A 65526-nucleotide genomic window follows, 5' to 3' on the forward strand; every position below is an offset into this window, starting at 1 on the left:
CACCCTCGTTAGCCGCCGAATCTTGTTCCATCTTTTCACAATAGAGGGCGTGACTTGCCACTTCCCATTGCGTCATATCTCTAAATCCGTACAGCTCTCGCATGTCTTATTCCTAGAGTCATCAGTGTATCTATCCATCTTCTGGAAAGTTTTCTCTATTTGTTCTTGGACGCTACTCCCACTTCCGGTCAGTCGTCTGCTCGACCTCAGCTCGAAAAGATAGAGGAGTAGAGGAAAACGTCGTCTCTCGTCACTGTATCAAGGAGGCGAGCACTTCCGGTCAGGCCTTGCTTCAGAGCATTATTCAGAGAGTGTGTGTTCGTTCTTATATTGATTGCACCGCAACAGATCTATTGCCCATCATGAAGGCAGCTGTGGTCAGCGAATACTTCTGTAGACGTTTAGTGTGTCATGAACGTTCATATCGACTGATCTTGTATTTCTTCGCTAACTTGTTTTTTTTTTACTATTCACTATTTCAACTTTTCAGTTACACCAACTGCAGTGTCACCGGCCATATTCTTGTTTATTTAGTCATTTCGATCCTAGCTTTGCCTTTGCAGGGATTAAATTTCACTTAGATGAGATTACGCAATGATGTTTATATCTATCTATCTATCTATCTATCTATCTATCTATCTATCTATCTATCTATCTATCTATCTATCTATCTATCTATCTATCTATCTATATGTCCATTCCAAGACCGCATGCCTACTTTCTCCTTTTTTTCATACATTCAACTTGAACATGTCTAAATGAATATTAATGACAATGCTATTGCTGTAAAATAGCAGCTGTAAACACACTTTCTTTTTCTTTCAAGAAATACTTTTGTTGATGCGAGCATTTTGCTGAATCTAAGCTCCTTTACACTTAATGTCCTTCCTTCATTAATTATCATCACATTGTTACAGTGGGTTCATTCTAGTGAATCAGCAGCAGCAGCAGCAGCAGAAGCGATTATAGTATGCATTTAATATATTGTATTTTCTGATATTCATATGCATGATCCTTGAGTAGCCTACCGGCTTATTCGTGTTCATGTGCTGTTCATTAAAGGTTACACTGAAAGTCTGGAGCATTGGAGTCTCTTCGCCTATATTGAGTTTCTTCTATTCATTAAAAGTGCAGAAGGAGAATAATGCAAGTGTTTGGCCAACCACAGTTGGTAATTACAAGTGAAAACATGCTATGATTTCCTTTTAATAAAGCATAAACATTTTCCCTTAACTGGAGAACTCACTATAGACATCAAATGATGCGTTCTCAATCCACAAGCATTGTTCACTGGAATTTCACAAAATTAATATTTTTCTCGTCACTTTGCTCCTTCGCATATTCTACATGTCTTTTGTCATTTCTTTATTCATGATTTTTAAGCGGCTAAACCAGGACACTGCACCAATCACGATTGTATTAACAGTCAGTCGATACTTTTTGAATCAGCAAACAAGATTACGCTTCTTTCAATATGTAAGTGCACAAAATAAAATAAGTATTCTGAAACAACTCCTTTGAAACAGCAGCACCACAGAGCAATTTCATTTTCTTGCATAGTTTTCAAAAAAAGAAAACAACACTCGCCTGAATTCAGCTTTCTTTGTCACAAACAACGGTTGAATATCGTGTTTCCATCTTTTCCCATACTCTCCATATCGTCTTTCATTATAACAGCAAAAAAATATTCCATTTCCTTCTCTGTAAAGCCTTCTTTAATTTGTTTCATTTTTCTTCATATTTCTTACCCTATGTGTCGCCTATTTCTGCTGTCATATTTTTCTACGTAGCAGATATTCGTTTGTTTTTCTTATTGTTCAGATATTTCCTTACCTTGCGCACATGCCACCCCCGCTGTTCCGTTTTTTACACTCCCCTCCCCGAACGCCCCCGTGAGGGTGGGTTCTTTGCACGCACTAGTGCGTGACGGCTAAGCCATCCGCACAAGAAGGACAGAGAGAGTTTTGCGGGGAAGCGCGCTGCATGAATGCTCTTTATGGACAGAAACATGGGTGCGGAGCACTCATTCACTACATTTTGTTTGGTCGTTTTCTGTTAGTTTTTTTTGTTAGCTTTTAATGCCAGGCGCATAGTTTCGGGATGTTAGGTGCTTTCAGGAATTGAATACCTCGAAGCACGCGTTCATTCTGTGAGCAATCTTCTCTCGAACCTTTATCAGTGCCCTTGCTGTCGGTGCATTCTTGCACGGGCTTTTTCTGTTCACCAGTCCGACCGAAGGAGGAACTTTAGGATTGTGCTAGCGAGTGTTTTTGTACGCTATTGTGTTCACGTGTGTCATGGTGTCTGATTCGTTATGTGTGCCTTCCTTCGTGCAGGGAAGCATGTGTTTGTGAATCTTTGCGCATTTGTATACTATTGCGCACGTGTGTGTTTTTGTGTGCTTTTGTGCTCACCTATGTCAATGCGTCATGAAACTTGTACCTTTGTTCATGAATGGCTTTGTTCATATTTTCTAAGTGTGCTTTTAATGAGCATGCTTGTGTCTGTACACGCCCATAGTGTAATTGTATGTGTGGCTGTACACGTTTAAAGGCGTGTGCTGGTGTGTTTTCACGTTCATTTTTGTGCCACGTGTTTGCACGTGATCATGCGCAAGGTGCTTGCATGTGTTGGGCCCATAGATGCAAGCCCGTGTATGCGTGTTTCTTTATGCGATAGTATTGGAGGTTCAAGTGGTGTATTGAGGCGGGTCGGGGGCGTGCGCACACATGTGCATGTGCGATATTACATGTTCACGTGTATCCACGATGTGCACTGTCATTATAGTTCAATGTACAAACGGATTCAATAATTTGAAAGTGTTAGCCATGAAACCGTCTAGGCATCACATCATTAATAACCCTCCGTTCTTTCTTTATTTATTTTTTCAATTTTAACTAAATAATATTGCTAAATATGACGGCAATAACGTGCTAAGGCATATCATTATATCATCAATCGATTTCACTAAATTCTTCAGCAGGCAGCCATTTTTTTTTTTTTGTGTGACACGTCAAACTAACCCTTCTGTCGTCTATTCCTGGACATAAATGTATTAGTATATAACAATATATATCGAGTTTCTTTTCATTCCATGAGAAAATTTCCAACAATGTTAAGTGTCTTCCAGGCGCCCAGGTACAAGCTCCAACTGCACCAATCATAGTAGACAGTTACTTCTGCCAACAATGCGTACCATATCTAACACTAATTTTAAGCTTTATTTTCGTACTATACCAATTTGATTAACATATCATTATTTTGTTTGTCCGTTTCGTTGGGGCTTTCGTGGTTATCCATACAACGTAAAGCAAAAGCAAGTCACGTGATCATACAGATTTGTTCGCACTCTCGCAGTCATTTCTAGCTCCCGGGTGGCGCAGATAACCCGACGCCCTTGTGAACGCTGGCGATTAAAATTCCTCCGCGGAGGTCGTTAACATTTTTTTCTCTCGGCGTGCCATCTCTTCCGGAGTTTAACGACAGCCCACCGCGGGGGAAGCTTTCCTTTCAAAGTTCATTTCCTATGCGATTCCGTTCCTTCTCCCCCCCCCCCAACACTGATTCCACTGAACTCACGGACCAGATAGTAGCTCGCTTATACAAGCTGTGTTTTTTTTTTTTTGCCTTTGTCGTTCACTCTTACGTATATTTCAGTGCTACTCTCTTCTTCTAGGGTAGATCAATACTATGTTTAATTCGTCTCTTTTAGTCGTCCTATTTTTAATTCAGTGCTTATAATGTATAAGTAGTTATCTTTATTACTGTTGATTGGTGCTATTTCCTGTTCCACCCTTGTCACTCTGTGTACATATCATTTCGAAATATATAGTGGTTTTTTTTTTATAATAATGCCTGTCTCATTTCTTCGCGTATTGCAGCCGACTCTCCAGAGCAATGCTTCGGTAATTGATGGTGTGCGAAACCAACGAAGAAATGAATTTTATTATAATCTGTTCAACGAGAGATTAGCATTTATCTACGGCATTGGGTTATTTTCATCCTCTAGCACAATAATTATGGTCACAATGATCATAACAGAGGCGATGACAGGATTTTCCTTATTGAGACTTTCATCTATGCGTTATCGCAAAGTTAACTTGTGGAAGCAAACTGTTCATTAGCATGTTATTTTGACTTGTTTCAGTGTGCTATATGACTTTTTTGCTGGTCATTTTTGTTTTAGATAACCATTTGTTGTTGTTTTTTAGGTGCTGAAATTTTATACGTACGGCAACCGAGAATATTAGCCTCAGCCTCTCCCTCGTAAGTTTGTTAAAACAAAACAAAAACTCACGAATAGTGCCTCTGCACCATTCAATATATCTGATTTCTTCTGATAGGAAGTTGGCGTCATCATGACTCCCGACTGTGTGTCAACGAAAAACTAGTAGTAAGACATGAACGATATTCTGGAATAAAGCATACTCGCTTGATGTTTAAGTCAAGAGGCAGGAAGAAACGCTTGAATTAGCATATTCATAAGGGCCGTAAGCACACCAATTATTCGAAGAATCAGCATAATATAGATCGCAAAAAATGCATCATTATTATTACTACTTTATTGAAATGATGGATGGGAGAGATTTGTGTCATTATAGTGGCAATGGCCATTACTTCTCGCTTAGAAGATAAAATATGTTATAACAATGTAATAATAACGAGGGCACAAAATTTCATGCCGTTGAACATGAAATGCGCAAATGCCGTACGCTCAAACATCTTACAGATGCTGAAATAGCTATAATAGGTTTATATGTACATAAGTAATGTAATATTGTTGTTGTTGTTGTTGTTGTTGTTGTTGTTGTTGTTGTTGTTGTTGTTGTTGTTGTTGTTGTTGTTGTTGTTGTTGTTGTTGTTGTTGTTGTTGTTGTTGTTGTTGTTGTTGTTGTTGTTGTTGTTGTTGTTGTTGTTGTTGTTGTTAATTCAATTGGATGCCAAAAACACAAGGAGGCAAGAGAAATTGGATTGATTTGATATGTGGGGTTTAACGTCCCAAAACCACCACATGATTATGAGAGACGCCGTAGTGGAGGGCTCCGGAAATTTCGACCACCGGGGGTGTTTTAACGTGCTCCCAAATCTGAGCACACGGGCACACAATAAATTGGAAGGGAACAGGCTAACTGCCGCCTAGAGGGATACTACGCTTCCGTTTCGTGCATTTTGGGGTGCCTGTGAAACACTTAAGCGGTGTAATTAGAGCGTCCCGCATTCATTATGCGGTGGGCACTGCTTATTAAGTAGTATTGGACTTATTAGACCTAAGTGTGTAAATGTCTTGGCTATTGAGTGCTTCCGGGAGGGTGCGCTACTTGATGCGACAGGTACATAAAGCTCTTTATACTTTTATAAAATGCAATCTCACTGAGTTAAACACTAACGCACATACATACATACATACATACATACCTACATACATACATACATACATACATACATACATACATACATACATACATACATACATACATACATACATACATACATACATACATACATACATACATACATACATACATACATACATACATACATACATACATACATACATACATACATACATACATACATACATACATACATACATACATACATACATACATACATACATACATACATACATACATACATACATACATACATACATACATACATACATACATACATACAAATATTTTATGTATGAAATGCGGCCTACGTTATACACTGCACTCACATAATGCTAGTAATATTCAAGACACCCACTAAGATAAATTCAAAAGAAGAACAGAAACCAGAATTATCAGAAGCACTATGTACATATGTACAATATGGGGCCGTATAACGCATGAGGACGGCTATCGGCACTGTCCAGTTTATAAAGCGTTGTCACATTGTGGAGATTGACCGTATAACGTTTACGCACTTACATGCATCTTCATCACAAGGTATGCTCATTAATAACCCTACACTGTGGAAGGGAGCAATAAGAACATCTATAGAGACAGTTCATGCACAAATGCGCACACACAACTTAGGTACTCGGAAACTAACCGAACCAATGAGGTAAAACGTATAATATGGAAACGTGCAAAGAGATCGATAAAAGTGTGGGTCAACAAGAAATGCGGAAATAATCGCACCAACGTTTTAAACAACGGTTTAAAACAGACTTCTCACCCGCCGCTTAATGTAACACTGCTTCAGCACCCAGCAGTAAAACTAATTAGGCATCACGGACAGCCGTGAGAGTAATCAAGTTCGACCCAACCTGGATTCTTCATTCGGAACGGCTCCAGACTCATTTGCATAGCGTGCGCCAGCCATCCCTGGTGCCCCGAGAGACTCTGTTCCCTTCACTTGTGGAGAGCGCCCAGAAGAAGCGAGAAAGTGTTGTGCAAATATTGATTCAGTCTCGCGTTGCTCGCATACTCAAATTGCGCATGTCCACACAAGGTTACTGGACCTCTGCGTAGGAGTATCACAGTACATTTGTCTATTCAACCAAATATTGATCATTTTTCCAAAACATTGGTTTGTAAAAAAAAAAGAGCTTCTCTTTTCAGAGCGACTTATACTTCTAGAGAACTCTGCAACCTTTGGAATATTATATACATTTTAAGGAATGTTTCACGCGCGAAGTTTTCACTATTTTTAAACTAAAGCTTCTCTTATATATACAGAAGGGTGAAATTCAGTTTCGCAAGAAATTTTACTTGAGAAAGAAGTCAGCAAACGTGAAAATCAAGTTTTTTTCTAGCTGATGTGCATTTACGCGAGCAGTTGTATGTGACTGATACCGTTCAACTTATCAGGCTGCTTTTACTTCTCAGTTAACATTCTTTTATGATTAATGCTCCTGTTCTTCTACATTCTGATTGTCTCTTTCCGTTATTCCTGCCATGAATAACAGACCATCTATCTATCTATCTATCTATCTATCTATCTATCTATCTATCTATCTATCTATCTATCTATCTATCTATCTGTCTATCTATCTATCTATCTATCTATCTATCTATCTATCTATCTATCTATCTATCTATCTATCTATCTAACTATCTGTGTCAATCATTGTGTCGGGCTGCAGCTATACGCAGTGCCGTTTTATCGATTCTTTATCATTTCGGGCGTTTTCTTTCGGCTCAAGTGCGAACTGTCATATTCGACTACCTCAACGTTACCTGTTGTTAACTGTTGTTGTTAACTGTTAGCCTGTTGTTAACTGTTTACTATTGTTAAATACTGAAAGGGGGTTGGCTACAACAGTACATGCCACTCCATGGAGTTCAATGTCATTCGAAACAGCTCGTGTAATTACGTCGCTTGCTTTACGTAACAACAAATTTAAACAATAAACATGAGGCAGTCTCACTTTACCATGTATCTCGCACATCTTTTGTACAAACACGTCAGCCCTACGAATTCTGCAACCCGCCGCTGCCTTAGTCTAGCGGTTATGCTGCTCCACTGCTGAAGCGCAGCTCGCAAAATCAAATCCCTGCCGTGGTGACTGCATCTTCCATGAAGGCGAAAATGCTTGAGAGCCATGTACTGAAATTTAGGGGCCCGGTAAAGAGCACCAGGTGGTCCGAAATTTTCTAAGCCCTCCACTACGGCGTCTCCCATAGTCATACCGGGCTTCTGTGATGTTAAACACGAACACTGACTGTTATCATACCAATTGCGGGTAAATAAAAAAAGAAGTTATTTATAAAAAGCACTGACTAACCATTATATGCAAAAGCATCATATCTGTCCATGGTTCAATCACTGAATGTCCACGCTTAATGCATGATGAAATATTTTTACACGCACACGGGTCATGTTACTCTACAGCAAATACAAAATATCCTTAGAATTCGAGAGTGTTATAAAGTTACAATGTAGCTGGGGTATTATACGTTAATACACCAATGAGCTTAAAATCGACCTTTCTTTCTGTGCTAATAACCCACTATATTCAGTCGTACGAATAAAACTGGTGTTGCCTAAAATCTTCTATGCCTATCGACTATGTTAGTGATGCAATTGACGTCTCCCTGCAGCGTTTTATTAGTGGCCATTATTGTGTCCATAATAAATAATAGTAAGGACGCTTTTTTGTTTCGCGAATCAACAATACGCCGGTATAAACACATTACGCATTGTGTTTCAGAGATCGGTATAGTGACCCGTGTGTCACGTCCAAACCAAGAGCACGTTCTGTCTTTCCCCAAGCAACCACGATGTAAATAAAGCTAGCGTCCTTCATACAAGTCGTCGCATCGCATACTAACGTTGTTTTAGCTCTCGTGCTACCCGTATGTAGCGCTGTCCATTGTTCAACGGGCGTTCCCTAAATTTCAAGGGGAGTAGCCGTTTCCTGCTATGTCCCCTTCAGAAAGCAGTTATGTACCTAAGTCAAGAAATTAGGAACCATGCTAATCGCTTTAGATGCAGAAAGGAACATTTCGATGTCCACTCTGAGCAACCAACGAACATGTTTCTCTTATCAAATGCAATCAATGAAAGGTTCTTTCATCATTGAAAGGACATTCTTTTCCACGATTATAAGCAAACTGATAAACAAAACACAAGCATATGAAAAAGCTGACAGAGAATAAAAACCATTAGCAAAAAAAAAGGCGAGACTAAATAGTACAATATGAAAGCCATGCAGTATTCCCAGAATGCCTTGAACTCATTCGCAAACAACTTTGTCGCACGCTAAAAGTAGTAAAACGCCCTTCGGTTACTCCATGTACCACGTATCTACAACATAAACACGGACAGCGTGCTCCGAGTCGCGCGGAAGTCAGACTGCCGTCTCGTTTCCTTTCCTCCCTTCCGGTACGAAGCGTTCCCTAAAAAGGACCGGGTCATTCCCGGGAACACTTGTTCAGCGTCCTGCCATAAAGTTCGGCGACCCTTAACGCACGAAGACGCGATTTCCACGAAACGCGCTTCCCTTGCTACGCAGCGAGTCCTTAAGGAAGCCACCGCAGAGAACCGAGATTCCCGAGAAAACCCGATTGTCTTCCGAATCGGGAACGCCAGCTCCCGTGCAAGCACCACTCTCGCTTCCCGTTTCCCGGTGCGATGCCCCCAGCCGCTGGCCTGGCCTTGACTTGGCCATGCACTAGCAGCACACTGTAGACGCCGCCAGCGCTGTCTTCAGCTCTTGCGCGAGTACACCGACTTGCGCAATGCGCATAGCGAAGAAGCTCTGAACTCTTCAATCGCGCCTAATGGAGAAAAGTTTGCACAAGACCGTTCCCAGCAGTAAAAGGGGAAAAAGCAAGCGCTCACCGGAATCTTGGAGCCTGCGTCGAACCGAAGTCTCGCCACACAACGGCCGCCATGACGGGTGCTCCCCGTCTGTCTCCATGGCAACCGGGGGAGGCGCGAGAGCATGAGGGAAAAAGGGGAGTGTTGACGGGGAGAACGAGCGTGCGCCTTTCTCTCCTCATCCTCCCGGCTTCTCTTTCGCTCTCTCTCCCGATTCCCTAGCCGAAAATTCGATCGGAAGCACGAGGGAGCGTCGCAGTTTCCCTTTGACAGTGTTTCTCTCCGTTTCGGCTTCTGAGTGGCTTTCGTATTGGCATTTGCATAAGGAGAGAAGCAGAGAAATGTGAAGAAATCGGAGTGGTAGACAAATTGCGAGACAGATGCGGGAATTCGTAGAGACCTCGCTGATGTGGTTCACTTCTTTTTCGATACACCGTCGTCACAAGAGTTTTCTGGCGAGAGTCGAAATTAGTGTCTTCAGCTTGCAGCTATAGCTTCGTTTTCTTGTCTTGACTTTGCCTCTCTTGTATTTGATGCATTCATTCGTAGACATGTCAACACGGCCGTTTTAGGTAAACGCAGGTTAACGAATGTATACCCTTCACAAAGAAAGAAAAACAAGCAAGCAAACGCAGGGTTGTCAACCAGACACACGTCCGGTTTGCTACCCTGCGCTGGGGAGAAAGATAGAAGTGTGAAAAGAGAGACTCAAGAAAAACACTTGGGGGAGCCCATCAAGGCTACAGGTGGTCGCAAAGAGCTGGTGACACTAAGTAGTTAAGTAACGCTTCCTTATCATTCTGTGCCTTCCTGGCGAGTGTCCATCGTCTCGGAGAATGGTCGAAAATGGTCCTGACTGCAGTGTTTTCAGAACCATTCGAAGTGAGTCATGTCGGCAAAAAAATCACGTGACACTCAAGCGAATGTGTGACCACTGTCGGCGTACCGAAGGTTGCATGACATCAACGTCACATTACATCACGAATCACCAACTTTAATGACGTCACCAAAGTAGAATACCGTCTGCTCAAAGGAGAGGCTGATCATGGAGATCATGCAAAACCATGTTGTGTGCAGAAAATTATCTTTGATAGACATATTTTTTACAGCAATAATATAAAAATAATCGAAACAGTGAATAAATGTGAAAGCAAACTCCACAAGAAAGCCTTTATAGGCTATAACATAGTAGTCAGAGGCCCCGCTCCACCTCATTCTTGTACTGCAAATATTGTCTGACTCTTGACGAATGCCAACTGTTGCTAACTACTTCTGTGTCTGCTGCCGTTGAATAGCCCTAGTAGTACATGAGCAGCCAATGACACGGACCAATGACCCCTATGGAGATGCACTTAAATTTTTGGCTCCTTCAAAAGTCCCATTGAAAGCTTCGCGTCAGGTACGCTCTTGAACAACACGCAAAATTATGCCGCAGTGCCGCAGTGGGGTTCTTACAGCGCATGCGTGGGGCCTGATTGATACACGCGTTATCTGATAACAGTACACTGCAAGCACCAGGGGTCACATAATCGCGTCCTGGCTTTGTCTCTGTCTTTTTTATCGATATCAACACAGCCGCTTTCGTCGCCTATTCACTGGTGACAACTGTCTCTATTCACTCACTTGATTAGCTTAGTAATAATAATAATAATAATAATAATAATAATAATAATAATAATAATAATAATAATAATATATTTCTAGGGTTTTATGCGTCAAAATCACGATATGATTATAAGAAACGCTGTAGTTAAGGGCTCCGAGTATTTCGGCCATTTAGTGTTCTTTAACATGCACATACATCGCACAGTACACGGGTGTTTACCATTTCGCCTCTATCGAAATGCGACCGCCATGGTCACTCAGTTACAGAATAAACGATAAAATAAAGATAACATATTCAGTTAAGGTATTACGAACGCACTACTCAGAAATATTGAGCAGCACTCAAAGTCTAAACAATAATCTCTGGTGTTTTACGTGCTGACATCACGATGCGATTACGAAGGACGCCGTCAAGGGCTCCGAAAAGTTCGACTATTTGGCGCTCTTTCACGTGAGCTGACACCGAACAGCCGACGGGCCTCTGCCATTCCGCGTTCATTGGAATGCGACCGCCTCGGCCGGGATCGTACCCGCGAGCAGCCAGCAGCCGAGCCCCGCAAGAACTGCTATACCGCGGCGGGCGCACCGAAAGTATCTGCCGAAAAGTGGCCGTTATCACGAACTCCGCGGTGAATGCCTGGTGCACGCGAGTTCGAGATGCTACAGCAAAGACATGTCCGTCTAGGTGGTCCACAGATTACGGTGCTCTTCTACTAGCTCGAGATGTTACAGCAAAGACATGTCCGTCTAGGTGGTACGCAGATTACGGTGCTTTTCTACTAGTTCGAGATGCTACAGCAAAGACATGTCCGTCTAGGTGGTACGCAGATTACGGTGCTTTTCTACTAGTTCGAGATGCTACAGCAAAGACATGTCCGTCTAGGTGGTACACTGATTACGATGCTCTTCTACTAGTTCGAGATGCTGCAGCAAAGACATGTCCGTCTAGGTGGTACGCAGATTACGGTGCTTTTCAACTAGTTCGAGATGCTACAGCAAAGACATGTCCGTCTATGTGGTACGCAGATTACGGTGCTCTTCGACTAGTTCGAGATGCTACAGCAAAGACATGTCCGTCTATGTGGTACGCAGATTACGGTGCTTTTCTACTAGTTCGAGATGCTACAGCAAAGACATGTCCATCTAGGTGGTACGCAGATTACGGTGCTTTTCTACTAGTTCGAGATGCTACAGCAAAGACATGTCCGTCTAGGTGGTCCACAGATTACGGTGCTCTTCTACTAGCTCGAGATGTTACAGCAAAGACATGTCCGTCTAGGTGGTACGCAGATTACGGTGCTTTTCTACTAGTTCGAGATGCTACAGCAAAGACATGTCCGTCTAGGTGGTACGCAGATTACGGTGCTTTTCTACTAGTTCGAGATGCTACAGCAAAGACATGTCCGTCTAGGTGGTACACTGATTACGATGCTCTTCTACTAGTTCGAGATGCTGCAGCAAAGACATGTCCGTCTAGGTGGTACGCAGATTACGGTGCTTTTCAACTAGTTCGAGATGCTACAGCAAAGACATGTCCGTCTATGTGGTACGCAGATTACGGTGCTCTTCGACTAGTTCGAGATGCTACAGCAAAGACATGTCCGTCTATGTGGTACGCAGATTACGGTGCTTTTCTACTAGTTCGAGATGCTACAGCAAAGACATGTCCATCTAGGTGGTACGCAGATTACGGTGCTTTTCTACTAGTTCGAGATGCTACAGCAAAGACATGTCTGTCTAGGTGGTACGCAGATTACGGTGCTCTTCTACTAGTTCGAGATGCTACAGCAAAGACATGTCCGTCTAGGTGGTACGCAGATTACGGTGCTCTTCTACTAGTTAGAGATGCTACAGCAAAGACATGTCCGTCTATGTGGTACGCAGGTTACGGTGCTCTTCTACTAGTTCGAGATGCTACAGCAAAGACATGTCCGTCTAGGTGGTACGCAGATTACGGTGCTCTTCTACTAGTTCGAGATGCTACAGCAAAGACATGTCCGTCTAGGTGGTACGCAGATTACGGTGCTTTTCTACTAGTTCGAGATGCTACAGCAAAGACATGTCCGTCTAGGTGGTACGCAGATTACGGTGCTTTTCTACTAGTTCGAGATGCTACAGCAAAGACATGTCCGTCTAGGTGGTACACTGATTACGATGCTCTTCTACTAGTTCGAGATGCTGCAGCAAAGACATGTCCGTCTAGGTGGTACGCAGATTACGGTGCTTTTCAACTAGTTCGAGATGCTACAGCAAAGACATGTCCGTCTATGTGGTACGCAGATTACGGTGCTCTTCGACTAGTTCGAGATGCTACAGCAAAGACATGTCCGTCTATGTGGTACGCAGATTACGGTGCTTTTCTACTAGTTCGAGATGCTACAGCAAAGACATGTCCATCTAGGTGGTACGCAGATTACGGTGCTTTTCTACTAGTTCGAGATGCTACAGCAAAGACATGTCTGTCTAGGTGGTACGCAGATTACGGTGCTCTTCTACTAGTTCGAGATGCTACAGCAAAGACATGTCCGTCTAGGTGGTACGCAGATTACGGTGCTCTTCTACTAGTTAGAGATGCTACAGCAAAGACATGTCCGTCTATGTGGTACGCAGGTTACGGTGCTCTTCTACTAGTTCGAGATGCTACAGCAAAGACATGTCCGTCTAGGTGGTACGCAGATTACGGTGCTCTTCTACTAGTTCGAGATGCTACAGCAAAGACATGTCCGTCTAGGTGGTACGCAGATTACGGTGCTCTTCTACTAGTTCGAGATGCTACAGCAAAGACATGTCCGTCTATGTGGTACGCAGATTACGATGCTTTTCTACTAGTTCGAGACGCCACAGCAAAGACATGTCCGTCTAGGTGGTACACAGATTACGATGCTCTTCTACTAGTTCGAGATGCTGCAGCAAAGACATGTCCGTCTAGGTGGTACGCAGATTACGGTGCTTTTCAACTAGTTCGAGATGCTACAGCAAAGACATGTCCGTCTATGTGGTACGCAGATTACGGTGCTCTTCTACTAGTTCGAGATGCTACAGCAAAGACATGTCCGTCTATGTGGTACGCAGATTACGGTGCTTTTCTACTAGTTCGAGATGCTACAGCAAAGACATGTCCGTCTAGGTGGTACGCAGATTACGGTGCTCTTCTACTAGTTCGAGATGCTACAGCAAAGACATGTCTGTCTAGGTGGTACGCAGATTACGGTGCTCTTCTACTAGTTAGAGATGCTACAGCAAAGACATGTCCGTCTAGGTGATACGCAGATTACGGTGCTCTTCTACTAGTTAGAGATGCTACAGCAAAGACATGTCCATCTAGGTGGTACACAGATTACGGTACTCGTCTACTAAGCTGAAGGTCGAGGGCTCGATCCTGGTTGGGGGGTTGCATTTCGATTGAGGTGAAATGCTAGAAGCTCGTGCACTGTGCGATGTCACCACAAGTACAAAGATGTAAATTTTGGGGGTCGTCCAGTATGGCGTCTATTACAATCACGTCCTGTTTCTGGAGCGTACAACAAAAAAGAACAATCCATAAAGGAATGGAAGAGCCCCCAAAGCCTCCACTGAAATGTTGCCTTTCTTGCGAACGAAAAACAACCTTTCTTATCTGGAGCAGGCAAGTTTTAGACGTTACAAGAGGCACAAACCGTGCAGCCAAGTTCATTAGGGTTCGCGGCAAGTGCCAGCGTCTTCTAAGAGGCGTTTCAAAATGTATATATTGAAGCTCTTAGTCTAGCAGTTGCATGCGTTTTATGGTATCATAAATTATTAGGAATCGTGACTATCAAAAAAATCTACCAGAGCTGCAAGGGTGTTGGTGCTTTCGTGACTACCTCATAAAATATGCACAGTCTACTGCCACTATCGATAAAGTAAAACGAGGAAACCTTCTCACTTGTCAGGTGCAGCCGGTGCCATCAAGCGGCCACATATAGGAATTCTTCTAGAAATACACTTCGGTCACTCCAAAGCACTCGAGTACAGTCCCGCTCATGTCAGTCGGCTCAGCCCTGCGAGGTGACACCTTGCGGTGGTTGCGGGGCTTGATGCAGTGAGCCCGAGAGCATGCACGGCCTAACAGACATACAGTCCCGTGTTGCACTCGGCTTCAAAGCACTCGCGTCATCTCGATGGTCAAGAATTACGCATTTGAACTGGTATAGCACGCACCCGCCTCTATCGCAAACAAATGATGTGCGCTTTCTGGCTGTTTCCCAAGATACGCCGTCGCGTGGAAGAGTGATGACCTCGCGTAACACGCACTGCCGACAAAACAAAGGCGCTTATACAAAGATTAAATCTGGTTTCAAGCAATCTGCGCACATCTGCATGTCTACCAGGTACGCGCATGATCCTAAGAAAACGACGAGCAGATCCCGTAACCACCGCCAGGTGTCGCCCCACAGAGCACAGCAGGCGCTGAAAACTTACAAAGCTTTCGAGCAGAAAACTGCAAATAAAAAATATCTACCAGAATTTTCAGGGTAGCTCTCTGTTGCGAGTCAGGACGGGGTCCCGCGGGCAGATGACGTTCCGAGCCAATACGAAGGCGCACTATGCGGTACGTGTGCAGAGGAAGAAACGGCTGGACGCCTTGTTATTTTCGTCTGTCACGGTGTATCAGAGGCTAAGGTGCTCGACTGCTGACTCGAAGGTCGGAGGTTCTATTCCCGCCGCGGCGGTTGTATTTTGGTGCAGGGGAAGTGGTAGAGGCATGTGTAAGCTGTGTGATGCCAGAGCACGTTAAAGAACACCAGAGGGTTAAAATCTTTGGAGCCCTCCACTACGCCGTTTCTCCTAATCATGCCGCGGTTTCTGAACGTAAAACCGTAGGCATTATTATATTCCTCTTTTCCGTAAAGGGCTTTAAGCTGCAGTTCAAGGCAATGTGACTGAATTTTTCAATTCATTAGAGTTAAGGGATAGAGAAAATGCAAATCTAACTTGAGGCAGGTCGACGTAACCTAGAGGACGTTATTTGATTTGTGGCTAAAATAAAGGTACGAGGGAAAGTCTAGTGTCTCAATACATGGAGTCAGCACTTTCTTATGAGTTATGGCTCGGCGGCGGGACCCGCCACCCTATCAAAAGGGTACGGTGCAGTGCCATCCATCTATCCGGCTGCGCGCGCGCTCTACACAGACGTGATCGGGAATGTACAAGTCATTATTATCAAACTGCAATACGGCGAAGACCTGAGTCTCCCCGGCTGTCTTACGTGTTATCTCAATCATGCTTCAGAATATCGGCAGGCAAAATACGAAGGCTGACGCACGTACCTATTGTCACGTGAAATGTCACGTTGTAATGCTTAAGATGCAAGGAGGTAATACAAAGGCATCTGCACATGCCCATACGAACGTGTGTATCGTATCGGTGTTTTCTTTGAGAAATCTTTCAGAAACAAGGTGAATAATGGAATTATTTTTTTACATCTTATGCGCAAGTTGTGCCATTAGTCCTGTAGCACCGCCATTTTGCAGCATCCTAAGTTTGTTGCAAAGAAGACTTCTGGCATTCAGTTGTCTCCAATCACCTTTTCCTTGCGTCAAGTGCAATATGCACGTTTTCATGTACACGCGCATATGCCATATACATCTATATGTATAGATATTTCGCATGCATGACGTCACGCACGCACCTTCGCTACTGATTCTGTAGTGCGGTAGCTTAGATGACTCGTCGTCATTCGCAAGCCGCCTATAGATGAGGCAGCTTGCTCATTGTGTCACACATGGGGCTTAAGACCGTGCTGATTATCCAACATAGCGCTTATGATGACGTCAGCGGCGTAAATCCATACATGGTGATCAAAATTGAACTTCATGTTTTTCTTAAAGTTATTTACTGGGAGGCATGTGAAAACAGCCTTCGCGAATAAGTTGTGTATACGGGGAATACAAAGTGAGAAGACTATGATAGATGCACATTCAAGGCAGTAAGCGGCCACTTTTGTATTGAAAAGTTAGAACGAAGTCCCACTTGGTATAATTACTATAGCCTATTCATGCTTTAATATATCTGGCCGCGAATTACAATGGTGGTTCGCTTGATTTCGCATGCAAGATAGTGAGGAGGGCCGCAGACCAACTCTGTGATATGCCGTGACACTGAAGTAGGAAGACTTTGGCATCGCTGAACAAGAAGCCAACGAGGCATAACCGCTGCCCCTCTTCGACTTAGCCCTTGCGGCCATAGATCGGCAAATTCCATCATGGGTCGACTATCGGAGACTTAGTCAGACTCGCATCGAGCCATGGCTCCGATTCTGGCTCAGTCTCGCTGAACAATATTTTGGCAAATTTGAGTCCGAGTGCACCCGGTTGGGAAGATTTTAGTGAGTCCGAGTCGGGCTGGTTGAAGAAAAGTTTTATGAGTGCGAGTCCGTGTGAGCATCTAGTGTGAATGGTATTTCGTGAGTGAGTCTGGGGAGCTCCATAATTTTTAACTGACCTAGGCTTATACAACTTACAGAATCCGATGCGACACTTATGCCGCCTTTGATTGGGTGTTGCACTCACAAAGGTGAACTCTTTTCGTAATGGTATGGCAGACACCTCTACATGCGACTCCTGTGGAGCTGAACACGTCCTGTGCAGCTGCGCTTGCTACGACACGCAGCGATGCCTGCTCCGGATGGCTTTGAACTAACTGGACTCTAGACCATTCTCTGTGCAGAAGGTTTTGTGACCTTGGGCGTGTGTCTCAGTTGCGCAGAAAGCGGCTTAAGTGCTACGACATTACTTGAAGACAACAAACCTGAGCGACCGTCTGTAGACACCGTGTGCTCCCCCGAGTGTGCTCGTGACTGTGTGTACCTTTCTTTTCTCCCTCCTACCTCTTTTCTCCCCGTCATTCCTTCCCCACTGCAGGGTAGCGAATCGGACATGCGTCTGATTAACCTCCCCGCCTTTCTTTGCATCTTTATCTCTCTATCTCTCTATCTATCTATCTATCTGTCTATCTAGGCTTGTGCTAGATATACCATACTTCATTGTGACAAGCCCTACCATTTAAATACCCCCGTCTGAACTGGTGGACATGATGGGGTCATCTGGTCTTCATCCTGGAACGGCGCTACCAGGAGCTATCACTTTATTTTTCAAAATGACACATTCGGGACCGTGTCACGCCACTCCCGATCTTCCATCTGCAACTGTCTTCGGCCCTGTCGCACCACGGCGAAGTGCACACATCGGTGCCAATGATCTGCGCATGTACTGCAAGCTCTGTGCGTTGTGGTAGCACTGACAGGCAATAACGGCTTCTGAAGTTATGCCTTTCAAGGAAGCGTGTGTTTTCAAACTCTTGTATTTTCATTGCATTGCCCGTTTGTCTGTCTGCTTGGCTAATATCTGCTGTGTACTGGGTCCTTCCTGTTTGCTTGTTTTGTCTAAAATCGGTCTATTCTTGCCATGATCTGGAAGCCAATGATGGAATCGGACATAACACAAAATACCAAAAGAAAGCCTCCTACGCGCATGTTCAGTCGGCGAACTTAATGAATACGATTTAACATGAATGACGCAAGAAGGTCTTTTCAATGTTGTTTTTAATGAGTTTGATGAAGTCATTCTCGGAGGGTCCATCTGTTGTGCGTAGAGTACCGGGGTGAAGCTGAGAGCAAGAAACAAGCTCACGACAAGCGGCCACCCCCCGGGTTGTTCCACCGTTGTGGGACAGGGGGCGCGGCGGTTGGTCGCGCGGCTTTTCGCGAATGCTATAAATAATCGTGGGCGCGAGAGAGGCGACTGAAGGCTTGGAGGAAGTAAAAAACACAAAAACAAGAACACACACGCGGCGCTCGTTTGTGGTGGCTGTGGTAATGATTTGTGGTGCTTGTGGTGGTAAAGATGATGGCAACGATGATAACCGGTACCGGCCGGTGTCTGCACGAGTGTCTCTCAGTCAGTCTCGTTGCACGCGCTGTAGAGGTTGAAACAGTCCTCTCCACTGCGACCGCTTCGGGTGGCGTTGTAACTGCGGGTCATGGGAGCTGCCTTCTGGGCCTGCAGGGCGTAACTTGCCGCGTATCTGGGACGAATAAGGAAGGGACATAAGCATTAGAAAAGTGAACCTCGGGTGTTAAAAGTCTCTGCAACACTTTGCCAACTACTTGCCGAATGACTGTATTGAAAGAGTTTCATCACTATGAAGAACTTGTTCACTCTATTAAAAGAGCACTAATTAAAAGCGGTTCCATCATAGAAACTTTCCGCTTGTCTTTACTGTCCTTTGCGAACACCTTGCTATACACTAGATGTGTCTATCATAAATGCTAGGAACTGCTTGGTGCTTAGCAATTTCCGCTACTCAGGCGAACTGGCAGAACAGAAAAGTAAACGCACCCACTATTCTCGGCTCTGGCTGGTCCAACGGGCAGATATAACGACAAAGACCAGAAGAGCCCTGGCGTAATGGCCCCGACTATTTGCAATGCTCTGCCTTATGCGAAAAATAGTTTTGTTCTGTATCTTTCTCTCTCTCTTGCTTTCCGTTATTAAACTTAAAGTACGAAGATTCGATGTCATCCGACGTGGTGAACCATTGTAACTGCGCAGTAAAAACAGATATTTAGCATATTGTCGACGTTTTCATGCCTTTCTGCACTTTTGCATCATTCGATATAGCAGTAGCAGTATCAGCAGTAGTAGTAGTCGTATAATAGTAGTAGTAGTAGTAGTAGTAGTAGTAGTAGTAGTAGTAGTAGAAGTAGTAGTAGTAGTAAAAGTAGTAGTAGTAGAAGTCCCTTGAAATCGTGACACCCGTCAACGCTGGAGATCGGCATTATGCTTACGTGATGGCACTGCGACACGAACCCATGAACGGGGACATTATACTTGAACCAACGTCTAGTCGCAGCAGTACCTGTTTTATTTCGTCTTATCGGCTCACGGCCGACCGTCGCATGTGAAGCCTGTTCATGTACATTCCCTACACGACAGCCGTCGTACGACCTCCACAAGTAGGGCTTCGCGAGCTGCGATGTCTCGAGCCAGAAAAGCCACGCCAAGCCTGCGGTGAACGGCTGGAATTACGTCGCCTGTCGAAGTCATCCTAGGGGTCGCCACCAGAATACCAAAAGGCTTTACGTTGTTAATTGTAGTTTCGTTTTGGTTACTGTGACAGGTTATCAGAATACCCCACGTTTATTTATTTTTTTTTTTTGCTTTTTCCTACGCTGCTTTCCAGCTGCGTTTTGGCACGTCTTGCAAGTCACTGCAATACCACATGGTTTTACATTGCGTTGAAGTTTTGTTGCAGTAGCTTTAACTACTTAAGCTCAGCAAGATACGCTGTAGTGGCTACTGCTTTGTTTACACCAATGTCGAAGTTAATGTTTTTCACGGGCTGCCTGATTTATTCGATGCACTCGTGACATATATTGATCTCTACAGCCATAGTGTCACTATAAACGTTCATTTTTGGAAACTTCTTGGCTATGGGCGTATGGGCTGTGAAACAAGACACTTCTACTTATTATTCATTTCGAGAGAAAGTGAACGCACAAAGTCCAGTACCTCGACAGAGGCTAATATCAGTTATATGTCATGTAATCTTAGATTAGGTTAGATTAGGTTAGGTTAGGTTATGTTAGGTTACGTTTTTTTTACGTTAGGTTAACTGCATTCTCATCTGTCCGAGGCCCGCTAAAAATCGACTTGGCAATGCACTAACTTGTTGAGAATTGCATGCAGGTTGCAGTGTGGCTTAAACTATACCTGTTATTCGTAATCCCCTGAATTCATAATTCCGTGGTTGTATAGGCAACTTCCCAAAAGTCACAGCTTTCCCGTAGTCTCACTGGACGACACTACAGTGCTACTGGTATGGTTTGTTATAATCTCTTACCGGGTGAGCTAAATGTAAGATGCTGTTAAAATACGATAACGATACCTACGTTGTTTGTATCACCGAAATTTGTTTCCGCGCTCTAGGTAAATATGTAGAGGTCTGTACCTAAACGTGTACGTGTGGTACTGAGATGCGCATGCTCACCCTCCGAACTGCGCCACGAGGTACCCGACCTCGTGCGCTTCCTTGACGGCATCTCGGCTGGCCTCGCACAGGTATCTCTGCATGCAGTTGTCGTCCTTGGTCATGACCGACTTGACGAAGCCCTTGAGCATAGTGGTGCCCGCGAGGGCTGCATCGTCCAGCGCCCCACGGAATCCCCGCGCCGTGGAAGACCGGGCACGGTTGCCGAAAGTCGTCTTGAGCATGTCCAGCACGGTCACCAGGAGGTTCAAGATCTGCCTGCAGGCGGAGCAGTACAGTGTCATAGAATTTTGAAGTGAGGGAAGCTCAGAGCGAAATGAACTTCAAAGAGATTTGATTGATATGTCGGGTTTAACGTCCCAAAACCACCATATGATTATGAGAGACGCCGTAGTGGAGGGCTCCGGAAATTTCGACCACCTGGGGTTCTTTAACGTGCACCCAAATGTGAGCACATGGGCCTCACATTTCAGCCTCCATTGAAAATGCAGCCGCTGCCGCCGGTATTCAATCCCACGACCTGCGGATCAGCAGCCGAGTACCTTAGCCACTGGACCACCGCGGCAGAGCATTCAACGTTTCATGACCATGATAATTTCATAGCACGACATAAAAAACCGGCAAAACAATCGCTTATCAGTTGGAAATGGCGGCTCCCATGAGCCAAAAATGAAATCTTGCATAGGAAGAAGGTTGACTCATAATGAATAAAAGAAAACTGTAAGACTCACTAGCAAATATACTGTTGACAGTGTAAATGTTATGGCAAAAAAGAACATCTGGCGAAAATACAGAGAGGCGGAGAGGGTTTATAGAATAGCAGAGATGGAAAAAACGTCTCTTAGTATCTATCGATATGGCAAATACGAAATGAGGAGGGAGCCTCTTTATGACAATTCAAGGGAAAGAACTATGCTGTTTGGCTGAATGTAGTCATTTGCATGACTCTACAGACAGCATACCACCATGCTCTGTTTGGCATAACTATTATATGCTCGGGAGCGGCGCGTAATATGCATACACTGACCGACCCACCAACGGAAAGGGTGGGTATCTGTCCATTTTAATTTATTTTTGTTTACTTCAAGATCACTAGGCTGCTCTCTTTGACCTCATTGTGTGTCTCACTATAGATTACAGCTTTTTTATTCGTGCACGTCTCAATTATGCAATGCGAGATAAGCTAGAATGAGGCCTCATAAGAATGCAAGAGCTCGAAATATTTGTACTAGTCCCTCTGTGTCCTTCCCAAACGCAATCTGGCAACCATACACATGAGGTACACTTGCCTGGATGTAGCGGCGCTCTCCTCGTCACTGCCGAAGACGAGCTTGACGAGCGTCTTGACCAGGTTCTTGGTGTTCATGAACTGCGTCAGCTCCTTCTTGGGGTCCGCGTCGTACTTGAACTTGCGCTCGTCGAGACGAGGTGCTCTCCGAGACGCCGGTGGCGCTCCACCAATCACCGGCGCCGCCACGGACTCGCTGGCCGTGACGCCAGGCTTGGAGCCCGTCTCATTGGGCAGCGCGCTCACGCAGGCCAGCCACAGCGTCACTCCGGCCACCACTAGGAGGCGTCTGCTTGCAGATGACGTCATCTGAGAGAAAAGGAAGCAGAAGTGTTAGGTCGCTGCGGAGTTTGTTATGTGTAAATAAATAATGTTGTTTAGATATAAACTTGCTTGGTATAAAAACTCGCTTACTTGACTCCACGGATTTTACACAAAAAAATTATCCTCTCCTATTACAATATAAAAAACTAAATCTAAATATTTTTATAAAGGCCTCACTACACCGGATGCGTACAAAAGACTTGGACCAACAGCCCACGTGGCAAGTTTCTGGTCCAACATATAAAGTACATATCATTTATCCCTGTACATGACTGGTTATGAAGTTTTGCACATAAGCAAGTTTTAGTTACGATGAAGTATGCGAAGAAGGAGATGTTACTAATCACAAGACAAGAAAAAGTGTTTACAATCCAGGTTCAAGTTACACATGGTTTTATTTCTAGAAGCACAGAGGTTGGTTCCGCCTACAGTTCCGAATAATTATAACAATCAATCACCATAAGCGTTGTTACATGAAAAAATACTTCAGTTGATGATTAATGTTTTGAAAGTGGTAAGTTATCTTACCATGTTATTGTACCTATATCAATCGGATGGCGTGCTAAAGTAACACATTCTTGATCTTGAGCACCATTCTTCATTGCATAATTCGGTTTTTTATCTTATATTTCTGTAAAGTTTTACAACATTCTGCTGGACAAACTGTGATTTTTATGTCACTACATTGTATATATCACAAAACAAAAGGTTTGTCGAATAGTTATATTTTCATACCTCCTGACGTATTTCTGGAAATGCTAGGTTTTGGGCAACAAATAAATTCGCAGCTTGAACCGCATATGCAGTTGCGTGCTCATTAAGTACGTTAGAAATATTTCTAAACTTTGTTGTCCGTAGTTGTATCGACATTCTTGTGCTTGTATACTACACCTAACTCTGGAGTGCAAACCAGCGTCTTCCAAGGCCATAGGTAATGACTCCTGCGTGTTCCCTTCAAAATAATATCACGTTTTTGCATGAAGACATTCTTCGTTGCCCCATTCGTGCTCTTTATGACCGTTTCAGTCCGCCAACGCACGGTGTGACCTATGAATAAACGTTTTTTGATGAGTTAATCTGCTGTTCTCATAAACCTAGCAGTATCAGCTTTTATGAAGCACCAAAGGAACAAAACACAGTACTGTGTCAACGTCTCCCGTTTACGGCCCGTTTCTTAGTGCGCTATAAACATGGAAGTGTACTATGAACGCGCCCGTGCTGACACGCTAACCATATCGTGCGACATTCGTATCCCCACTTCTACCTGTCCTGTCTACGATGACCTGACATTGCGGAAAGTAGCACAAGCTGCAGTGTCCCCGTTTGTCGTTGATAAAAATGTATCTAAATCGTCCAAGCGAGCATAGAGTCTAACGTGTTTCCATAAGAATCAAGGTCGCACTTACCGGAGCCAACTCATCGTGTCGTGAGAGGTCCCCCTTAACTATCGCCGTGGCTTCTTTTAAGATAAGCTCCGCGGCAGGAGACCCGGACACCGTTTTGCAGCGAGCGACCCACTTCACGCACTGCAGATCCCTTTCACGCGGGCGACGCGTGCGGAGTTCTTCGAGCGTACGACGCGTGCCATACACGGTCGCCGTGAAAGAGAATAGCCCACGGTGTCCCCGCCAGGTCGCGCTGCCTGCCGTTCGTTCGCGCACGTCACCCCCAAGTCCGTGTCCTGCTCTCTCGAGAAGTTACGCGCACTATGTGGTTAGCCGCGACTCCGGTTTCCATCCGTCTAGCAATCTCTGCGTACGTTAACCCCCTCCGGGTTGTCTTTGAAGCAGAAAAATAAACTGGGACGGAGCAAAGCCTGTAAGGAAGGGTTTTTCATCTCCCCCAAAAGTGAAACCTGGTGAGAGGCCAAACGTGCGGTGTTTTGAGAGAGATTTCTTTGATGAGACACTAGAGGTGGCAAGCCTGAAAGCTGGCATGTATAGGGAAGGGCGTTTCTACTCCCCTGACGTCCTTAGAAAAAATTGTCGGAATACAGCTAACCTTAAGCTGCTCCTTCTTGTTCCCTTCATTCTATGTTTCAGTTCCTTACGGCATGTACATGAAAGGGTGTCTCAACTCCACTAACTTCATCGGATATTGACTGGAACAACTGTTGCCTTCTCTAGTTTTATTGAGCCGGTGGCGAGTAGCCGGATTTACCGAATTTGTGGGGCGCACGTTTCTTTTTACGATGGATCATGGCTAGAGGACACACCATGATGACAGCAGACGCTGACAAGCTGAGACAGAAAGGTACTTCACACCTAACATTGGTGGAGAACCCTATCGTTGACTCCTGTGCCTGGTGGGTAGCACTCGCACCTCGGCCTACGTGTGTTCTAGTCTATATTTCCTTGGCTACCTTTGAAGGAAAGAAGTGTAAATTTAAGGGCTCATTTTTTTCGTTAGACACAACATTATCGAGAAATAGCGAAATGATGCCAAAGCAAGGATAGGGTATCAGTGGCGCAGCGACGGGGTTGTAGGTCCATGCCCTCCTCGCCCCCGAAAAATTTTTCGTCATAGCATATAGAGCAAAAAATGACGCTTGACCACATCTACTTGCCCGGGCCCTACTTTAAATAAAAGTTGTGCCCACACCCCTCCCCCCAGAAAATATTTCTGCGTACGCCCTTGTAGAGGATGTTATGAGAAGTAAGTGCAACATATTGTGAAGATAGAAAAGTGTACAAAAAGAAAACTTGGGGCTTGACGGAAACGAACCTGCAACCTTCAAATAACGCCTCCGATGTTCTACCACGGAGCTATGGCAGCGGTAATTGCGCTGTCGACCTTGTGCATTTAAACGCGGGAGCATGGGTCAGTAACGCCAGTAGCCTTTACGACAAGTGAGCGACACTCTTTTTGCCTGTCTCGCGTCACGAAGCAAGTGACGCAAAAGAGTTTTCACGTGATGTGGCACGTGACGCAACGAAGAAGAGTACCACGTGGTGTGCTACGTGAAGTGTGAATGTGCCACGTGTTTGAGGTCTAATTATTTTTTGAATTGTTCTAGAAGTGAACGAGTGCCCGTTTCGTATGGTCCTCAGTGCCGCAGCGTGAGTCCCGCATTCCGTCCCAGCAGGTCTACAGAGAAGCCATCTGTGGATTTTCACGGTCACCTTTCGATTGTATTCATAATCATGTGGAGGAGGTAACGCAGTGAAAATGGGAGGCAAGCCAAGAGAGAACACAGGACCGCCCTGTCCACTGTTCCTCCTTGCCTTGGGTCCCTCTAGTTTCTTATGCTACCCGTTCGAAATGTTAAACCACAACCAAATCGCGCAAATGTCGATTCTTCTGAATACTGTTATGCAGATTGTCTCAGCTAACCTACCCCAAATATTTATTTCAATTTCGCGAAGCTGAGGGAAAGCACGGAAAAAACTCCTTAGGGCAGCTATCTTAGCATAAAATAAATATTTCGACGTTTCTTAACCACGTTACACCTTTTGTATTGATGATTTTGTGCTATATTTGATATTTTACAAGTCAGTAAGGCCATCACTTTTGTATTGAAGGTTTTCGCTAATTTAATATTTCAAGCGCCAGTTAAAGAATATCTGTTCATGTTTGGCATAATGCATGAATTATTCTCCCTTGCTGCGTGTGGCTCATAACTGCACGAGTTCAACACGTGTATCACATATGTTTAACGTGTGCCAACGGGCTATAGTTGCTAAGCCATGCATGATTTTCTATGACGCCGTGCACACAAGGCCAAAATCACGTGTAATAAGGGTGCCCCAGCTATTTTAGCCAGAGTTTAAAAATATGCCGGCACACGCAATGACGATGACCAAATGCAGGTTGCAGACCATTGTCAGGAGTGAGTCACCCTATTTTTTGTGCTTTCATTACTTGTTTATGTAGGCCCCTTCGATTAACGAAGTTTTGAAGAAACAAAGATGGGTCAAATATTCAATGGGAAAGTTGTATATTGGTTTGCAAAGCTTCCGATTGGACGGTTTCGAACTTTATATGTGTTAATTATTAGTGTTTTCTAACTACAAATGCCCGCGAAATACAAAAAGCCACGTGACAAACCCACTGAGCACCAGAATCACGCACGCTGTGATTCTGGTGCTCCCTAACGTTCCGTGTACGAACAGTACGCTTCTTTCGCAACGGTTCATGAAAGCGATAAGCAGTCGCAAAAGTTAACGACTTTGTGACCGAGAGCAGAATGTGTTCATTGCAAAGCCACCACCATCGCTGTGGCCCTGTCAAGGCAGCACAATCGGGCTATAGTGCTATGGGCATTCGTACGTGGAACATTAGGAAGCACTAGAATCATCGTGCGCACTGGCGGGAGGGTGGGCTTGTCACGGGATACTTTTATTTGTATTTTGCAGGCATTTGGAGCTGCCAGAAAAACAATAAATGTTAACAAATACGAGGCTCAAAAGAGTGTAATCAGACGTTTTGGAAACCAGTGAAGAACCTTCTAATTCAAATTTAACCTTTCTAATTTAAATTTCTAATTCAAATTAACCTACTGTAAAAGTAGGGTAATAAACGTGGCCTAAATAAGCAATTAAGGAGAACACAAAAAGTGTAGTCTCACTTACATAAGGCAACAGTCAGAAACATCCATTTGACCGCGTCGTCATTGCATGTTGTCGGCATATTTTGAAACTCTGGCTAAAGATATCTATATGACACCTTGTATAAAATGACACATACAATACGGCGCTGGTGTTTGCGTCATTTTACTTGGGCGTCAACGTCCTTTTGTGCACTGAGTCTTCGAAAAACCGTTTATGTTTGTTTTCTTTTTAATACCTTGCGGAAGTTACCTGAAGCAACCTGTGCATAAGAAAACATGTCTTCGCGAACTTATCCCCCACTACATGCATGGCTTTTAAATGTACTGCCACCGACGGGCGGTAGTGTCCTGGCTGAAGCCGTATTTACATAAGCACTAAGGCCACTCGTTAGCACAGGATGTTCCCCAGTATCTGCCATATGATGTCAGTTGTCGACTATTCTTGCCTAATTCTGACTAAATATTGACTGAATAGTTGCTAATGATGGATAGATCCGTCTTACTATCAGCATATGTCAGTTAGTGTTTACAAGTGTTGGTTGAAAAATGTTTATATTGGATACTGTCGCGTTGTGTCGACGATCTTTTGTTTTGACAGCAGCAGCGTCGTCATTCAATATAAATTCTTTGATTCGTTTGTTGCTTTTTTTCTGGGTGTATGTTTGACTCTGTATTGCTAACATGTATACAAGTCTGAGTAGAGTAGAAAAATAACAGAGAGCTGCACCAGTTCATTGTGTCTTATTCGTTATGCCTTATTATTAGTTAATTGTCTATAGCCAATATTTTTCTATTAAATTCTTTTGTCCACCACAGGTTATCACTGTCGTATGACCATTTAACTGAAACAAATCAGTGCTCGGGATGTTCCGAAAATTGAATAGGATAATAAACAATGTGTGATGTAGCGAAAATTTATACAATTGTATCGACATGAAAAGCGAGAAGGGGTCTTCGGTACTGTACATACGGTGCGTCTACGAGATCAAAACGTAAAGATGAAGCAGAGATGTGGTTCGTAGGAAAGAGGTGCACAGATTCCTTGAAAGGAAGTATAAGTTAGATAACGACGCACACACCAGCAGTTATAAGCTGTACAAAAGGGCTACCTCATACGAAATGTATAAGGATTATACACAAACTAGACACTACAAGAATACAAGAAGAAAAGACGACAGCGTAGTATAACTTGCGTACGTTTTCTGCTGCTTTGTGCTGTGCCAACATGGTACAACGCTCCAAATGCCAATATTTCCTGCATTAGCGTAGTTCAGAATGACTACAGCAATATTTATGAATAATAATTATTTATGATTAGGTAATGAATAATTAGTTGTATGAGGAAGAAAGTGAGTGAGTGCGTGATTGAGTGAGTTAGTGAGTGAGTGAGGCTCATAAGTGAGAACCTCTCGAAAACTGTAAAACTTTTCACTACCTTTCGTGTGACCTGAATCACAACGATTATTCCTGATCACCAGGACGAAACTAACCGTGTACTGCAAGGTTCTCTTAATCTATATGGTTACGTGTCATTACGAACGCCTTCGATGCATCAATATTACTACAAGGTAGTGCCAAACAAACCGCGGTAGACTGCGCACGCATGTGTTAATAGGTACCTGTTGTTTTTCTTTTTCTTAAACTGATCCTCTGTCGGAAATGCGGCTACTCAAGGCCGGAAAATGAATCCACGACCTTTCTTCTTGGTAGTAGATAGACCCCGACCGCGATATCATCGTGACACAGATAAGGAGACAAAATCGGGGAAAAAATTAGCACTTTAGTTCCTGGATGTATAGCTACACCTCCCCTTGAAATCAGAATTCAAGTAAAAAAAAAAAAACACTCCACGTCGTGTTTTGACCCAAATACCCCGCCTCCCGGACGCACTTCGCGAAGCCGTTGACACATTTCTTGAAAAGCTGCCGTCAACGCGGCCCCAGGGCTGGTTCAGGATATCCGGGTTGCCCCCTAACAGGACTGGCGATCATTATGCGAAAATCCTGCTCAAAATACGCCATCTTAGGTCGCCCAACTTTTTTTCCTGCATTTTTTCTTTACTATGTCTCTTCCGACACCCCTCGTAGCCACCGAATTTAGTCCGAACAAAACTGCATCCTCGTAACTGACCTTTTGGGCCTGTTCTTCAAGACTCCGTGACGCCCGTTCCGCACCAGCGCGGATCTCAAAAAAAAACAAACAAAAACAACACATATACTAAGGGGACCGCTTCATCTTTTCTGGGAGTAAAACAACAAATACAAGTAGGGACGAACGTTTCGAGCTAACGATCTTTACGCTGTAGTTTATGTAGGTGATATGTAACCCCTCAGATTCAATAGTTTGCACAGTGTCACCCGGACGAACCAAATGGCATTCACCATAATGTCATTCGTCTCAAGCATGTACACAAGATTACAGATGATTTAACAGAATGTTTAAAAAAAGACGGTGGCATGTGATCTTTCAGTTAGAACTTTCGGTTTAACTGCGCTGTTAAGCTCACCACTTTGAGTTTTTTTTAACTATACGAGTGGTACTATGGTAGACGCATCAAACGAAAATGATTCGGAAGGAGCTTTTCATGTTTCATGATCCTATTGATTCACGTGGCGGTATGCAAAAGTAAGAAAGCACTCGTTTAGGAGCCATAGGTGGCGGCTCCTATACATCTTAAATCGTCTGTTTGTGAAAAAGGTGCAGCGCAGAAAACATCAGGTTCGTGCGTGCCTGTGCTACGCGCCCATATTAAGAAGTTTTAGAGAACCGTTCAATCACTTTGCTACATCTCTCTCTCTCTCTTTTCGTGAATGTGTGTTCTCCGACATGTCACGAAAGCACGTGCACAGCATCGTACGTCGCTCCTGGCGCTTCGAAGTCCCGTCGCTCGGTATTTCGAGACCACATGTGAGGACACTCTGAGCCAGTTTCCAAAAGTGAACACACAGAACTGATCCGTTCTCTAAAACTCGCTATTTGACGCAACCCACACGAAAGCCACCACCCAAGCACTTTTCTGTCTACTATTCTTTTCTTTAACGTATAGTTCATGTTCCTTAACGTTCAAGCAACATTCGCCCCTCTGTGAGATGCCACTAAGTCGCATCCTACATTAATTCAACCACTGCCTTAAATGCATCTTAAAAAACAGGCGAATATCTTTCTGACAGACTTCTTAGTGGAGACCGTATACTGGATAAGCGCTTGAGATATACAGCTAGGCGTTGAGATATAAGATATATGGAATGATGTGTTAGTACATATACTGAGAGTAAAAATAGAAAGGTGAGCGTATAAACGTTTTATGACAGTGTGAACTGCTGCAAGCAAACTGTACATTGACATGTTATTTCAACTGGTCTTTGTCTGCTATTATTTTTCACGGCTTGTTCACTTTCGTCGCATTCAATACAGTTTTTTTTTTACTGCAGGACTTCTTGATATGAACTATCCGAGATAACATGAACCTTAGCCTCTCCACAGCAGAACCAGTAGAACAGAACACAACAGACACGTGGATATAATAGTACCCGTGAGTGACTGCTTTCATTTCATTCAGGCATTTGGCCGTCACTGGAGGGATTTCATCAATTCATTTTGTGCGCCAGTTACAATGGCTAGCTCTGTACCTTACCAGAATTCGGATTGACAAAGACAGTGGCTAAGTCAGTGACAATAAGACAGTGGCTAAGTCTAGGACTTAGCCACTGTCTTATTTTAATGTCTGATGTGGCTTTCAAAGGATGATGGAAGTTGGAAAAGGTGAAAAATACTTTAGCGCGGGGTGTGAGCAGCAGCCGACGTTTCGAAAAGCTGTGCTGTCGTCTCCATAGCTGCAACTTTGAAGAGGACAAGTCCATTCGTCAAAACGTTGGCCCTAACGGCATCCCGTGTTCATGAATTTTTCATCTTTTCTTGCTCCTTCCTATATCCAGTTGTTGCGATTAGGCTATTGAGCACTGCCTAGCTATGGCGTAAGCCGTGGTAGCAACGGTACTGTGAAGCTTTTCATCTCTCTGTAAAGTGTAATGAAATTTATTCAGAGAAACAGTATTTCAGCCTTGCGGCAAAGCACCACTTAAAAAAAATATGACGACAGGACGGCTTTCTAATGACGTAATGCCGCTGACTTTCATGCTCGACAAGATTTTGTCAATCCGAATTCTGGACACTAGTTACTCCTGTTTCCGCACTTGCTTTCAATTATTTTCCTTTCATTTTAATGATGATGATTAGCATTACCTAATGTATTGATTTCATTGTTTTGCTAATCAAGCTTACTCATTATTGTTCACGGGAACATATACATTTGCTTTACTTTTTCTAACTACCCCATTCATGTAGTTGTAGGAGGTCCCCGTGTCAATTTCACCGAAACGTGTTGGCCTCCTGCTTTGATATACTAACCATGTAACTCCACTAACTCCACTGAAATATTTAGGCAAGCTTGACTGGAAATCGCTAACTTCCGTTTTCAATGTTTGCTCGCTACACCAATGACAAATCCGGCCAAGTGCTTTAGTTACAATTTTGCTGCGTCTTTAAGCAGATGTTTCTGATGCTGCTGAATGTGTTGTCTAACCTTTAAACAAATCTATCACAATGGACCATGACATACCCCACAATGAGAAGAGTACTTCGACTTCAATTCTTGGCCACAGACACTACAATGGTCCCTAACCTCAGCACACAGACGCTCTCGCATGACCCTCCTCGGCACCACCTTCTGGTAGGTGTGGCATGGTACCATATCAAACCCATGAAAGCAAGCACTAAAGCGAAGTAACTGAAAAAAAAAACACTTGAAACAATGGTAATGGACTTGCATCAGTTTAATGTGCTCGCCGCCCTTTTCAGTTTTCGAAACGCAGCCGCTACCCCATCTTACTAACTTATTGTTGGAATCGTGGTAGCGGCTATTATGATTACGCTGATGGTAAGTGTTCAAAGGGTTAACCAACACCACTTAGTTCAGACTTGCATACCGACAGCACGATCTATTCTCGGGATGAACACGTCGCCCGAAGGAGTTCTACGACATCCACTAGAACCAGTACGGGAGGTCATGCCTTAACCGCTTATGTTATTGTTACTCAAGGAACATAAAAAAACAACGAAAACGAGACGCTCTGAACGACCGCCGCTGTAGCAGGACAACCGCTCTTTCCTGTCCTAGCAAGAAGAGCCGGTCCACCTTTTCATCTTTTTGCTTCTTATTCTTCTGATCTTAGTCTGCAGTCTTGCTTAGAACGCACAGACCCTGCCGCCTTGCTTTCCTCCTCGCCTCATCTTCGCTACCACTCATTGCATCGCCTTCTATCCCGCAGCCAGCGTACAAGCTTCTCTCACCTACGGTGACCTGCATTCCGTTCCGATGAGGGGGGTAAGAGGGGGACAAGAACTGCATGTGGATCTGGCCGGGGGAGCTTCCGTTGCCTTAGCAAGACCGCCGTGGACCGGTCTTCTTTCGGAAGCATGTATAACGGAGAGCGGGAGGTAACTAGCGGGTGAGACAAGGATGTTTTTTTGATGTTGTTGTTGTTCCGGTCGCTTGTTTCTGAAGCCGTACCTGCCCTGTGAAGTCGGTGCGGCTACTTTAGGAGAACGTGAACAGAGTGGACAGGAAGGAGGTGGAGAGGTGAACTGATGAAGTAACGAGAAAAATTTCGGTAAAAGATATTGAAAAACGGAAGACACGATGCCAAGGCAGATTCATATGACTTTCCGTGCTTTGATCCTTATCTCTGTTTCTCTCGAACCGATATTCTTTTGCTCCTCCGTCCGCAACAAGAAGCAATGTCTCGCCACTCCTGGGTGGACCATTATGTGGGAGATGCGGTAAAAAGGAGAGAGAGAATGGTTCTCAGACGACGACATCGTCTGCAGCGCGAAACTCAACTAGGAACTTCCCAGCGAGTTCAGGCACGGAACCAAGGAGGAAGGTAACGGGATGCCCGTGGGGGAGAGGAGCACAAATATGGCGGCCGCGACGGCGGTCAAGGTCAGCGCAGTCCGCGCCTTCAAGATCGGGGTCACCGAGCGATGACCCGGTTTTGTGTCTGCTTTGGTCTTTCCTTCCAGGTTCTTCGACTGTGCCCATCTTTTTTTCGCCTTTTCAGTGCGTGTACGCGACCTAGCGTTGTCACCCCTCTAACTTCGCCCACTTCGTTCCAAATAGCACAAAGTAATGAACTGTGGCAGCAAAACGAAAAGGTCGCAGGTGATACTGCTAGAGGGCTTAACGTTTCATTTTCTTCGTGGAACTTTTTCGTCACGTGCAGCAAAGTGGGCAAGGCACTTTTGAGCAGACGACGTCTGATCTCTGATTCGTTCCTTCAGCTTGGCTTTGTTTTTTTGCACTACGTGCCGTTGCTGGAGGCGGTCTCCATGCCCGCCATTTCTTTCTGTCACCGCTATTCACGTACAGAGATGCCTCCCAGCCTTGGTAGGTTCCAGTTTTTGTTTAACACTTAACACCAAAAAAACGGCCATTTGAGAAATCTCACGTGTGTGTGCCAGTTCTTCGATTTCGGAGAGTGGCCGATTTAGACAGTATCTTCTAGGGCTGCCCCTAACCGCTTCGAATACTTGCAACGCCTCAGTAAGTGCAAGATTGGTGCAGATCGTGAAGTGTACATCATGAACGCATGCATGTGGTCCTTATCGTTCGCATCGGTGTCATCGTTCCTGGTTTCTACACATTCGTGTTAAAACGAGAGGAAGCCTTCAGTACTGGGTGGGTGCCGGTATCGCTCTTGGCCTCATTTTATTCGGAAAAAGGTCATGGTCGTATTCCGTGAGGAACTTACGATATGGAATTAAATTTGCGGACATCGCGACGTTGAGATAAAACGAAATTTGAACTCAGCACCACATATCTGTGGCTCCCGTCAGGTTAGACGTCGTTTACCTGGTACTACAAGTCCACTAATGACCATGATTGTCTCGAAATTTATCTACCAGCCCGCAATAAGGAACACGAAATGTGCGATGAGCTTCTGGGCTTACATTTCACCATGAGGCATTTCGGTAACACAGTCCCGGCAAATCGTTTCCCGTCTGGAACCCGTGCTGTTTTTATGATCCGGAACACCGTATGTGCGACTGGATTCTGGGCCGAGGTACGACTGCCAGGCTTTTTGATAGAGCAAAACAAACGAATACTCGTAGATTGTTTTTCCGTACACTCCGTGTCTCGCTTTGGACCATAATTACAGCGATATTGACCTTGTTTCATCAAAGTCACTGTCTCAAGAGGATTTGGAAGAAGCTTTGCGATACGAAGCAATTGACCTGCATATTATGCTAACATTCATCCCCAAGTTGTAGCGTACACTGATTCCGATTGATGAAAATATGTGTACTTGTTTGCTGTGTGAACAAGAGGCCACATGTCCTGGACCGAAAAGTCTACCCATGTCCTGCACTTACCGAAGAACCGGGCGGTTCTTCTTCAATAAATTTCCTTTCCTTCTATCTTTCTGTAGATATTAAAACTTGGGCATCGAGTTATCGCTCATGGTCTCTTGAGGGTGCACTTTTTTTTACTAGACATAAATGATTGGCCCACTAAGCCTACAAGTAAAATAACGTTCTCAGATAAGCATTTCCTGTTCCTCGACGGGAGGTGGCTACCAGATTCTAGAGCCTGAATACGGCAACGATTCCGGGTTGGCCATGCCCCACGTTTGATTAAAAAAAAAACATCAAGTCTGAACTGCTGCATGATTCTGTATCGCAAGGACCAGACGAAACTGTAATTTAAACTTCTACTCTTCTTTCTGCAACATCGAGGACTTATAATCGCTAACTGGTTCTGGCCATGGCTGTTGGAGCAAGAAGAGTGAGACGCGCTCAAAACTGGCTCCTGTTACCGAGGTACGGGTCACGATCAAGTCCCGACAGAGAACGAGGATTTTATTTATTACACTAAGCCTACTAACGTTAGAGAGGTCATCAATTTCCGGGTGTATAAGACCCTGTCGGCTTAAACCTGTACGCTTAGCTTAGTGGTTCGAGATAAATTGCTATATGCAAATGAGATAAGACACGAAAAAAATTATTAGAGGGGTCAATAACCTTTGTCCTTGAAGCTACGTAGTGAAACGTCCTGTTCACGTGGTTGACGTGAGCAGTACACATGACGTCTTGTCCCAATACGTAAGCAACATTTGATGGAGGAAAACTGTGGTTGTGGTCAAATACCTAAACAAGATGCCCTAGGTCCAGCTCTTATGGGTGATAACAATGAACTCATTTCTTGCTTGCCGATATCGTCTGACATAACTCAGTGACACTCCTTTGACAGATTTTTTTTTGCCTGTCTGGTGAATGCATGCTTCTTTCATATTTTCTTCCTATGAGCCACATTCTTGCAGTTACTTCTGGTGAATAGAGTATGGTTGAAAAATATTTGATTTATACACTAATAATAACAATGACGTATTCTTTCTTCTCAGAATTATATAAAGCACCAAAGAACCGAGCCCTACAAAACTCATTGTCGCGCAGAGTCGTTATTGTGCTTCATTTTATCAAAGCAGAGCTGTTTATTTTTTGTCATTGATGTTTTTTTCTTCCTTATCCTGGCAGTCTTCTATCTTTGGTCGAAAGGCAGGTGCACAGAATCACAATTCTTGTCAAAGATTATGCTTGTTTGCCTTGCTCAGCGACCTCCATTTGGTCAGCGTCAAGTTCTTCCTCTTAATTTTGATTATTAGGTCCAAACTGAAGTTTTTGCTAACATTACTTAATAAACGCCGTGCTTCATGCTGTCAGGAAGATTAGGATTTGTTTCTAGTATCTCACAATAAAGAATTTCACGAACATTGATCAAAAGTCTTTTACAGTTGTTTTGCGCCCATAACGTCTATTTCATAACGTCGATTACAATTGGAAGCAAAGGCGCGTTTTCTATGTTAAATATTTCAACTGACCCACATAGTTGACTTTCTGTTTTCAACGTCAATCACAATTCGACGAACAGATTGCAATGAAATTAGGGAAAAAAAGATGAATACGTTTCAGCGTTTCCAAAGTGAAATGTCACCTAACCATTCTTCATTTTGCAACGTTTACTCTGATGGATTAGAGTGGTCTTATTCATCTTTGAGGTAAACATGGCGGAGTAACTACTACAAAAACCCGTCACGTATGAGAAAAAAATTCCTGTAATACTGTTTCAACAAAGAAGAAATGGGGAAAAGACACAAGTAAAGAGACGGCGAATTCGCTTGTGTGCGTTTGCTACTCTCGCAACGATCTATTTTTCGTTCAAATTGGATACACATCAAACCACCCATCTCTCCCCTTTATTGCGATGATTTCATTTTTGTTTCGTGTTTTGCAGGAACAGCTAATTCAAGGTTTATGTTACAAGTCTTCTTCAAGATACACTCAACGCGAATTTCAAACGACTGGCGCGGCTTACATATGCGAACTTCAAATGCTCGTGGTCCTCTGTGAGCTGAAAATCCTTCAGGTCAAAATCATTCAGGATGTAGTCTTCGCTTTGTGTGTATTCGTACATCATATTTAAGTTCCTTGCCATCCCAGAAAAACTTTTTTCCTCCTGCGCAAGATTCGAAGTCTTTCTGATGTACAACATGAAACACATTCAACATACGCTTTTCGGTGTGACATGCCTGTCCTCATGAAAATGTCTCTAAAACCTGACGTGTTCATTCACATACACGTCTTTATATCGTAACGATAACATTACAATGGCTTAACCATAATTGGAGAAGGCGTCGAAACAATAAATTGTGTAACTGATATACGCAGTGATACAGTTCTTTCTCCCATACCAATACTTCTCCGGACCCTAACTCTAAAGATTGCAGAGCAATAAAGCAGCAGTCACAGTGTTCATTTAAACGACGGGTATGTTTTCTCTCGTCCTAGTACTACCTATGTCGAATCATTAACGCATTTCGATTGCAAGATATCTACCACTTATTTCTCCTTACACTTGCATAGTGAACACGATTTTTTTTTCTTATCAAGTAATTTGACTAGCTAGTAGGAATAAAGCAAAACAAAAAGGTCATCTTCAAGATCTACTGTCTCTCATCACCTCCAATTGAAAAAGATTTACGGCATTACAAATTTGTTCTAGCTGTAGAATCTGTTCACTTATACGATCAACAAGAGAATTTTGATCACTGCTAAATCATTTAAGACGCTGCATAAAACCTGTTTATCTACAATAGTGAGCCTGTGGGATGGAGCTGTGTTTTTTCAGGCGTAATCAAACTAAAGCAATGTCTTCAAATCACGCCACTGCCACTTTTATGGCTTCCTTGCGGGTAAACTACAATGGTATTCACAAACTGACCATGACATGGCCCTGTGCACTCAGCAGAAAAAAAACAAAAAATACTTTTTCCTATTTTAAAGAACAGCATTTTCTGTCACAAAAAAGCCTGTTGCTCATCTCAGCTTTGTGTGTGTGTGTGGGGGGGGGGGGGGGGGGGGGAAGAGTGGAGAAGTGATTGCTTTCCGTAACTCTATAGCTGTTTGCCGAACATTTGCTCTATTCGTAGTATCTTGCCAGCAAGTTATGAATGTATTGTTCAGTTTCTGCTCATTTAGCTAAAATTTGCCGCAAAATATAGACATTCTCTTTTTGACGTTGCAAGAGTTGCAAAATCAGGTGAGCTTTATCCAGATGAAGGCGTCTTGTCTGGCCCTGTAAACTACGTGGTGCATCAAGAAAAGATATATGGGTCACGAGACAGGAAGTACAACTTGTGTATTGTATAATGTACCACAGAAGTAAGCATCTGTAAAATGCACGCACATGAGCTGCACTCATGCGCAATCGTCCTCGTGCAAGCAAATAAGGAGCTGTTTTAGAACTATGATCTTACGGCCAACTACTGCATAGCTCTCCAACTAGTAAACTGAGTATATTGCCCACTAAACGTGCCTCACTGACAAGTTTATTTTTGCAAGTATAGGTGTCTATCATTGTAAAGGGTCACGGGGTCAGGCGAACTTATTTGAGGTCGTGGCGCTGCAGTGTTTGTTATTTGTTGTTTTTTTTCGGTTGTTCACTCTACAAGAATGACCTGTCAGAGAACCAGAATCAAAAATCAATTTATTTCGTTGTTTCAATTGTGATAGCCTCATTCCAGTAATCACGACATACTGCTCTTAATGAAGACGGTGAAAGACTCCGTTTGAACCATGCCACCTCTTACTTATTTTATCAGTACTTCTGCCTCTCACCCATAAGAAAACTCCCATTACATCAATATAGGTTTTGCCTTAACACATATCTGCAGGCTAGCCTGACAACAGGATCAGTCTGTGCTGAAACAAATGATAGTTTCTGAGTAAACGTTAAAGATTTTCTGTGACATTGCAACAGAGGAAGATGTGGTTAACGCGCCATACAGGGTAAATACATGCCATTAAATAAATGGGTCGTTTTCTTTGTGTTTCTTATATGTGACTCTATATCAGCTCTTTTTTTTTTTTCACCAATCAAAACACTTGTCTCAAGGATGACTGAACCACCACTTGCACGTTGCACCGAAAGCAAAGCACAAGATTCTCTCCAATCGTGCTCGTACATTCTTCTGGCGCTCTCAAGAGTTATTCCTCATTGACGGCAGGGGTTAACGGCAAATCAATTCAACGACAATCCTACATAAAGTCGCACAGCGCAGATTGTGTTTGTATTTACATAGCTGCTTGTGCCAGGTCTTGTGAAGTATGAGTTCAGTTCTCGAGTATTAATTTTCATCTCATACGCAGCCGTTTGCGTCGAAATAGTTTTACTCTATTTAGACAGTTCTTTCTGCGGTCCTGGTGTTCATCCTGCATGAATGCTTAACGATATCTTCCCAAGTAAAATAATTTAGAAATAAGCAATTGTTTCAATGTCTCACGACTCGCATCACCTCAGGTGCATCACGTAGACAGCGATTCTTGTGCAGTGGCGTGATTACGAAACTATGGCGTCGTTCAACACAACGCGAAGAGGCGGACGTGAGGTAGCGTAATGTCATAGATGCCGTTTTCTACAAGCATGTTCACTGATTGCCGTATTTTAATTACGTGCCGGTTGTTATAAATGACATTTACAGCAACATCAGAACACCTGCCAAAATGCACATCACTAGTTTGACTCGAAAAGCTGGCAGAAACATCACTCCCAAAAGTGTTCCAGCAACGAAGCTATTATGATATTTTCTGCAGTCTTCAAGAATCATCGTAAATTTGCGCTTGTTAGTGTCCCCCAATTACTTCACCGAATCTCACCCAATCCCTCCAGGCCACGTAGTGTAAGATCTAGGCACACCTTGCCTCTAAGAATAGGTTCGTTTTGCTAACAGCTCAAAAGGCCACTTCAACCTGTGAACGACTTCCGTAACTTTGCAAATTGTTCCAAATGAAAGCATTGTCCAGCTGCAATCAACCGATACACTGTTACTCATGGAATATCCCACCATTGTGACTAACGTCAACCACCAATCAAACCTGTCACCATTATGGACTGCGGTGATAAGATCCTGGAGCAACAACGGATGAGAAGCCATAATGCACCAACCAGGACTGCCCCCAGTATTCTCTGGTATCGGTGACGAGGCTGGAGATATGGTCATTTCTGTGTGCCGATACACTCTAAAACTGATTTTCGCGATGCGAGGTCAAGGCCACTCACCTCCACTCGTGTTGTACGGGATCTGCGAGACCCGAGATCTCAAGTCGGTGGGTTCGGTGGGCGGCGGGAAATGTCCCGGAGTTCTCCTGAGTTCACACTGCGAACAGGTACGGGACTGTAGCCAAGAAGACCCCTGGTAGAACACCTAGAGCAGCGTGCAAATAGACCACCGGCGAGGATTTGAGGTTCGGTGGTAGCAGTGCCGGTGTCTTTTTTCGCGGGTCTTGCTTCGAGGGTTTTGCGGCTGTTGTGCGGGGCAGCGCCACTGGTCCGAATGCTTTTATAGGGCGAGAGGCGATGCACGCACTTCTTCCTCCTCCCCCACCTTCTCCTTCTCGAGCGGCATCGCGCCCTCCTCGCTCCCCCAGTACGGGCGTCCTCGAACTTGGAAGTCGTCATCTACTCCTGGGTTGTGGAAGGGGGGGTACATAGGTGGTGGTTGTGGCGGCGGCGGGGAAGGGGCAGCCAGGCAGACGCATCCTCACCCATCGGGCCACACCAGACCCGGAAACCTACAAGTCAGGTCATGGCGCCGAAAAGCTGGCCCGCCTCGCCCTCATCCTCATCTCGCGGTCTCTCTATGGCGGATGCTGCAGTAAGCGCGCGCAGGCTTGCTTCTTTTCTTCCTTGGCGACCCGCGCCACGGCTGCACGCACTGCTGCTCTCTCGACGCGTCGATAGAAACCAATGTTCGTGCGTTTCTACGAGCGCAGATTGCGTGTGAAAATGCTTCGTCGCTATTAGAGAGTGGCCGAAGGCAGCAGTGTCGCTTGCTGTCGGAAATTGGCTCTCGCAGGCGAAGGCAAAGGGATCGGACACGCCCCTACTGTTGAGCAGATTCTCGGGTTTTAATAGGAATCTGTACGTAAGCACTCGGGAGAGCTGTGTTGTTTTTTTCGGTGGTGCATGGTGTAATCTCGGCAAGGGAATTAGTTACGCAGGAACGAACAGGCCCTGACCGCAGGAAAAAGCTGCGTACCGTATAGTGTGAGGCCGAGAAAATGCCAACGCACGCGGCGTTACAGGGGAAGTGCAGGTACAAACGAGTTGTAGCACCCCGGTGAGTTCAACTTGGCGGGACCCTGTTTCCAGAGTGAGGTTCTCGTTGCTTGCGTCGCATATCGCAAATGCTTGTACTGCTAGCGTGTCTAACAAAATTCCTTAGTACGTGAGATGCGTGCAGACACGAAGCTACAGGAGATATGCAAGAAGTGACCTTTCACATTGTCCAGTGAGAGGTAATTTGTTTTTGGAGCGGTTCAATGACACCGCCAGTAAATCATAGTTGTCGTGCAACTTTAAAACTGGATGGCGTGCCCCGGATTATCTATGGTTCCAAAATTCGAACGTCTATTCAATGTCGATTTTCACTAAACAAGGTTCAGGAGAAGACTAATGGTTTGGAAAGATAAGTGTTTTGAACAGTCGGTGTTACTAGAGCCAGCGTTTTTATAAGTGACCCTGTCTTCCTTGAGGCAGCAGCTGAAAGACGTACTGCCGCTAATAAAGAATACATATAAGCGAGGGCACGAACATGATGACATGGACCATCTCTGTAGTCGGGTTTGTGTTTCTCTCTTCTGCGTGTTTTTTTAACAGCGGCAGAATGTCATTGATTAATCAATACCAACTAGGCCAAGAAGAAATTGTTCTCGAGTGTATTTTGAGGTAGCAAAGCATCTCATCTTCTTTAAAGCAACTTCTAACTTGAAGAACACAAGACCGCCTGTGAAAACTGCAGCGACACCCTGTCTAATGTTCTTTCGTCAATGTCACGCACAGTTTCGTGCCGGCCACTTCATGGTAAAGGCAACCGCACGCAGCTTTCGCAATTCGAGCGGCCGGTATTGCGACTCTTAACATCACGATTCCTTCGCCGGAACATTGACTGATTGATATGTGGGGTTTAACGTCCCAAAGCCACCGTATGATTATGAGAGACGCCGTAGTGGAGGGCTCCGGAAATTTCGACCACCTGGGGTTCTTTGACGTGCACCCAGATCGGAGCACACGGGCCTACAACATTTTCGCCTCCATCGGAAATGCAGCCGGGATTCCATCCCTTGACCTATGGGTCAGCAGCCGAGTACCTTATCCACTATATAGACCACCGCGGCGGGGCGAGAAGTGTAATCTACACCACCCACTGATGACACATACAGCGAGGACTGGTGACGGGATGGTATTCGCCAACGGCTTGGTACGTTACATGGCGCGTCCTGAACAGAAAGTGAAGATGTCTCGTCTGTCTTGTCCAAAGCGCAAGAGTAACCCCCATCTCCTGTTTCTTTTATTCCTTTCATTTTTTTATCGCCTTTTACGACGTCGTCTACAAACGGGACACCAAGACCGCGAAAGAGGGAGCAGTCTTCATACGGGGCGAAAAGACGCGGGCGTAACTGTTACCACGAGATAGGAGGGGCGTCACGTATACGCGCTGTGTATTCACGTACACGCGTACACCCGCTACGTCATTGTACTCCCTGAGACAGTCGGCGCTTCTCTTCTGCCGACGCACAGAAAGGGCTTGGCGCTGCTCTGTTTGACTGGACAAGCCGAGCCACAAAACATTCGCCTTCAACGCCGGTGAAACGCACGTGCGGTCGCCTCCCTCCAGAAGGCATCACCCCTCCCACCCCAAGAAGTGCGCTTTAAAGGCCCTCCACGTCACATGGCGAGACCAGCCGCCGCGTGGTGTCTTCGTTAACAATGCCACCCGACCGACCTTAATGGTCCTTCATCTGGCGGCCTAGATTAAGGTTATCAACACACGGCTGCGCTTTCTTGGTATACGCTCCCGAAAATGTATTTGAAATCTGCGACTTCAGCGCCTGTTGATGGACGAGTGTGGTTGCGCAGTTAGCACTAACGGAGCTCCGCTGCTCGGTACGAACCAAAACGGAGACGTTATGGCTACGGCACTATACATGTGCATTGGTAACATTGAAACACTCTGTAAAGTGTCATAATCATCAGGTTTACAGCGCCCCCTGCAGGGCAAAGGCCTCTCCCACGTTACGACGATCGTCCTGGTCCTGTGCTTGCTGCTGCCACGTTGCAGCTGCTAAGTTGGTAATCTCCTCTGCCCACCTAACTTTATGTCTCCCCCTCGCGCTTACCGTCTCCTGGCAAAAGCGCGAGTATAACCCCGTCTATTCTCGGTCCATTTCTTTCTTTACTATTATTAGTTTACTTAAATAAATGACACTTTATAACGCGATAGCGTTAAAGAGCTCGGTTCACAGAAATTCCGGCGTCGGCGTTGTCGGTTATGAACAAAAAATCATCATCTTGTGCGTGACTGAAAAATCAAGACAGAAGCAAATGATATAAATGATAAAGGCCTCCGGCTTTGAGTGAGAGTATAACCCAAGCCGTTTGCGTTCTAATCAGGTATTCTACCTCTCAGCCACCCATCTGCTTGAAAAGACAGCTAGGATAACTATGCCTGCTCGGAAATGCAGAAAAAATGAAGTTCATGCTTTACAAACACACGCGTGATGTATACAAGCTTCCCACTACAACACGTATTATTGCAGCAATATTCCATGGCAAAAGCGTACATTGCCATATGGCGTCAGAACATGTGATTATTATAACGGCTTCTTGGTTTAAAGCCGGCCACCCATTACAAAAGGCACATACGTTACTGCGCGTAGTCCTTTGCGTAGCAGGCTCTAAAACATTTCACGCCCCTAATTGCTTGTGGTTTTCCACCCATTACACGGAATGCATCCAAATGCAGAAGCTTCACTGACACAAGCCACTCTAAACTTTATCGATTACATGGCACTAATCTAAAATTTAAACTTCTTGAGTACCATCATTCATTAAAAAGTGTGCACTAAGTGGTCGAAGTAGGCACTAGGGATAGGATTTCTCTATCGAGTTCAAATTCGAAACACGAAACTTAAGGATCCCCCAATTTTTTCAGGACAGTGCTGAAGACGCGAGAGCTCAAAACAGCTTCCACAGCAGCTTCTACTATGGCAGCTTACGATGCCGTGCAGTGATTCAAGATCATTCGCCAAAACTGTTCGAATCCGCAGGATTGTATACAGAACCACCACATTGGCTCCTACCAAATCTCTCCAAATCGTCGCATGGCGTTTGCCTCAACTATGTTCTCCTCTGCTAAAAGCCATCACTATGACAATGTAACCGCCAGAAGGCTGAAATGCGTTTAAACAACTGCAATTTTAAGTATGCGCATTCCGTCCGAGGGCTTGCCAACAGATGATATTCAAATTGGCATTGTCACCTCCTCAGAGAGCTGACAGGCCATTGCGACAACCACGATTTGCTTCATTAAGCAATGATCTCCGCTCCTAAGCCATCCCTTACAAAATTCAGACGGCCTTTTAGGCAACCAGTGTCGCCACTGTTGAGCACTGGTTGCCTGTTTTAGGTGCGAATCTCTTTAGGTCATGGTTCGTTCCCTCATCTGTAGTAGTAGTAGTAGTAGTAGTAGTAGTAGTAGCTACGTCTAGTTTATGAGTTGACCAATAGATGGCATTTTGTGTAGATGTATTGGGGAATACCATAACTAGATTGTTTAGTGGTTTTCGCAGCATATCCACGGAGTGAATGATGATGAGTGGGGCGAAGCGTCTGCCCGTACGTCCATCCATCCGTGCTTCCGTCTGCGCTTCCATCCGTCCATTCGTTTGTCCGTGCGTACGTCCATCTGTCCGTCCGTGCGTGCATCCCTGCTTCCGTCCGTCCGTCCATGCATATCTACTGACTGAATGATGATGAGTGGGGTGAAGCATGCGGCCATCCATCCGTGCGTCTATACGTCCATGCGTCCTTCCATTCTCCTGTCCGTCTATGCATCCGTCGATGCATCTGTTCATTTGTCCGTACGCATTGACGGACCAGTGAACGGACGGACGCATGAACGTATGGACACAGGGACGGACGGACGCACGCTTCACCCCACTCATCATCACTCACTCCGTGCATACGCTGTGATCTTTAAAAGAATATCTCCTATAAAGCTTGTGTGTTATTGCCGCAACCACTATATTTATGTGTGAGCTAAGAGTACTACGCGGTAGAAAACACGGACGTGAAAAAGACAAGGACAAGCGCGTCTTTTTGCCGTCCGTGTTTTCTACCGCGTAGAGCTTTTAGATAACATATCACCAACTAACCCAATCGTCCACCTTGATTAGTTATGTGTGAAAATCAGTAACGGCTCCAAAAAGCCACCACGATAGCATTCGCATAGACTCTTCCCCATTCACTGTAATACTTTGGGCTGAACAGTGCCGTTTCCTAAAAAGGCCATCATGAAGAAAGCTCACGGGTCATGTCACAATCGTGGTACCCTTTGGTTAACACTGGTAACTGCTTCAAAAACATCCGAAACAGCAGTCATGTAGTCTTTGCCACCACCGTAATGTCTATAACTGAGCATTGACGTTAGCAAAAGACATCAATAAGGGATTTTCGTGTCATTCCAAAAACATGACGAGAAAACTGCATAGGTAATTGGACAAAAATGGCATTTTTATGTGCACAATGTCTACTGCCCCGAAAACATTCAAGAGTGTCCATATAGTATTTGACACAACCATGGTATCATTTAGTTAACGCTGGTAACTGCTTCAAAACATCCGGAACGGTAGACATGTAGCCTTTGCCACCGTTGTTAGGCTCATAACCGAGCATTGGTGTTTCCAGAAGACATCATGAAAATATTTACAGTTCATTCCACAAACCTTGACGAAAAAACCTCATATGTAATTGTACAACAATGGTTGTTTTCTGTGCACATTGCCTACTGCCCCGGAAACATTCGAAAGAATGCCCATATAGTATTTGACACAGCCATGGTATCCTTTAGTAAACCCTTGTAACTGCTTAAAAAAATATCCGAAACCCGAAACAGTATCCATGTAGCATTTACCGCGATCGTTATGTATATAACTGAGCATTGGTGTTTGCAAAATACATCAATAAGAGATTTACGGTTCATTCCACAAACATGACGAGAAAACGTCCTGGGTAATTGTACAAAAACGACTTCCTTCTGTGCACATTGCCTTTACTGCCCTGCAAAAATTCGAAAGAATGTCCATAACTTATTCGACATCACCATAGTGTGGTCAACTGAACACTAAGCTAAGCACTTCGCTAACCACAGGATGAGAAGGCTCTTTGGTTCTTCCCCAACCATGACGGTAAAGTTCAAAAGTCTCTGCACAACAACAACGGCCTCCTTTGGCGAACTTGGGTAACTTCCTTGAAAACATCCAGAAGAATATTTATATAGCGTTTGTCACAACCACCGTGTCTTTAATGCTACACTGGAGTTTGCTAAAGGTGTAATCCGACAATTTTATGATAACCATGAGAAAACTCATAGAGCTCTTCACAATAATGGCTTTCTTCGTTAAACAAATTAATGCCCACTCTTTGGGAAAAATCTGGAAGAATATAGTCTTGGTCACAACCATAGTGGCTTGGATAGAAGATTGGTGCCTGCCAAGTGCATTAGTAAGAGGTTCATGGGTCAATGTACGAGTGCGACAAAATGCTGATGGGTCATCGCACAGTAATGGCCTTCTTCAATGAGGGTTGCTTATCGCACCGAAAACATCTAGAAAAACCAAAATAGCAGTGTCGAATGGCTGACACCACTTCCTGTAAACTATGTGGCAATCAAGAAATGATTCGACATGTTCATCGTGGCTGTTCGGAATATATCAAACAAAGACATTCTCTTTTTAATGCTCTCAACAAATTAGAAGACCAACCTCTGTCAAAGGAAATAATACATCGTCCATAAATGCCGTACAAGCGCTATTAGGTGTCCTGCACTCAGCTGGCCCGTGTGAACGACTCTCAGTGGAACGCTCTCCTGCGTCGGATTTGCGTTTTTTATATCTCCTTTTCTCTCTCTATTTCAGCCCCCTATTCTCCAGCTCAGTGCGGAGTATAGCATACCACACAATTCCTTCTGGTAACCTCTCTGCCTTCCGCTCCTTTTTCTCACTCTGTCTCTCCGGAAAAACATTCGTACAGCCTCTGTCACGAGCGTTGTGTCTTGAACTGGAAACTGTTGTTTGCCAAGCACCGCTGCAGAATTTTCATCAGTCATTGCGTAACAAAGACGAAAAAACTGATAGATCACTGAACAGCAATTTTCTGTGAGGCTCTACCTTTGCCAGTCCTCCTTTCCACCAAGAGGAAATGAACAAGCTGACTGAGGTCCAGGACCTCACCTCTTAAATCCTGGCCGTCTTCGAGTGGGCTTAGCCAGGTGACGCTGAGTTAGCTCGGGTCTATTTTGGACCTAATGAAGATGTTTCACTCACACTCCTTCATTGTACAGTACTAACTGGCTCGCCAACATCTGGAAGAATGTTTATATAGTCCTTACCGCAACCGTTGCGCCTTGAACATAAAACTTATTTGTAATGCGTTTTACCAGTGGGTTCATTGGTAATTGCACAACCAAGACAAAAAAGGCTTACCGGTCATATCCCAATAATGGCTCCGGAAACATATTGAAGGATATCGCTTTGCCACAGCTATTGACTCTTGATCTTAACACTAATGTTTCCTAAGAACATAAGCACAATGTGCTTAGTAAATGCACATGCACGACGCTTGGTTCTTTCATATCTGTAACATGATTCCCCAAGCACTTACCAGAAACTTGACTCCCTGTAGTGAACAATGGTACGTGTAGATACTGCCAAAGGCTCATACGCCATTGTGACAACCACGACGTTATCTATTAAGCCTTGTTGGTTAAGTGCGGCAAAGCGTACGTATCGGCCCACCAGCAAACGGGGATGCCATGTGTAGTGAACACTGCCCGAGTTTAAACGTGGTCCGCAACATAAAAAATAACAAATGACACAAGCACGGAGGTAGCATTCTTTCCTTTGTTTCGTAATGACTCCTATCCGACCACCGGGCATGCAGGGTTCATCAAGGAGAAGATGGTGGCGACGAGAAGCACCCGTCGACAGTCACAACACACGCTGCATACAGGGCACTCCTCGTAACAAGAGCAAAGAAAAAAAAATAGAATAAAACAGTCAGCGCGGGATGCGACCTTGCGCTGCTCATTACGTCTCTCTCTTATTTTTTTTCTTTTCTTTCTTCCTCTTCCTCGGAAATGGTGCGGCTGACCCAGACTCGCGACGACGGCGCTGTATTACAGCTGCGGAGGCAATGCCACCCGCTGGACGTCTTTCCCGACCGTGAATCTACGGACTAGGCTGGTTGGGTGAGGGAAATGGGCAGGAGGAGAAGGGGTTCGAGGGGATGAGAGGTGATCCTTCTTCCGGCCTGCGCTGCTGCGACCGGATCTGCCGCGGGGAGCCACTCTATGTCGCCGCTGCGTAAAGACAACGGGGACAACCAGGATGACGCGAGAGCAAACGTGATGGTGGAAAAGAAGCCTCTTTCCAGCGCTTTCACAGGATAGGCGTCCTCCTGAACCATGCAGAAGACCCCGTTTCTGATCACGTTCTCGCCTGTCGTGTTTATAAACATTTTTGTGCGCTGTTTCTTTGCAGAAGCAGACAGACGGACGTGGTTTCTGCGATACCACAAGTTACATATCTTGTTTGAAGCTACTTTGTCAGACGCGAACCAGAACAGGCTCAACCATCTCGTGCTTGATTCGTCGTCATCGTCTTCTAGCTGATTTCTTCTGGCACGGTCCAGCGCACTACTTTTTTTTTCTGGGCATCTGCCAGCATAATCCTGTTACGAATGTCCTGACTCCTGTTGTAAAATATCAGCATGACCAGGAGACAGTGCAATCAAAAAGAGTTCCTTTGGCACATGACTTCATTTACAACACTGGGCAACATTTGTACTGTGGCCCCAAGCCGTTGGGACTTAGTAGTCTTGCGATCGAAGTGGTCTGGCGGTGTTGCTACAGCCAGAAAACTAGAAATCGCAATGTCCCTTCGTATGCCTAAAGTGACTAGAAGGCGAAAACCATCTTCTTGTTTTCTTTCTAAGCTGGCTTATTGATCTTTCCGCCACAGGTGAAGTTTTCAGCTCCTGAAGCCGTTCTGCAATACCTCCAAGATAGAAAGCATTGCAAGCCTTCAGCACCTCACTTGCTTTTACACTGACTCCTATATCAGTCCATGTTTCACTGTGTGATCGTTTTTTGGGTTAGTGTCAATATATGAATCGGCATGATGATTTTATAAACTGTGGTGATATCTACCGACATCAAGCGCCCACCTGGCGACGTCCGGTATCAGCCCACGCGTGACCTTGTGATGACGTCATCATGACGTCACAAACTTGGATGATATGTTACGACGTTATGATGTCACATAATGATGTCCTCAAGCCATAACTCATGATCATCCTTTTTCATGGTTCGTGTTGGCGCAGCCACCCTCAACGCCAGCAGGAACTTTAGTGCTCGAGGAGGCATCTTAGGCTTTCGTCTTAAAGGAACGTCGTAGCCTGAAACCCCTACGACTTCGAGGTCTTAGTACTACCACACTCCATTTATTTGAAATACACAAGACTTCGATAGCACTGGCTCATCTGATGTCCAGTGCAAGATATTGGCTTTATAGCATCTATTTAGCCTTCGTCCAATCTCAGTACCAGTGCCAATTGGTTATGACAGCCTCTTACATGGTTCCTTGCACGCACTCGTGGAAGAAGGATTCGACTGAAGCAGGCAGGGTCAGCGTGACTACACAGCCCACACAAATTACTCATGTATTGTCAGTCTACTCATTTATAGACATGAAAATGAGCGACCCGTAAGTTGGAGTGACAGTGAATACAGCTAGTGAGCCGGCTTGCGGAGGTTTATGATGAGTCATAGTCAACGTGAAGCCGGATGAGTAGAATTTTGTATGTGATTCCGAGCCAGCACAAAATAAGCAAACAATTGTTGAGTGAGCGCGGCAGAGCAAGATTTGTTTTGTTAACCGCTGCCGATGACGACAATAGGCATAATAAGGTACTAACGTATATTATACAAATACAGACACGAATTTCATCAAGAAGCCTCACAGGAACTTGTCTGGCAGATGAATATGCTGGCTAGAAACATTTACCACCAAAACTTGTTCCAGCAATAAAGCTGAAACCACCTGTAAAATTGATTGACAGAGAAATGCTATGACTTATAACCGTTGAGTTGGCAACGTAGCACATATACTGACACAATGCAACAAGCAGTACGTTACATGACTCCACCAAAATAAAAGGCGGGTAAACGTCTTGACAGTGGCTGTAGATCTTTGGAGCATCAGCAATTATAGGTCAGCGTTAGGTAGAGTTGTTAAATCATTCCTGTCGCAATAAGTTAGGCCGTGCATGTTACCTCCATCTATAAAGCCGTAGTATGCACATAAATACATCAATAGTATACGTCACAATATTATTTAGACATATCAGGTCATATTTGGCATAAATCCATATAAAGTAATTTATGCCCAAAACTTCAAGAGGCCTTATATGGCACTTTTTTTATGCGTTCATATATGGCATCTCTGTAAAGGTCGAAGGAGCCCAGCCCAAAACTTCAAGAGGCCTTATATGACACTTTTTTTATATGCGTTCATATATGGCATCTCTGTAAAGGTTGAAGGAGCCCAGATTTGTATCCATCCTGGAGTAACATATAGGGTCACCCGTATCGGGATTGACCATCGACAAACAAAAAAAAACATCCCTCTCTCCTTGCCTTCTTCTCTGAAGCGTGATGTCACACATAATGGCTCCCTTCGGCCCCGAAAGCATTCGAGATGGAGGTAGATCGAGAACAACGGCCCCGGAAGTGTACTTCCGGAATCAAGCGGATCTTCCTCCATCAAACGTGCATGCAGCCGCGCGAAGGGCACTGCAAGCGGCTCTTCGAAATAAGCCCAGCAAGAACTTGTCCCGAACCGTGGTGTGAGTGTGTGTGTATGTGTGTGCGCGCATATAGAGTATGGCCCTACGCGAAATTCGAGCAGGTAAAGTTGGTGACTCGGTCGCGTTTACGCGCCTTCGTGAACCCCGAACACGTACGACTACCGGCATACTTAACAGCGCCGCTCTTCTTCGGCACCCGCCAGTTCATTACTATACGGACACGCACGCTCCCCCGGCTACATATGCCGTACTTTTTCATGTATAAGCGCATGAGGTCAGATATTGCTCGGGTGAGGGTGACTGCAAAACAAGCGTACATATAGAGATTTGTTACTTATGTACGTAAAACAGGAAAGTGTCAGCCTGGTTAGAGCTGGCTATACCATCAACATCACATTAATGCTCAAAAACACACAAACTCTGCAAAGGACAAAACAATACCAAAACACAGAATGCTCATGTACAATATCTAGTGTATGAAGAGGGGGCAAAGTTTATGGCCAGAGTCCATGCAGGGTGGTCGGTTATAACCGCGTATAGAGACCGTGCACATAGAGACTCTACATAACATGAAAATAGCTTCATGTGGACTCGCGTAAAGATATTTTTATGGTATCACAAGTACAACATGACTATGAAATATATTCCTTAAAAAACACAATCCTACGAAAAGGAGCGAAAAACCCAACTGTTCACAGCGCATTCTCTTTTTTGTTGTTGATGTCCTTGTCATTGTCGAATTCAATATTGGCTGCATGTGGCTGTATATCATTGAACAGAGGTACATGAACTCAAAATCCAGGACCAGAGTATAGCATAAAACGAACGTACCACGGAAATATTTTGTTCGTATTGTCACTGATATAGAAATGCCACCACTGCAGGGACGTTGGATTGCCATTCATTGGTGCATGACGACTATATTGTTGTGGGGCGGACTCTGGAGCTGCCCTGTTGGCGTGCGAACCTGTATGCTCCGTTCAGCTTTGGCTCGTTCACTGCTGACCAGTGATTGTCGACTAGGTACTCCCTGCAACAATATTGATGTTGCTGCTGCTCTTTTCAAGGTCTTGTTGTCTAGAGAAAATTATGCTAATAATCTGAAGAATAACTCCGAGTATGCCGTGTTCTCTCGAGGTGCCAACAATGTTGAGGTCTGTGACAATTGGAATGTAGGTATACATATATGTATGGTTCATAGTACACCTATAGTCCTATCAAATATCAGTTGTAGTGAAGCATCCAGGAGGTAGCACACCGGGCCATGACCCCCCCCCCCTCGTATTTTTTTCGCCATGGCATATGGAGCCCAAAATGGCACCAGAGCACATTTGCCTGCCCGGACTCCACTCTAAATCACGGAAGTGCTCCTACCGAAAAAAATTTCTGCCAGCACCCCTGATCAGTTGGATAGGTGGACATTAGAATAGGATGACTTGTAGGTTACCTATAAGCAGTCAACAAGAATAGACCTATTTAAATGTCATTTCCAGGCCTTCAAGCTGACATTTATATAGCTGGACTATAGCTAGACTAAAGACACTATACATAAAGTCTACTCATCAAAGTGCCAATGGGAAAGTTTAGAACTGACATGTAGATATATGGACTTTTGTGTTGTCTATGGGCAGCCCTCTATAATCCTTCATAACCCGCCTGTCTAAATACCAGTTCTAGAAGTTTAAATTGAGATTTCGGTTATGTACATCGAAACGCCCCTAAGGCCTACAATCTAAAGTGCATCTGTGGTAGAACCATGACAGTAGAACCATTCAAATTTGCAACGAAAACCCCCTCAGTGCTGCCACAATGCCCTCAAAGCTGTTGTATATATGCATAACCACCCAAAAATATCCTGTCGAAACAATGACGTTATACTTCAACAACATGTATCAGCCAGTCTTTCCCCGCTTGTTCAGGACGTTAATCTCTGTACTTGCGTACAACAGTGCAATAAAGAAGACATCACGCTCCCTCGGAAAGGACTGCAGGCGTATAACTTGGTCACCTTCCAACAAATAAAGGTCCCAGGTTCAAACCCAAGCAACAGAGCCGAAACTTTATTCTATTTGTCAAGAAAGCCTACGTCGCCTCACCAAAGCAAATATTCACCATTGGCATCAACACGAGTGAGTCAAAACTTCACCACGCGATGACGTCTCTATACGACGTCATCATGATGTAACTATTACGTCACGTTGCCTGGATTCATAAGATGGCATTACCTTATGACATCATCGCTTGGTCAAAAATGGCAACCCAAAAAAAGCCGAAGTACGGAAAGCTCGTAGTGCCTCCTAACTTGAAGAGCATTAACCAACCTAGGTAGACAAATCTTTCGTAGGAGGGCAGGTGAAAATAAGTAGTTCGAGTGAGAAGAAAAATAAGATTGCTTAAGTCTTCGTGTTGTCTTAGGCGAATGCAGGAAGAACCATAGGATTTTCTTAAGCTGCGATGAGCTTATGTGACAGAAAAACGAATGAACAGTTGCCTGGTTTTGTTGGCATAGAAATGCAATAAGGTTGATAACTGGGCTAGTTGGTGATTAATAAATTTACTGTAGGGTTAAGTAGCACAGTTCAGTTTTAACATGAACAGGGATAAGAAGGAATAGCCAGCTTCGTATCCTTCGTTGAATAAAACAGGTCACTGACCAATGTCAAACAAAACAAGACGTTTCGGGACCCGTACGGGTCCTTGTTCACCTGGTGAACAAGGAACACCTGGTGGTTCACCTGGTGAACAAGGTGAACAAGGGACCCGTACGGGTCCCGAAACGTCTTGTTTTGTTTGACATTGGTCAGTGACCTGTTTTATTCAACAATGCCTTTACCTGACCAGACGGCATTCCGTCAAACTCTCGACTACGTGAGCATCCGCCACTTCGTATCCTTCGTAACCCTCTCGTACATGTTAAAACTGCGCTGCTTAACCTTACGGCGTAGAAATGTTCACGAATTTAGAATTATCTACTAATAAGTGGACTTCGCGGCGAGAAACGTCCGCCGATGCTTAGGTTCGAGTAAGCACGGTAACCCGAGTTCGATGGGCTCTGGTAGGTGTGTTTCCGCGGGCGGCGATGCGTCCTTGCTGGAGGTCGTATCGCCGCCCCGTAGCAATTCTCCCACTGCCACCGCCGTCGACCCTGCAGCGCCCGCGGCAGCCGACGACGCCGAAGACCAGCAGCGCAGGCGACGCGTGCGCCGCCATCTTATTCTCTCTGTCTCGTCGTACTATAGAGCGATGCTGCGCTGGGGAGCTCTGAAGGCGCGGCGTTCTTTCTGGGTCACACCGATGATCGGTCGGCCTTGGCCTTCGAAAAACGGTGGCGAGCCGGCGCCGCGTTCGCTTCGGTCCTGGTTCTGTTGTTTCTTATTTGACTTCTCCTGTGCCCGTGTGGCATTTTTTTGTTACAACGTATGCACGTCCGTGTGTGTGTGTGTGTGTGTGTGTGTGTGTGTCTATGTGCGCGCGCGCACGCGCATTGCCGTAGTAGAAAGAGGTTTGCTGGCTTCAAACTCTCTGAATTTTCAAACCCTATGTGTGTGTGTGTGTGTGTGTGTGTGTGTGTGTGTGTGTGTGTGTGTGTGTGTGTGTGTGTGTGTGTGTGTGTGTGTGTGTGTGTGTGTGTGTGTGTGTGTGTGTGTGGACACCAGCAGAAAACGAGAATAAAAAAAATCACAGCATATCCACGGAGTGAATGATAATTGGTGGGGCGCAGCGTTCGTCAGTTTGTCTGTCCATTTGTTCTTGCGTCCGCCTATCTGTGTGATCCTTGGTGCATCCGTCCGTTTGTTCATTCGTCTGTCTGTCCGTTCATCTCTTTTTGCGGCCATCCCTCTGTCTGTCCGTCCGTGCGTGTGTCAGTCTGTTCGTCCATCCATATGTCTAGTGAAAACTCCAAGCACGGCCATCTCACATCTTTTCATCATGTGTTCATCATATACAAGTGCCCCCATCCAGCAGACATTGTTAGGACCGCTATTTCGGGTATGTGCCACTGGTGGTCACGTACTACGAGGGACGCACAAGCCACGCCATAATGAGCTTCGCCCCTAAAAGAACATCGTGTTTTTCGACGTGTGTGTGAGAGAGAGAGGGAGAGGGAGACGTGGCTTGGCTCAAACGCCATGTATTTATTCTATTGCACTTCTTCCTTCTCAGTTCTACTGACCATCCCTGTTTTATAACGTCACAGAATCATTAGTCAACAGGATGAAGACCTGGCAGCCGCTTCATAAACCAGCCAACATTATCGAAGACCTCGGCAAGACGCGGTGACAGAACGCGGACCACAGAAGCGCATCCTTACTCTACACCGTGACCGGCAGTATGACAGCACCATCGGCGTACATTTACATCCCCAAGTACACCGGATCACTGAACGACAGACCCGTACAGGACTGGTTCAACCTCTTTGAGCTCCATGCCACCGCTGCATCCAGGTCGGAACGGGAGATGGCAACGAACTTTACCGACTACGTCTACGGTGATACTTTCAAATTCTACCTCACCCACATATTCTAAAACAATTATTCGTGGCAAAAGATCAAAGAGTAAATGATCATCCGATTTCAAGACTGCAATGAAGATTCGATTACGAACCCCCATCTCGATGCATACGAACTCAGTCATCGCAGACATAGGCACCCTTCACTTATTCGAGCACAGATCGTAAATTTACAATTCACGTCAGGCGAGCCCTCTACTCACGGAAAGAGATCCCGGCCGTTTTCCTACAAGACCCAAACTTCCACCTGATTTTCAATCTGCGCAAATATCGCCAACGGCTACCTCTTCACTGCAGCACAAAGATCGAGCTATTATTCAAAACTCCAACGGACTTCACTCACGATATTGCTTACGTAAGCCGCCACCTGGTTTTGCGCCAAGCAGCTGTTCTGGTGCTGGCAACTCTAACCACACGCATACCGGGATCTCAACGTACGCGTCAGACCAGCTGAAGTATCGTGCAACAACACCACCCAGCCACTGCCCTTCCGCATGGGTTGATGCTTTAAGAGGACTTATCTCGGTAGTTACGCAAGGATACACGCATTCACCATTCAGCCAACCTTCACTGCCTGACATGCAATACAACAGCCTACAGAATATCACCGACCCACCAACTTGTGAAGCGAAGCAAAGTCTTGCTACGAAACAGCGGCCACATCAGCATGGCCAGCGCACGCAAGCAAGTCCATCAACATCAATGACTACAGCCAATTTTTCGACAAGCGCAACAGTCTAAAACTTCCTCGAAAACACAATCACAGCTGGAAGGACGACGTCACAGAGCAAGCCTATTAAAGCAGAGATGAATACAAGACGTAAGGCATCTTCGCATGAAGGATCGTCGCCAGCAACGCATTCTGCGCAAGAGTTCAAAAGTGCGCCTACGATTTATTCGAACATTCAGGCAGCGTTCCATTAGCCTACGACAACGAGAACGCACGCAGGAAAGACAGCGACGCCTGCGAAGACCGAGCTACCGAAACCGCAAGGCCTTCCAACAATGTCCATTCCTCACAAGAATGCAGGTTGTTTCATCGGCAGTTTGTATACGCTCAGGACGTGTTTATGCTGTCCCGAATGCAACAGTTAGCCTCGCCCACCAGAGTTCTCGTTTATATGACCAGACTGCTACAATCTCCTGTAAAGTCTGTGAGTGTGTATGGGCCATGGAGTTAACCGAACTGCGTTGTCAAATAGAACTACTATGTTTTTGCACATATGCCGCTTCTGCATGTTTTGCAACACGCGCATTTTTTCGGGAGGAGAGGAAATTTTGTAACGTAAGAAGGCAGGGATGGTTATATATATATATATATATATATATATATATATATATATATATATAATGCCACGTTCCATTTCCCAAGTTTTTGTTATCGTCCCAAAACACCACACGATTCTCAGCGCAAACCGCGCCTGCAGTTTTCTAGAAGGTTCCGGACTGTAATAGATCATTTCGATAAGATCACGCCCACTGTGCGAATGGTACAGATTGTTCTGGAACGCACGCCGCCGCCAGCGATAGCACTAGAACATTCGACGGCGGGAGTATAAATGCTGACGCGCTTCGCCGCTTGTCAGTTGTTGATCGAAGGCCGACGCTCCGTTCGCCGCTATCAGTCTGAGACTGCTATCTGTGCGAGACTGCTGCTGTAATAGGACTTTCTGTTTACCGGGCACAGGTTCGCCCAAATAAACAGTTAAATTCCAACAAGAAGTCTCCTGTCTTCGGCCACGTCACGACCCCGTGACATCTGGTGGAGGTGCTGCTTCGTTCATGTACCGGACACCCCCGTCAAGCCGTGAACCCAGCCCACGTCGCGGAGAAGACACCGACGCCAACCAGGAGCAGCGAACAAGCCGCCGACAGCAAGGGCTACCACCGGAGTACGGGCTTCTACACGACAAGCCGCGGAAGACCAAGGCCATGACCGCGACTGCAGCGACAATGACAACCGCAGCGTCCCAGCCCACGATGGTCATGCATCAACCCAGGGAACCACCAATTTTCCATGGGTCATCGTTCGAAGACCCGGAGTCCTGGCTAGAGACATACGACCGTGTGGCCGCCCTCAACCACTGGGACCATGACGAAAAGTTGCGTCGTGTGTTCTTCTATTTAGAAGACACCGCAAGGACCTGGCTCGAAAATCGGGAGTCCACGCTCCGAACGTGGGATGTTTTCTGCGGCGCATTCCTGCAAACGTTCGCGAGCGTCGCTCGAAAAGAGAGGGCCGCTGCTTTATTAGAGACCCGGGTTCAGCTACCAAATGAAAATGTCGCCATTTTCACGGAAGAAATGACCCGACTATTCCGTCACGCTGACCCAGACATGCCTGAGGAGAAAAAAGTTCGTTTCCTCATGCGAGGGGTCAAACAGGAGCTCTTCGCGGGGCTGATGAGAAACCCACCGAAAACCGTCCAAGAATTTGTAGCCGAAGCGACCACTATTGAAAAGACCCTGGACATGCGCACCAGACAGTATAATCGTCGCCTGACTGCAGACTGCGCTGCTGCTCAAGCCAGTAACTCCGGAGACCTGCGTGAAACGATCCGAGCGATCGTGCGGGAAGAGCTGCGCAAGCTGTTGCCTTCGGCGCAGCCTCAAGTGGATTCGATCGCCGACATTGTGCGAGAAGAAGTTCGGCAATCGCTTCAAATTCCCCACGCACCGCTGCCCGAGCCGGAAGCTATGAGCTACGCCGCTGCACTGCGCCACAACGCTACTCCCCGTCCACGCCAAAACGCCGCCCCATCGCACTTCCGTCGACAGACGCCACCGCCGCCACCACCCCCACCGACGTCATACCGTTCGCCAGCGGCCCAGCGCAGTGCACCGAGGAAGACTGACGTCTGGCGCACCCCTGACCATCGCCCGCTCTGCTACCACTGCGGCGAGGCCGGACACACATACCGCCGTTGCCAGTACCGACAGATGGGATTGCGTGGCTTCGCCGTCAATGCACCGCGCCCACAGCCAGGAGAACGACCACGTGACATCGCCGACTACCTGACAGGAACTCGGTGGACACCACGAAGCCCTTCGCGTTCGCCGTCGCCCAGCCGCCGCACGTCACCGCACCACCGACAGTACTCTGGCCCAACGCGGGGCCGGTCTCCTAGCCCGTATCCGGGAAACTAAGGGCAGCAACCGGTGGAGGTGCGGTTGCTGTGCGACGAACTACCGAAGATCCTCCGCCGACGCCGCGACGGAGCTTTCCGAACACAACGCCAACCAGGCAAAGCCCTGATGGCGAAAGCTCACTTACCGAAGGTGGCCTGACGACGCAACATGGAAGCAGCGGAACAAGTCGACGCAGCCGTGACCCGACGCCACGCCCTAACTGTAATGCGAGACGGCGAATTAGCGACCTCGACGTTCTTATCGACGGCCACAGTGTGACCGCTCTCGTCGATACTGGAGCCGACTATTCTGTCATCAGTGGGTCGTTCGCCGCGAAGTTAAAGAAAGTTAGGACAGTTTGGAAAGGCCCTGAAATCCGCACAGCCGGAGGTCATCTCGTAACGCCTGCAGGAATCTGCACAGCGAGAGTCACCATTAACGGCCGTATTTATCCTACAGACTTCGTAGTCCTACAGCGTTGCTCGAGAGATGTCATCCTTGGCATGGACTTCTTATGCCTCCATGGTGCTGTCATCAACCTAAAAACAAAGTCGATAACGTTATCCACAGAAGAAGCACTACCGCCGCGCACGCCGTCTAGACACCATGCCTTGAATGTGCTGGAAGAACAAGTCACCATTCCGCCTCGCTCAAGCGTCATTATTTCAGTCGGCGCTCCTGAATCACCTGACTTCGAAGGCGTCGTTGAAGGCAGTCAGCATCTGTTGGTCACCCGAAATATTTGCGTCGCAAGAGGAATTGCAGAGTTGCGGGGAGGCAAAGCAACGGTTATGCTCACAAATTTCAGCAATGAGTACAAACATGTGAACAAAGGAACAACGGTCGCATACATCGAAGAAATTGTCGAAGCCACCAGTGCTTTCGCCCTCGCCGATTCTGCGGAACCTGCTCAGAGGAACCAAGCCCCTCCCGTAGCTTTCGACGTCAGTCCCAGACTTCCGAACGATAAGCAAGAACAGCTCAAGGCCCTGCTCCTGCAATACGAAGATTGCTTTTCGTCGTCATCGAAAATTCGGCAGACCCCAATCACGAAACATCGCATCATAACCGAAGAAAATGCCAGACCACTCCGTCAGAGTCCATACAGGGTTTCGACGCGAGAACGTGAGGCCATCAAGAGACAAGTTGATGAAATGCTGCGGGATGATATTATCCAGCCGTCCAACAGCCCATGGGCATCCCCCGTGGTGTTAGTGAAGAAAAAGGATGGGACCCTACGTTTCTGCGTCGATTATCGCCGCCTGAACAAAATCACAAGAAAGGACGTGTATCCTCTCCCACGAATAGACGACGCACTTGATCGGCTCCATAACGCCAAGTACTTTTCGTCAATGGACCTCAAGACTGGCTATTGGCAAATCGAAGTCGACGAAAGAGACCGAGAGAAGACAGCGTTTATAACACCGGACGGCCTCTTCGAGTTTAAGGTGATGCCCTTCGGCCTTTGCTCAGCGCCTGCAACTTTTCAACGCGTTATGGATACAGTACTGGCAGGATTGAAGTGGCAGACTTGCCTTGTGTACTTGGACGACGTCGTCGTGTTTTCCTCGAGTTTCGACGAGCATCTTCGGCGCCTTGAAGCTGTACTTCAAGCCATCAAGACTTCCGGACTCACACTGAAGCCAGAAAAGTGCAGATTTGCGTATGAAGAGCTCTTGTTTCTGGGGCACGTTATCAGCAAGTCTGGAGTTCGTCCTGATCCACGGAAAACAGCTGCCATCGCCGAATTCCCGCCGCCCACTGACAAGAAAGCCGTGCGCCGATTTCTGGGCCTGTGCGCCTATTATAGGCGGTTCGTGAAAAACTTCGCCCGCATCGCCGATCCTCTCACTAACCTTACCAAGGCCGACGTGGAGTTCAAGTGGGAAACGCCACAGGAACACGCTTTCCAGGAGCTTAAACATCGCCTCCAGACGCCTCCGTTGCTTGCCCATTTCGACGAATTCGCCGAGACAGAAATACATACTGACGCAAGCAGCGTAGGTCTTGGCGCCGTTCTTGTGCAGAGGGCTGACGGACTTGAAAGGGTTATTAGTTACGCCAGCCGATCGCTATCCAAAGCAGAAGCAAATTATTCCACAACAGAAAAGGAGTGCCTCGCCATCATCTGGGCTACGTCGAAATTTCGCCCATACCTCTACGGCAGGCCCTTCAAAGTTGTGAGCGACCACCACGCCTTGTGTTGGCTAGCCACTTTGAAGGACCCTTCAGGTCGCCTCGCACGATGGAGCCTGAGACTTCAAGAATATGACATTACTGTCATTTACAAGTCCGGCAAAAAACACTCCGACGCCGACTGTCTCTCTCGTGCGCCTGTCGACCAACCGCTACCCGACGACTCGGATGACGACTACTTCTTGGGAACGATAACTACCGACGACTTCGCTGAACGACAGCGGGCCGACCCGGAACTTAAGGCCCTAATAGAATACCTCGAAGGCAGGACCGCCGAAGTCCCGAAGGTATTCAAGCGCGCACTTGCGTCGTTTTTTCTACGAAACGGTCTTCTACAAAAGAAAAACTTTTCACCGCTTCGGGCTAAGAATCTCCTTGTGGTGCCTTCAGCTCTGCGACCAGAACTCCTGCAGGCCCTGCACGACGATCCGACGGCAGGGCACCTCGGTGTTTCTCGCACGCTCGCGAGGATACAAGAAAGGTACTACTGGCCGCGTCTTACCACCGACGTCACTCGTTATGTGAGGACATGCCGGGACTGTCAGCGACGCAAGACACCGCCGACAAGGCCAGCGGGACTTCTGCAGCCAATTGATCCACCTTACCGACCTTTTCAGCAGATTGGTATGGACCTATTGGGGCCGTTCCCGACGTCGGCTTTCGGAAACAAGTGGATCGTGGTAGCCACCGACTACCTCACCCGCTACGCCGAGACAAAAGCCCTGCCAAAAGGCAGTGCATCCGAGGTAGCTAAGTTCTTCGTCGAAAATATCGTCCTACGTCACGGCGCCCCGGAGGTCCTTATCACCGACAGAGGAACGGCATTCACTGCCGACTTAACTCAAGCGATCTTGGCATACAGCCAAACAAACCACCGCCGGACGACAGCGTACCACCCACAGACCAACGGCCTCACCGAGCGGCTTAACAAGACGATCGCCGACATGCTGTCAATGTACGTCGATGTCGAACACAAGACGTGGGATGCCATTCTTCCGTATGTGACCTTCGCATACAACACGGCGGTGCAGGAGACGACGCAGATATCTCCATACAAATTGGTCTACGGAAGGAGCCCGGCAACGACGCTCGATGCCATGTTACCCAACGTCACCGACGAAGAAAACCTCGATGTGAGCGAGTACCTTCATCGCGCCGAAGAAGCCCGACAACTTGCGCGGCTCCGTATCAAAAATCAACAGACGACCGACAGCCACCGTTACAACCTTCGACGACGCTTCGTGGAATACGAGCCCGGTGAACGTGTTTGGGTGTGGACGCCGATACGCCGACGTGGACTAAGTGAAAAGTTTCTGCGACGGTACTTCGGACCGTACAGGGTGGTTCGACGTCTCGGCCCACTTGATTACGAGGTTGTCCCCGACGGCATCACGAACTCTCAACGACGCCGATCGCGACCTGACGTCGTCCATGTCGCACGCCTCAAGCCGTTTCATGCGCGTTAACAAACTGAAACAGTGTTTTTTTTTGTATTATTGTTGTATCGTAATTTATTCATTGTACTTTCTTGCATTATTATTGTACCTTCATCTTTAGTTAAAGCATCGAGACGATGCCTTTTTCAGAGGGGGGCAATGCCACGTTCCATTTCCCAAGTTTTTGTTATCGTCCCAAAACACCACACGATTCTCAGCGCAAACCGCGCCTGCAGTTTTCTAGAAGGTTCCGGACTGTAGTAGATCATTTCGATAAGATCACGCCCACTGTGCGAATGGTACAGATTGTTCTGGAACGCACGCCGCCGCCAGCGATAGCACTAGAACATTCGACGGCGGGAGTATAAATGCTGACGCGCTTCGCCGCTTGTCAGTTGTTGATCGAAGGCCGACGCTCCGTTCGCCGCTATCAGTCTGAGACTGCTATCTGTGCGAGAATGCTGCTGTAATAGGACTTTCTGTTTACCGGGCACAGGTTCGCCCAAATAAACAGTTAAATTCCAACAAGAAGTCTCCTGTCTTCGGCCACGTCACGACCCCGTGACAATATATATATATATATATATATATATATATATATATATATATATATAACCTAATGTCCTGTTATAAGTTATACTCTATCTCTCCCTCTGGGTCTATATCTCTCAGTCTGTCTCCATATCACTCTTACTGTCCTTTCTGCGAGTACTTTCTCCCTCGATCTTGGTCTATAGCCCTTCTTACCCTACTCCCTCTCTCAAGATATGACCATCGAACCAGATGAGATAAATCATGTCGTCGCTTTCGCTTCAGCATCACGGTGCGCCAGTCGAGCAGCGCACATCATCGGCTACCGAGGAGGGGACTCCGACACGCATGGAAGGATCAGTGCTCTCGTCAAGAAGAAGAAGACGCTGAACCACGAAAGATCCTTCTAGCGGCTTCCACCTTTGCACCGCCTGCAATCTCTCGCGTTCGCTTCGAAGCGCGCTGTAGTGGGTATTTCGGGACGACCGCGAAAGAAAGAAAAAAAAGACAGAAAAGCAAACTTGTCACGCGGAAAACCAGAAAACTTGGCTCTCTGGAATGACCTCGCAAGGCGGCGAAGTAGACATCGTCGCGATACTCGAATCGCCTCTGAAGCTACAAAGAAAAAAAAAGAAGAAATAGACAAGCGGGCGTCTTGGGTGGTGGAAGAAGACAGCCTCGATTTCGAAAAAAAAAAGACCACCTTTTTTTCTTTTTTTTTTTGACGCTTTATTCCAACGCAGTTTAGTGGTTGATCCCGGACATGAATCCAACTAAATGACGAGCTTAATAAAATGTTGTGAATTGAGAACAATCAAAAGAGGATAGGATGTAATAGAAAGAGGGGAAGATTAGATGTGAGCCGTGGTTTGAATCTAACTACCACCCATTCACACACACACACACACAACACACACACACACATGTGCTTACACCACCTGCAAGTAGTCGCAAGAACATCTATCTATCTATCTATCCATCTGTCTATCTATCTATCTATCGATCTATCTCTCTATCTATCTATCTATCTATCTATCTATCTATCTATCTATCTATCTATCTATCTATCTATCTATCTATGCACTTCGTTTTGCGGAGCACAAGGCTGGAAGTGTCCTTGCATCTATTTTATTGGTGGGTATTCTCTGCCTCCTACATCAGCGGCGGATGCTCAAATATTTCACCGAGGCTGCGGTCGGTTAAAGTGCCCAGCGGCCTTTGCAGAACATAATGGGGCCACCTTTCGTGATAAGCACCTATAGAAACAACCAAGTGCCAGGTCTGTCTACCTATCATGAAAGCCAGTGGTTCTCCGGCCGGCACTGGGATTCGAACCCAGCACCGGTCTGTCTGTGTGTCTGTAAGACGAAGAAACAATAATTGAGAATGTTATTTATTTACTTGTTGGAAGTAGTTTTGTCATCTCTTCTATGAACGACATTCAGAAGAGCGAATAATTAGGCTAGTTGGTGGCTGTTCATGATACTTTTTGCACTTTGTATTACGAGCCAGGGACAATACTGGGACAACAAGACAAGTGATGCGTAAACCCATGTACACAACTAGTTTGTTCACATCTCTCAGTGTCAAATGTAGAAAACTCTTACGCCCCAAAGGCTTCCAGGAGGCGTGCTGGCGATTGCGGCATCGATTGACTCTCCGAAACCCTTTGAGGCCCTTGCAGAGGTACTTCCCCTGCCCCACCACATCCCATGCATCTCTTATCTCTGGTGTCATCGAAGAGCGGAGGCGTGCGCTTCCTTATCTATCTTCCAGCCCTTGGTGAAGGTAAATTCTGGTACAAGTTCAACGGTGCCCTGTACGAGGTATATGGAGTATATGCTGTGGACAAGATCAGCAGGGTATGTGGACGTGCCTCGAAGCACCAGGAAGGCTCGCTTATAGCTGAAATAAAAAAAAAAGAAAGTAAACGTCGAGAGATGCATCGACTACGGGTTCCTGGTGTGCGCGGACGCTTGTTTCAGGAATCGTAAAAACGAGTAGGAAGGTCGGCGCTCAGCCACTTGAGGAAGAGGCGCACGCGGGCGTTCGGAGATGGGTGGGTGCATCTCTCTATGTATATGTGCGTATATGAATGTGACCTGAAACTCGGATGCGGATCACGGAGTCCGAACTTGCGCGGGATATTTCGTTATTCCCTGGCCTGGTAGTAGTTGTAATGAATTACTTTCTAGGACCGATGAAAAGTGTAAAAAACAGAGAGTGTCGCCGGAGAGAACGTTTCGACAAGCGAATTTATTTACCTATTTATCTATTTATTTATTTATTTATTTATTTATTTATTTATTTATTTATTTATTTATTTATTTATTTATTGTTTACGGACACTGTCAGCCCTTACATAAGGCTATTTTCTTTGTATATATATAAAGAAATGACTAAACAGAGCCCAAGTGGTCGCACTTAGATAGCTACAGACACAAAATTATCACTCACCAGCACAGGCAAAAGAATGGCACGATGCGAAAGACATGGGTTATTTTAATAAGCCATTCAAGAAACAACTTTGCGCGCTTGAGCACATGTTGTGGGAGTGCCCGTCACTTGGCCCTGGGATTTCCCGGAAACGGTTCACAAAGGGTGATCAAGTCCATTGACATGTCACCCGAGTTCCGGCTGTCCAATAAGCTCATAGCAGACCTAGTACGTTTTACTTCCGAGTTCGCGTTAGCCAAGCAATTGGTGGCAGTGCTTTGTGCAAGACGTACCTGGGAGGGAGAGAGGTTGCAGCCTTTACTGCCAACGTGTCTATTTCAAAACTGAAAATGATTTCTTTGGCTCTTCTCCAACCCATTCATGGTGCATTCATGGTGTAGAAATAACAAACTTCAGATTAATCCTACTAAAACAACTTTCGTACTCTTTCATAGCCCACAAACTGTGGTTCCTTCCTCCATAACTGTCTTGCTAGATAATTATACTTTACTGGCATCTGACAATGTTAAATTCCTTGGTGTTACTCTCGATAAACATCTTAAATACAATAGTCATGCCAATTCACTTGTAAAAAGGGTTTCATTTGGTATCCGCATTATCATTACAACACGTGCATTTTTTCAACCTCATGTTCTGATCTCACTTTATCATGCTTATATTAATAGCCATTTATCATACTGCTTATCATCATGGGGCAAC

General features: G+C 45.6%; 2 protein-coding genes across 2 annotated transcripts in view; both read right to left on the minus strand.

Annotated features, from left to right (window-relative positions):
* The window catches only part of DAAM (disheveled-associated activator of morphogenesis-like protein), a 175721-nt gene extending 166402 nt beyond the window's left edge, over positions 1-9319 (minus strand). Inside the window, exon 1 of the mRNA XM_075871187.1 lies at positions 9277-9319. The gene's annotated coding sequence lies outside the window, so the exon portion shown is untranslated. The remainder of the gene's footprint in view (positions 1-9276) is intronic.
* Positions 9320-18403: 9084 nt separating this feature from the next.
* Positions 18404-39967, minus strand: LOC119165219 (uncharacterized). The gene is made up of 4 exons (XM_075871188.1): positions 39703-39967; positions 22154-22465; positions 20869-21122; positions 18404-18903 (listed from the first exon to the last, which is right to left on the minus strand). The coding sequence occupies exons 2-4, from the start codon at positions 22463-22465 to the stop codon at positions 18774-18776; spliced, it is 696 nt and encodes a 231-aa protein (XP_075727303.1). The 5' UTR covers positions 39703-39967; the 3' UTR covers positions 18404-18773.
* Between the last annotated feature and the right edge of the window lie 25559 nt (positions 39968-65526).

This window comes from Rhipicephalus microplus, chromosome 8, assembly GCF_043290135.1.
Source record: "Rhipicephalus microplus isolate Deutch F79 chromosome 8, USDA_Rmic, whole genome shotgun sequence".
In the NCBI taxonomy this organism is placed as follows: domain Eukaryota; kingdom Metazoa; phylum Arthropoda; class Arachnida; order Ixodida; family Ixodidae; genus Rhipicephalus; species Rhipicephalus microplus.

Excerpts from the sequence above, each read along its gene's own strand:
- LOC119165219 (XM_075871188.1), bottom strand. The coding sequence starts at position 22,465 with ATGACGTCATCTGCAAGCAGACGCCTCCTAGTGGTGGCCGGAGTGACG. Across the intron at positions 21,123-22,153 it reads GCGCCGCTACATCCAGGCAA|ATCTTGAACCTCCTGGTGAC; the intron begins GTGTACCTCATG and ends GCCTGCAGGCAG. Across the intron at positions 18,904-20,868 it reads CTCGTGGCGCAGTTCGGAGG|ATACGCGGCAAGTTACGCCC; the intron begins GTGAGCATGCGC and ends TATTCGTCCCAG.